This window comes from Equus asinus, chromosome 29 (genome assembly GCF_041296235.1).
Source record: "Equus asinus isolate D_3611 breed Donkey chromosome 29, EquAss-T2T_v2, whole genome shotgun sequence".
In the NCBI taxonomy this organism is placed as follows: Eukaryota; Metazoa; Chordata; class Mammalia; order Perissodactyla; family Equidae; genus Equus; species Equus asinus.
In genome coordinates this window covers 37,408,413-37,480,501 of record NC_091818.1, presented here as the reverse complement: position 1 = coordinate 37,480,501, position 72,089 = coordinate 37,408,413, and positions in this window count along the sequence as shown.

Below are 72,089 nucleotides of genomic sequence, written 5' to 3'. Positions count from 1 at the left end.
AAACTCAGAGGAAAATGCCCCAGGTGACCAAACTCGCATGAGGACTGATATAACTTACATCTAAACATCTGTGCTGGGCAGGGCAGGGCTGGGGGAAGAGGAACAATGGTGGGACAGGAGACCAAAGTACCATTAATCCCGTGGAAAGGCAGACCCTAGAGGAACAAGACCGTGCACATCACCAATGCTCAGAGTAGCACCATGGCTCTGTGAGAATATATTAAAAACAGTGTCCTGATCAGAACCTGAGACATATGGAGAAAAGTCTAGGGTGCATGTCAGGGATACAGTTTTGAAAGTAGAATCTTGGAAACTTGGGCACATTATTGAAGCCAAGGCAATGTGTAAGAACAGAAAAATATCTCTTTCTCATGTGTGTGTGTGTGTTTAAGGGGACTAGAACATATATTTCAGAAATGCATAATACAGCCCATGAGTGAACATTAGTATGATGGATAGGTTATCTTAGATCTAAAACAATGGTGGTCCCATTCTTTTTTTCACTGAAAGGAGAGAGATTTTTTCCCATTAAGAACAAAGCTTTACATTAAAGAGACATCTTTCTTTCCATAATAATCAACTTTCTTGTTTCACATGGTACATGTTCGTGTAGCAGTCAGCTTAACTATTGTATTTTTTATTTAGGAAGTGTATAATCTCTTCCTCTTGAACATAATCAAGGGAATGAGAACAGTCTTACTGAAAGGTCTGGATATACCTCATTAACTTCATTCCAACAGAGACTTCTGACAGGTCAGGGAAATCCCATTATTCAGAAACAAAAAGAAGCTTAACATAGGATGGCAGCAATACGTGCTTATTAAACAGCATTTCACAAAAATAATGATCTGATATTTCTCTAATATCATGAAATTCCCTATTTCCCATGAATTTCCTTATTTCTCTAAATTTCTCAGAAAATAGAGAAAGTAATGGATTTTTCTTTTCTTTTTTTTTTTTCTCGAGCAAGTGTATTTGTGGCTGATGATCCAGCTCAGGAACCTATGGTGTAAAGGCAATCAGTTACTTAGAAGATTTTGTAAATTAAGCCCCTTTGTCCCTTGGAGAATATATGATTTAGTCCGCTTACAGAGCAAACTAAAATACAAAGAAAATGAACGCTAGCTTTTTCGAGCACAGCTTCACTACACATCCTCTTTTCTGCTGTGAACCACCCAGGTCTGTGAGCACAGACTTGGAGATGGCAGGTCTTCACAGAGAGAGGCACCACGCAGCAGTATATCTTTGATTTTATACTCTTGGCCCAGGTTCCAAGGGAATGGTTTCAAATAATAGAAGCAGAATAGCTCTTCTCCAGGTACAGTGAATAAAAGGACCTCATATTCCGGGAGCACAGTTTTCAGAGAGATGGATGTTTATGTTTACAGTGTTATCACACCAGTTCCAATATGATAAAGTCAATATAATAACTCTTGAAATTAGAGTTGCATTTCCAGTTTTGACCCCAGTATTAAAGGTTGGTGATATTGGTCTCCAGCTAAGTAATCTCCTTTTGTTCACTTTCAATATTCCAGTATCATTACTTAAATGTTTTATCATACAAATAGAAGATAGCCAGATTTATTTTACTCACTCTGAGAGCATCTTTTTATTCATGTAAGAATTTAACCTTTCACAAATATTTTAAATAGTCATGTGTTTATACTTATTCCTTGTCAATTTATTTTGTTTTGGTATTTACCATGATCTATAAACCTTCATTTATGCAATGGGATATTAATAGCAAATAGTTCACCGTGATGTTAGGAGTCTTAGATGAACAGTTATATATAAAGGATATGTAACTGTCAGGTAGAAAATAAAAGACATTTTTTTCCCTTCATTTTCCTCTAGTGTTTAGATGTACTCTTATTTTTATTGTCATAATGGTCAAGATGAAAGCTTAATGACACATATTTTAACATTTTTTACAAGCATCATAATAAACTAATGAGTATAGATAAAGTTCTTTTTCAAACAAGCCAGGATATTTGAATACCATCCACTCTACTCTTTAGTAACTGCTTGTTGTTTAAACATATGAAATTTTAGTTGCAGACAATTAATTTTTGCATCAGAAAGCAATTCTTTCTGAAAAACTTTAGTAATCTTCACTTTCATATTGTAAATACATTATAAGATTTAACAATTAGTTTTACTATTTATTGACTCTCATGTTTCTTAAGCCCCAGTTCTCCCCCTCGTTTATGTTTTATTTTGCTGCAGTAAATCTGATCCTTTTTTTCTAAGACAGTTTTGTTGGTGACAACATGTTTGAGCCCTTATGAGTTCTATGACACCTTTGCCCTCATATTTCATTGACAATTTGGAGGGATAAAAATTATAACTCTAAATATTTTCTTTCTTCAGAATTGAGAAAAATGTCAAAAACTTTTTGTCACTTAGATTTTCAGTTGAAAAATTTGATGCTAGCCGTTCTGATTTTTTTCCCTCATTTTTATTTATTTATTTATTTATTTAGGCTGAGGAAGATTCACTCTGAGCTAACATCCGCTGCCAATCTTCCTCTTTTTGTACATGGGCCACTGCCACAGCATGGTAACTGACAGAAGAGCAGTGTAGGTCCACACCTGGGGACTAAACCCAGGGCCGCCGAAGCAGAGTGTGCCAAACTTTACCACTAGGCCATCAGGGCTGGCCCTCTTTTTAACTTCAGAAGCTATAGTGGTACATGTTTAAGAGAGGGTCTTTTAAGTGCTTTTTCTTTGTGGTTGCTCAAAGGGCCACTTCAATCTCAAGACTTGTTCTCTTGTTCATTTTGTAGAAATTCTTCAATGAATTATTGATTTAGTCATAATTATTACTTCTCGCCCCAGAATTCCATACCCCCATGTGATCTTTGGATTTATTTAGTAAAGTTTGAACATTTAGTAAAGCTTGGGGAAGAAGCCATTGTATTTTTTTCTGTTTATAAGCTGGGTTCTTGCCTCATATTGTCAAGGTGATATCCCAGCTGCAAAACAGTTTACATGTCAAAGGGGAGGGTGCCAAACCTTTTTCATGGGAACTTTTCATGACAGTTAACCTGTAAACATGGTAACATGACATACACCAAGTAACAATGTAAGCCATGATGCTGAACTTGAACTCTGACTTAGAAAACCACTTTGGATGCTGGTTAGATTAATGCTAGAGGGCTTTGATGCATTGTAACAGAATGCTGAAGTCTATGTTATAGGCAGAGAGAAGATGATACAGAAAGTTGAGAAATGATGAAGTATAGCATACCTTTAAAGTGCCTGTTATTTGGGGAAAATATAATAGTCATCAAAAAGCCATATTCAGGTACACGAAGCAGACAGATGACACATTTATCCAGAATGGTTGTTCAGTTTTCCTAAGTATCTGGGAATGAGGGTTCAGCGCTTCACTGGATGTAATTTTTGGTCAACTGCACTGGTTGGATATCTGAAAGACCTCTCTTCTCTTGAGATGGTGGGATGGGACTACAAGCTTTACTTTACCTAGGTTAGGCAAGGTTACTTTACCTTCTGTCTGTTTGGGGTCAGAAGGAATGATTTCATGGACATAGGGGATGGGCAGAACACTTAAAGTTGGTGCTTGAGAATTAAAACATACCATTACGATCATATTAATAGTATTTGTTGATGGAAGTATCAATGCCAAGATAAAAGTAAACTTTTTGTGGCAGATACTACTTCTTAATATAACATTTCTCGAAGTTTTGTAGGTAGATATCACTTCTTAAGGTGACATTCCTGGAATTTACGTTAAAAAGCAAAATAACAATAATAATACTGTGTTAACATACTTCCAGGAGAGTGTGGTTTGGAGGAAGGAGCACAAGACTTGTCATCAGAGGAGCCGTGTGCGTACTTCAACTTCAAACCTCATTCATTAATGTATCAACATAGGCAAGCCATTGCTTTGTTTCCTCATTGTATTTGAAGCAATTGCTCGATTGCAAGCCACAGAAAACCAATTTGTTGAATCCTAAAGAAAAAATTAATTTGTTGGCCCAGGTTCCATAACACAGGAAGGATAAGGACAGTGCTTGCCTCAGGGAGGGTTACAGGATCCTAAAATTGGGTTCCATTAGTGTCGGTACTCTCTGTTGCTTTTCTCTAATTTCCTCTCCAGGGCGGCTTTATTCTCTAACATGAGCCTCACTGTATAGAAGGACGCATGTCCATGGGCAGCTCTGGAGTGACATACTTACAGCTTATGACCAAAAAGGGCCTTCTGTTAACTACTCATGTTTGAAAATCTCTGAGCAGCACTAAGGAGCTGCTGACTAGGTCAGTTTGGGTCACACGTCCAGCTCATGGGCTACTGCTCCTGCCAGTCATAGGAGGCAAGTGGACCAGACCATCTGGGGATCATAAGCTGGCTCTTGTGATCAGAAAGGCAGTGTCCTTTCACTATAATACTCATCCAGAAAAAAAAATGAGATGGGCAGACACTGGGGAGACAAAATGATGCACAGATAGTATCTACTATATTTTATTATTTTCCACCATAGGAGGAATAATAAGATGAATCTCATAGCACTTTTGTGAAAGCCGAGTGAGGCAAACTACGTCAAGGGGTTTTAAAGTCTACAACACAGCACACTGCACGGGACTGTTGCTCTAACGTGGCTACATGTACTTAAAATGTTCCAATGTTCACCACTAGAGGCCAGTCATGTATAATTAGCTTCTTATCAAAACGCTGACTTTCTACAGTTACTAAAACTAAGCCTAAAACGAAGTCACTATTTTATTTTAAGTGGCCTTCTGTGAGCCAGAAGGTGAAATGTAAAAGAGTTTATAAAAACATCTGCCTGTACCTGGGAAATAACATGATGTTTCTCAGTTTTAACTATCTTCTCAAATTCATTCATTCACTCCTTCAAAAGGATGTTTGCTAGATGTCCAAATTTTTCTCACTTACTTTCTTTTTTTAAAAAACAGCATTATTGATTTACAATTTACATATCATGAATTCACCCATTTACAGTATACGATTTAATGGTTTTTAGTTTATTTACAGAGTTGTGTGGTCATCACTATAATTAAATTTTATAACATTTTCCTCACTCCCCAAAGAATCCTTGTACCAATTAGCAATCACTTCCTATTTTTCTCTGATCATTCCGCCTCCCCCTACAGGCCTGGACAACAACTAATTGACTTTCTTTCTCTATCGATTTTCCTGTTTTAGACAGTTGTCTAATTTTTTGTGTGTGTGAGGAAGATTGGTCCTGAGCTAACACCTGTTGCCAATCTTCCTCTTTTTGATTGAGGAAGATTGTCACTGAGCTAATATCCATGCCAATCTTCTTCTATTTTATGTGGGATGCCACCACAACATGGCTTGCTGAGCAGTGCTAGGTTCACACTCAGGATCTGAACCTGCAAATACCGGGCTGCAAAGCAAAGTGTGAGAATTTAACCACTGCGCCATTGGGCCAACCCAACAGTTGTCTGATTTTTAACCAGAGCATCTGGAGTTGGAGTTTTCTTTCAGAGAAATCAACATGTGGTCAGGATGTTCTCACAAAATGATGTGATTAATGGGTGAGTGTTCTCACTGGGTTACTCACTTATCCACTCACTTATTTTGTGCACCTGTAATATATACTATCATACTGATCCTTAGAGTTAGCGCCTTACTGGAAGTTCAATATGAGTTCCTGTGAGTTGTATGGAGAAGAGACCAAAGAGCTGGATTCTGAATTCTCATTAGTTATGTGTGCCAGCCAGATAGAATCCAACAAGATTTGTGTTAAATAGCAACATTAATAATGATCAATATTTTTTGAAAATATATTATGTACTTAGCAGTGTTCTCAGAACTTCACATGTATTCATATATTTTAGTACGTAACCAGATTCTGATAGAATAATATTATCAATCTGAGAAAGCCTTTTTGAATGAGATAAAGAACATGAATCAGTTTTTAAAGCTCTAATAAACCATGATACATTAAACTAAGACTCTAAATTCATTATAAGGTTCCTAGTTTATAACTTTAGAGATGACAAAACCAAGGTACAGGTTTACATAGCTAGGAAGTATAAGAGTCCCCAATCGAACTTAGGTAATTTGTCTCCAAGCCCTCAATACAGCACTATAAAGTCATGTAAGCTCATGGAGGCTTTGGTGCATCTTCTTTATTAACTGTTGTCATTGCAGTCCTGGTACACTAACTGAAATATGGTAGATACTCCATACCTATTTTTAGAATAAATGCATATTTGTGTTTTATAAACGTGCAATTTTGAAGAATGCTGCCATTTATCCAGTTTTTATCTCGTTTATTTCTCACATCATTCTTTTAAGAATATCTGACAGCTAGGTGAAGAAAAGTGTGGGCACCCCTAAATGAAAATTTTCAAAAAGTTATCCCATATTTAAATTCCTTGAGAAAATAAAACGATTTCTTTATGTGAAGAAAGTTATATTGCAAAATAAATGACTATTTACCAGTTGTCGTAAAGATGTACCTTAGAGCTCAAAGTCTAATGAAGGAAAGAGGTCAGAAAACAGAGAGTTAAAATGCAGTATGACAACTCCAAGTTGTCTGCAAAGTGGGAGGGAGAGTGTGAATTATGGAATATGGACTGGAAAGTTTTCCCAGAAAAAGTGACACTGAACTGAATTTTCAAGGGCAAACAGAAGTTAGCAAAGGATGGAAAGAGATTTCAGGGTCACTCAGAATTAGAACATCTGTAAAGACACAAAAATAGATAAAGCACAGTGCCTGTTGGAGAGTAGGTTACAGGGAGGTAGAGAGATGAAATGAGGTTGGAAAGGCAGAAGGATCCAGGTCATGAAGGCTTTTTATGCTATGATTTCAGCAACAAAGAGAATCCATTTAAAGACTTCAAAGAGGGAAGAGATGTAATCAAATGTATTTCTCAGAAAGGCAGCCTTAGTGGTAGTTTGCAGAATAAAATTGGAGGAACCGGATGGAGGTAGGATGGTCAATAAGAATATTGTTCTATTTCACAGGAGAAAATGTGAAGACTGGAGTCAAAACATAGACATATGGAGAAAAAACTGAATGACTTGGGAGAAATGATAGCAGTATGATTGGCTAAACTTGGTGCCTCATTCAATATGGGATATGAAAGAAAGTGGGGATTCCAAGCCAACACCAGAGAGTTTTGCTTGTTCAACTGAGCAGAAAGTGATGCCATTTACTGATATGGAGAACACAGAGAAGGAACAGGTTATAGAGGGACTGGGCAGAGATGAGACTGGATGTAGTAAAACTTAGGTTCTACTGGGATATCTAAATGGAGATATCTATTAGCAATTTGATATGTGTTGATGCAGGAGATAGATTTGAGGCAAAGATAAACTTTTCAGAGATGTTAACATGATAGTTGAAGTAATAAGAATAGATAATCTGAATGCCTTTCTCCACTCATCTTCTTGGCCAACTCCCAGTCATTCTTTAAGTCTTGATTCTGTTGCTTTCTTTTCTGTAAAGCCTTTCCTGCTTTTTTCAGGTAGGCACAGGTCCAAAAGTATACATGGCGTCCATGCATTTTGACATGCTCCAACGAAGCAGTCATCAACTGGAATTGAAATCGTTCGCTTACAGGTCTGTGTGTCTAGCTTCTTATATTTTTATTTCCAAGTCTTTTCAAGGCTACCGAAGTTTCTGGCACATAATGAATGTTCAGAAGTAGATCAAGAACTAATCCTTCTGAACCAAAACTCTAAATGATTTTCAAACTTTTATTAGCAATATAAAATGTAACACTGTGAAAGGTGAAGTCCATATAGACTATGGCACATGAACTGTATGATACCGTATATTTTGGTGTAAAAGTTCTTGTTTTAAAAGCAGTAGTGCAGAAAATGTTTAGATTTCTAAACTGTTTAAGAAAATCAGATGCTTTTAAATGTTTAACGAAAATATTTATGAATGTAATGAAATTGTAACAATTCTAATTTTCTTACTTGACCTTTTATATTCAGTGTATTGTGGACCATTGAAAAGGTCTCAAGCAATGCTTTGAACAACTCTAAATGCTATGAGTATAATAATTGAGATCATTATCTATTATTATATCTTTCCTTTGAGAAATCTTTGTAATAAACTGAGTTCTTAAAATATTGCCAGCTGGTCCAGAAATGTAGCACTTAGGATGCCCCATCATATATTAACTGTTTCTCCTTACTTTGGTTTCTCCAAGAATGTAGGATAAATTAGATTCAATTTTAACAAAGAATTGAGAAACTTGATCATTTTTATCCAATGTATTAAGAAAAACTAATGATTATGAACTGAACTGACAACTGTGATATTTAACATAACAAACATTAGAAGAATGACTTAAAAATTCTTAAAACACAAAGCAGTCTCTCTAGTTACATAAGGAGTATATTGTGAGTCTACAGGCCCACGTTTGCGTGATGCTTTTGTCATTTGCATTGAAATTCTTGGATGAAAATGTTCAACTTATAAAGTTATTTCATATCCAAGGAGCTGTAGGATGTGCTTATTTTAGCAACGGTCCTTTAACTTGCCCATAATATTATTTGTATTTTAGTCACTTGGTTTTTCTTCTTGTCCTCTTAGGATAAGTAGAGCATCAAATAAACTTAATTTTATCGCTTGCTATCTTTTTCTCTCTAGCTAACACTGCAGATGTGCATGGTGATGGGGGTTCTGTGTATTCTCTCAGTTTGCAACCAGGCTCATACTTTCCAGTCACTCCCATCTCATCTGTTTCAATACTTCCCCTATGTACTAGCATTAGCAGAGGCCGGGTGATGATGAATAATGTACAAAACTTTTCTGTATCCCTGGTGCTTCAGTCTGAGGTTATGCAGGAGACAGTTGGATTGCTCAAGTATGATAATTGAAGAGACTATATTGAAAGTCTATTTGAAAAGGCTTGGGCAGGATTTAAGGAAATCAATTTGGGATGGAGCATCCCTCTGTTGATGGTAATATCAGGGAGCCATTATGACCCCTAAACATGGAGGTACAATTGGAAGGAACAGGAGCTACCTCTTTATAGGAGCTATGGCCTTGAGGGGAGGAACATCAAACTGTGGCTCAGCAGAAAGGGAGCTGGGGAGGCAATTACTCCAAGTTTATTCTCCTCCTACCCTTGTGTCTGCTGCCAAGATCTACTTTGGCTAAATCCACCCTGAATACAGAGTATTAAGCGGCCTTGTTGATGCAGTCCACAGAGGTTAGCCTCTCATATGAAGTTCTAAGGTCCATTTCTCCTCAAGATTCAATGTGATTATAGCAGTCAGGGTTCCACCAGAGAAAAAGACCAAGTAGGATGGATGGATGGATGGATGGAGAGATAGAGAAATAGAGAGAGATTGAAAGGAATTGGCTTACATGATTGTGAAGGTTGGCTAGGCAAGTCCAAATTCCAAAGGGCAGGCCATCAGGAAGGATAAGCTGGAAACTCTTGGGCAGGAGATGTGCTCCTGTCCACAGGTGGAATTTCTTTTTCCTCATGAAAACCTCAGTTCTGCAGTTAAGGCCTTTCAATTTACTGGATCAGATTCACTGAGATTAGCAAGGATTATCTCCTTTATTTAAAGTAAACTGGTTGTAGATGTTAATCACATCTACAAAATGCCTTCACCACACCACCTAGACTTGTGTTGGAATGATTAACTGGGGACTGCAGACTAACCAAGTTGACACATGAAATGGACCATTATAATGGTCAAGTATAAAGGGCAAAAGGACAGAAGATTGCCCTCAAATTGGTTGCTCATGGAAACCAATGTCAAAGACAAAGAATAATTAAGGAAGGAGAAGATGTGGAAAAAGAGAAAGTTCTGTAAATACGTAAAGACTGCTCTTCTGGTATATAATGTGAGCATTTGGAGATGCATCGATAGGGAAATGGGACCAAACAATGATTCCTTCTGATTTTACTGCAAACACAACAGAAAGGCCATTGCTGAAACATCACCATTTGAAGAAAAAGAACTCACATAATTGAATGTGACTTACTAGGTGTGGATGCCATGCTAGTCATTGAGGAGGACAAAGATAATTAGACACAGTCTATATCCCCAAGAAGCTTGTGTTCTAAGAGGAATACAGCAACCTATTCAAAAATTACAGCAGTGTAGTGAGTGGCATTGCAGAGACTAGCCTGGGGCGCCAAGAAAACACTGAGGATGGATAACTAAATTTGACCAGAGGCTAGGCTTCTAGGGCAGATACAAAAGTATTTGGGGAAAACAGGAGAAAGTTTGACAAAGAAAAGCATGATTTGTGAAGGGAACAGCACGGTTCTGAAGAATTGCTGGCAGCTTAAAATGGCTGAAGCAAGGTCTACGTAATGGGACGCAGGAGTCAGGCTGCAAGCCACAGGCAGAAGCATATTACAAAACATTTTCTATTGCTAAACTTGGCATTCAGAGAGTCTCTTTCTGTATAATTTCCATCTTATTTCTACTTTATTTTTCATATAGAAAAGATTTCATATTTCCTTTCTTTTCTGTTTAGAATTCTGGGTTTCATTCCTTACTGCTACCACTCATGACAGAGTTGATCTGTGAAAACTTACATGGAAAATGAATTTGTCCCCAATTTAACAAGTGTATACAGGAACAACAAAGCAGGGGAAAAGCTGGCTTTCAACACACTATCACATGACTTTTCTATTCATATCCATTTGAATTTGTTTTCAATAAAATGTCTACTATTAAGAAGAAGGCAAATCCCTCTATATATCACAGGGGTCTCAGTTTAAGCTTAAGTCACATTTTTTCTTGGGCTTGGGGAAATTTACTAGACAGTGTTAGAATCAAGGAGGAGTCTAGTTACATGAATAATGGAGGGCAACGCTGGGAAGGAACCGACTGAGGAAAGAGAATTGAGGAGGTTCTAGTCTTTCCAGGAAATTAGGCCAGTGTTTAAGAAGTAGAGAAAATGAGACTACAGCGTACCGTCACTTAAATTATCTCTACTCAGCCAGTATGTGCTCATGTTGCATCTTAAGGGATAAGAGCTGCAAAAAATAACTGAGCGGAAGCTGGAAGAGCTGAACTCAGGAAAGGATGTTATCGTCATTATTTAAATATTGCTATTATGTTATTTCAATTTTTAATAAGTCATTACCATTGGATACTTTTAACCAGTTTGGTGCGCCCATCCGTCATCAGTTGTGGGGCTTGTTATCAAGGGCTCCCATCTGTAAACTCCTCAGTTTTGGCTGACTGGAGCCACTTCTGAGTTATATTTAAGTCTCCAGTGACTGGCTCCTGAGGGAGTTATGAAATCCTCCTTGCTTGCCTCAAGGTGGGATGGGCTCTGCAGCACTATTTCAGTTCCAGAGAATCGCAAGGGAGGATGCTGAGCCTAGACTTCCAGAACCCCATCCCTGCTCATCTTCTTCTTGTTCTCCACCCTGCTTCCTCCACCCTCCTATAGGTTTCTCCTGATTGCACTGCCTGCATAAATCACTTGCCAAAACAAAACACGGAGAACAAAACAAGCTTATTCCAGGCTTTACTTTCAGAGGATCCAATCTAAGACATATGACAAAATAATTTTTAGATAAATGGAAAAAGCAAATTCTTAAAAAATAAAAGAAATGTAGATGACTATTTACATTATTTCAAGAAAAATTAAAGTCAGAAACAAAACACATATTTATAGATTTGACCATTTAAAAATGTTAAAGACAAGTTTTAGAATTCAAACTGGAGAAAAATTGGAACATATTTAAGAATCAAGGAATTACTCTTTTTGTGTGTGTGTGTGTGAGGAAGATTGGACCTGGCCTAACATCTGTGCAATCTTCCTCTACTTTATGTAGGATACCCCCACAGCATGGCCTGACAAGTGGTGCCAAGTCTGCACCTGGGATCCAAAGCTGTGAACCCCAGGCCACTGAAGCAGAGCATGCAAACTTAACCACTATGCCACTGCATCGGCCCCAAGGAATTAATCTTTTAAATAAATGAGAGAAAATCGACAGCCCAGAAACAAAATGTTCAAAACAATGTAATTCACAAAGGAAAAAAAGGGAAATGGGCAGCAAAATAATACAAAAAAACAAATTAAAGCAATGTGGTACCATGTTTTGGTATATGAAATTGTAGGGTTTTTTTCTGAAAATGATAATGCTCAATGTTGGTAAGAATGTGGGATAAAAGGCATTTTTACACAGTGATGGTGGGAGTACAAAGTGGAATTTATTTTTTGGCAAGCATTTTTGCAGTACGTTACTTAAAGTTATATACATTCTTTCATGCAGAAACCCCACTTTTAGTTGTTTATTTTCAGGAATTAGAGATATGTTTCAAATATTTTTTAATAGAATATTTGTCGTACTGTTGTATATTGCTTGAATAAGTCAAAAAAAGTCTAAATGCTAAAGATAATGTATTGAATAAGTAGATGATAGTGAAAGCAATAGCTCTTACAGTTTTGTACATTATGTTATTTTAGTCTCATAACATGCTATTCAGTAGATACGATTATTATTCACATTTGTAAGGAGGATGATTGGGTCTCAGAAAGGTGAAGTGGCATCCAGGGTCCCAAGGTTGTTTAATCTCTAGAACCATCCCATATTCCCCACCAATATGCAATCCCATCTTTGCTTGGTCTGATATAAAACACAGCCAGTACAAAAATCCTATTATGCAAGAATATTTGTTGATAGTAAGCATGTTCAAAATATCTTGCTAAACAAAAAAGTAATATAGAAAATAGTACACATAGTATGGAAAGTCCACGTTGTATTAAAAAAATGAAAAGCACATTCAGTGTCCTATCTGAAATTGTTTAACAGAATCATAAACGTTTGCTATTGTACAAAGGTTTCATTAAATTGTAGTGGGATGGGCAGAATGGAGGTGACTCCTCTTCATCCCACCTAGTATTAATACTGATGTATAATCCTCTCCCCGTGATTGTAGGTGGGATTTGTGATTTGCTTCTAATCAATAGACTATTGCAAAAGTGATGGGATGTCACCTCCATGATTATGTTCTATAAGACTATTTGACCCTCTGGAGGCCTGAGGGTGGCCTCTAGGAGGTAATAGCAACCTCCAGTCCTACAACAAGGAATTGAATTCTGCTAACAACATTAGTAAGTTTGGGAGTGGATTCTTCCCCCATCAAGCCTCTTGATGACAATGTAGCCCAGTCAACACCTTAATCGAAGTCTCAAGCAGAGGACCCAGCTAAGCTGTGCCTGGACTTTTGACCTACAGAAACTGTGAGATGCTAAATGTGCATTGTTTAAAGCTGCTAAGTTTGTGGTTATCTGCTATATGACAACAGATAAATAATACACATAGGTACCTTGGAGCAGGTTTCAGCAAATGGTCCATATGAGGAGAGGTTCAACTCCAAATTGATATGTATGTTTATATCCATCTGCAGTTAGACACCCAATCTGGGGGTTTCAGAAACTGTCCTAAGTACTTTACATATACTGCTTGTTAAATCCTCACAACAACTCTATGAGGTGGTTACCATCATTATCCCCATTGAAAAAGTTGAAGAAACTGAAACAATGAGAATTTACTATGCCAATCGTAAAGAATTCAACATACTTTCAGGTTATAATGTCAGTGTGGAGTAGACGGTTTCTTGTTTATCATTGTTTACAGTGTTGGGAGGATGTAAAACCCAAAGGCAGGAGTCCTACCTGTTTTAGAGTTGAAGATCAAAAGTTTATACTGTTCACCAGGAATCCCAGGCAGTTAACTAGATTACATCCCTTTAGTCCACGGGGAAGATATACTTCTCTGTCTGTGTGCAGACCTCAAGGAAGGCTTATCCTGCCAAGGAAATTGTACTGGAGGACTGGGCTTCTCCCTTCCCAGGTGACTTGGAAAGGACAAATTCTCTCTGCCTACAACCAGGAAAGACTGAGAGTCTAGAGGAGCCCCTCCCCATGCCCTACTCCATAACCAGGAGAACCCAGCCTCATTCCTTACCTTGCCTCATTTCTTATCTCACTGTCTGAAAAAAATCATTGCTTAAGAAATCCTACTTCACAAGATAAATAGACCAAACTTGTAACAATAAAACACCAACAATATTGTTAATCACTAGATCGTGTCAGAAATCTCAATAGTTTTAAGGAGAGGGTCTAAAACAAATAACCAGAACTGATAGCTCCTATGAAGATCCAAGAGAGAATGTGCAAAGTATCCAATACAAGGAAAGCTGTTAAACTAATTTGCTAGATTTACAGGGTAAAGAAGAAAACTACATAATGAAGTGATTTCAATAGGTTCCAAAATAACTTAATAATTTACAGCTATTCCTGGTGAAAATTGTTCAGCTTGGGAGAAATGAATATACCCTAATGATATATGTTAGAAAACTGAAGCAAAAAGTGATACCGAATAATGAATATTAGAATGGTTTCCAATACAGTCAAAAATACAACAAGATACCTGCTATTCTTCCAGCTGTTCAACATTATATTAAATGTTTTACCTATTGCAACAAGGCAAGAAAAAAAATGAAGTGTAAATAGTAGGAAAGGAAGAGATAAATTGACTCTATTTTTAGACTTAAAAAAATGTGAGAATCAGAAAAATAACTAAAAATCTTAGACAAGTTTAAGAGGGTGACTAGATACCAAAATACCATACAGAAATCCTTGTTTTTCTTAGTGACCACAAATTTGCAAAAATAAAAGAAATAAGATTTCCTTCACAAAAGAGATAAAATACTTAGGAATAAATCTAGGAAGGAAAGAATACAATTTAAATTTAAAAAGCTATAACATTTTAATGATAGATCAAAAAGAGGACAATAAATTGAGGGACACTTTATGGTTTGCAAAGATTCAATATTGTAATGATTGAAATTCTTCCAAAATTAATCCATATATTCAACCCAACTATAATCAAAATCTGTATGGAATATTTTAAATAAAGTTTTACAGGCTGATTCTGTAGTTCAATCTAGAAGAAGAATATATAAAAATAAACCCAAGGTATATTAAATCTAAACTTAAAAATGAAAACTATAAAAAATAGAATACAGAATAATATCTTTGCTATATTGCATTGGGGAAAATCTTCCTAAATAAGACACAAAATCCAGAAGCCACAAAGTCTGAAGAAAGATAAGACTACATAAAATGCAAAACTTGACATGAAGACTTTGTTGAGTCAATGACATGTAGAAAGAAGTACTGGCTACGTAATATATAAAGAGCTGGCATCTCACTGAGCATCAGCACTTCAGGGGTACAGCCAGTCAAGATGGTGGCCAACAGTCCAGTTCTTTCTGGTTTTCTCAATGCTTGCTCTGACTCTGGTGATCTTTGCTGCCCTTCTAAAAGATTTGAAGACTTTGATTCTCTCTCTCTTTATTTCATTCTTTGATAAAATCTTAGTTATCTCCCCTCCTCCACCTGAAGCATTTCTACCTTTCTAGCTTCAACGTCATTAATTCTCTCCCTCATAAGGTCTACTCTATTTTTTTATGCCTTTTTATGTTATTTTTTATGTCATTAATTGTGTTCTTCATTTCCAGAATTTCTTTTTTTTTTTTTTAGAGCTTCAATCTCTTTGGTGAAGTGTTCCTTCTGCTCATTAATTTTATTCCTGAGATCACAGAACAGTCTTTTTGATTTTTTTTGGAAACCACTGAGTTTCTCTATGATAGCTATTTTAAATTCTTGATCAGTTAGATTGTAATCTTCTGTGACTTCAGGTTCAGTTTCTGGAGAATTGTCATTTTCCTTCTGTTTTGCAGTGTTACTGTAGTTCTTCATGGTGTTTCATGCACTGATCCTCTGCGGGCGTATTTGTGGTAGTAACCACCTTTCCTTATTTGGGTACAGTTTTGGTTACTTTGGTTCTCATAACCTGGGTCTCCTGTTCCTCCACTGGCTCTCCACATGCTCCAATGCTGCTGTCCTGTGCACCACCCGTGCTGCTGTTCCCAGGTTGGCTTGGGTGCTGATTGCACCACTGCCAGGGATGCTGGGTTCATGGGTGTCACTGTGCTGGAAGCAGCCTGGGGACCCAGGAACTTGTTTACAATCCTGCTGTTGGTGAAGCTGGTGTCAAGGTTTCAGCCACGGGCATCTGGGTCTCTGGTTCTGCTGTGCTTCCTGTGGCTTTTGTCTGAAGATTCCACCTGCCACCATTGGGGGAGTGGGTGTGGTATGTGCTAGTTTTTCTATTCCCACCTCATCTACTCCTAGTTGTGCCAGTCAGTCTCTCTATGTTGGCAAAGGCTGGGCTGCAGGTGCTCAGTGAGGTGCCTTTGCAGGGGTTGGGCAGCAGCGCTCAGTGGGTGGGTCTCACTCCTGTGGGCAGGCGTGTTGCCTAGGTGGGACACCTTCGTGCTAGCTGAGTTGCTGCTACTGGGCAGGAAGTGTTTGCACAGGCAGGGTCACCCTGGCTCAGTGGGCGCTCCCATGGCCAGCTACCCTGCTCTTCAAGCATTTGCATGTGTGCCAGGCTGCCCTTGCCTCCATTCACAGTCATGCTGACTGCCGTGTTAGAATCCATAACCTGGACGTCTGCCGCAGAAGAGGGAGCCACTCTCCTAGTTCCACTGCTTCCTGGGGTCCAGTCCACTCACCTTCGGAAGTATAGCTGCATGGATCTCTCAGGCAGCCTGTTGTGCTATGTAGGGAATCCTCTGGAGGTTAAGGGATGTTGGTTTAGTTTTAGATAGGACAAAGGGAATAACTCATTCCACCATGATGCTGACATCACTCCAAAATCAAGATTTTAATTGTCTCCATCAAATTCTTTCCTTCTTGAAATACCAAATGTAGTTTCTCTTTGCCTGGCTGACCCTGATTGGAATGAGATTTCTCTGAAGATAGACAGGGGCTAACATTCATCCTATTCCTTTTCACAGCAACTTTATAGGACATGAGAATCATGCTGATAAACGACAGTTAGGAGGTTTCATCCTCTGCTCTCCCTCTTTTTCTGCTAAGCAAGATGACTAATTCCACCCACACTTACACTACCATCTTTGTATCCAGCCTTTCCTTGTTTCTCATGACATCACCTTCTCATACTCGGAATAATATTCAAAGGCTGCTTATTTCCCTTCTAAGGCCCTTCCAAGGGGCAATTAATTATCTGGCTCCACTCAAAATGTGGATCTTGAAGACACTCCTGGCAGAATTTTCATAGTTTATTTTATGTGCTATGTATAATTGACTTTTCTAAGTGTTAAACAATAAGCACATAATTCAAATTACAGCTTTTTACAATATTTCTTCCCTTTGCTTACCCTAGGTTTGTAGTTTTATTCTTACTATTTACATTGTCAGGAAATGAGAGAAAAAAGAGAGATAGAATAAAGACAAGACTGAGAGAGAGAAATTATCTTCCTCAATTCTTAGATCCGTATTGTTGATTATACCTCATGACTTTTACAAAAAGAACCTTTTACCGAGACAGAATTCAATAAATACTTATTGACTTGATTTTACTTTCTCTCATTGATAAAGCTCACATGTGTTGTAAGTCCATTTCTCACTCTTTATCTTTTTCCTCCTCCTCCTCTTAGGAATGTCTCCTAAATTATTTGAGGATAACAAGCAGTAAATATGTAGTTGTTTAATAAAGAACAGTCAAACGGAATACTAAGTTCAGGAAGGCTGCCAGTTATTTAGAAACAAGTGAATTGACTTACTTTTAAACATCAGATAAGCAAAAGAAAATCCCTTGCAAATTATAAAGACGGAGCAAATTATCTTTACACCCTTCCCAAACATAATGCTGAAAAAGGAGTATTTCTTAAGGTATCATCTTTGGCAATTCATAAATCCAAAAATAATTCATGTCCACATTTTTAACAGTTCTGTGTTGAAATTAACTTATTCTTGATACCCTTCCATCAGCTAGAACACACATATAAATTATGATTCGAAAGCAAACATTTCTCCCAACATTAGCTTCTTTCCCCATGGGTAAAATCTTACAGAAGGCATAGATATCCCATAGCATCCAGCAGAGGGAAGCAGAGAACTTCTTCAAGGGGCTGCTGCCCAGCTGTCTTTGTTTCTGCTATTTTAACTTGGTGTATAGAACAATCATTGAGCTGTCAACCCAAATTAGCACAGAAATGCATGGAATCTGTTCAATCCAAGCCACCTCCTTTTTCCAAAAATTGTTCTTCAGTTTACTGTAGCACGTTGAGTTATGAAAAGGATATTTGCATGTTTGAAATTAATTTGATGTAAAATATGAAAAGGCAAAGAAAAGCATGTGGCCTTCAAAACTGCTGGCATTATTTATATGGGAGATTCTCCATATAGGAAGCTTCTAAGATATGATCAAATGGGATGAAGACCAGGTTTCCTCGTTAGTGATTTAGCACCATAACACAATGTATGTGTTTTGGACTAAGCCATTTCTAATAAATAGAGAGAGGCAATCATCATAGTTGACTTCTCTTTGCCATAGTTTTGCATTGACTGCATTATATGTTTTAGAGATGTGTTCTAGATAGAGAGAGACAAAGCATTAAAAAAATCAGTCTTAAAATTTCTCAAGTATTCCTAGAGCATTCTGCCTTGTGAATGTACAAGTTATTTGCATTGAATCTCCTATAAAACTCTTCAGATTATTCAAATTAACACATTTTGTACATTAAATAAAAATAATACCACATGATTCGTTTGTAACTCTATTTTTTAATTCCTCTTTAATCTATGAAATTAAATTTATTACGCCGCTGTTCTGGTTAGGTTACAAATTTTTTATTACATGCATTTATTATTATTTATCATTATATGCATTTTTATGTGTATTATTGAAAGGGGTAAAGAAAACATTGACGAACACATTTGAAAATCTACCTATAGACCTTAGCTAGATTTTGTGTTGTATGCTGCTGAAAATTTCCCAGTACCCTGATATACATAAAGGCAAGCAACAGAAAACAACTTTAGCTAATTTAGACATTACAGGATTTAATTAAAAGAATACTTGATTGCTTATAAAATCTCTGAGAGGGCTGGAAGCACAGACTTGGAGATCAAGGAGCCAAGAGCAATACCTGCAAGTACACTGTTAAACTGGGTCCGTGAATATGCCTGGAGAATGACACCATGGCCAAAACAATGCCAGGCATCCAATGCTGCAAGACAGCAGCTGTCACGGCTCTTTCTAGGAGCTAGAACTAGCTTCTTCTGCTGCCACCATCTTTGCCAAATTGGATCCTGTGCCTTCATGCTTTACTGCATCACTAGCTTCTCTTTCAAGGACTAGAGGTGACCTATTGATGACTGCAGCCTAGAACACACGCCCATACCTGAGCTCCAGGGGAAGCAGAGATAGCAAACATTGTGATTGTGGATGTTGCCATGGTGATAAATAGGCTTTGCTACCTCAAGTGGAGATTCCCCACAGATGAAAAGGGTTTTTGCATCAGGTGACAAAAGCAATGATATATGTCCACTGCACATACTCCTCAGCTGCTGAGATTTATTTAGCAAATATTTATAAATTGCATACGAGGTGCCTGTCACTAAGCAGCTGCAGAGGATACAATTGTGACCTCCACAGATAAAGATTCCTACCATTGTGGAGTTTATAAACAGGCAGGAGAGGGAACACTGAAACAATAGACTATATAAATTAAAGTATATATTTTGTCACATGAGGGAAAAATAAGTGATAATAATTAAAGTATGTTAAAAAAAGATAGAGGGGCCAGCCTGGTGGCGTAGTGGCTAAGTTCACACGCTGCACTTCGGTAGCCCAGGGTTTGCAGGTTCAGATCCTGGGTGCAGATCTAGCACTGCTTGTCAAGCCACACTGTGCTGGCATCCCACGTAAAATAGACGAAGATTCGCACAGATGTCATTTCAGCCACAATCTTCCTCAAGCAAAAAGAGGAAGATTGGGAATAGATGTTAGCTCAGGGCCAATCTTCATGACACACACAAACAAAGAGACAGAAACAGAGAAGGGAAGGTGAATGGAAAGAAGCTCTCACTCAAAAGAACCTCAAACTCAAAAGAGTCAACTCAAATCTCATTGGATAGCATATGCAACTCTGAGGATTTCTAGGTTATGTTCACTGCTCCTTTAATTTAATTCTTATCCTGATTCCCAATTCTGTAAAGTAACAAGTTGATTATAAAATTAACAAAAGTTGGCAAACAATCCTCCATGAGACTTTCATGATTTGCACATTTTGAGAAGAAGCACTGATGCTTTTGTTCCACATTGTTTTATGGATGTTTGTATATCAGACAGTCTTGGAAGATAATACCTCTTCCTACTGGTGCAAAGGTACATTTGTTTCCTGACCAGAATAATAAAAATAATGTCCCCCTCTGGGGCAAATGTTGGGCATATTTGTGAGCAGCCACTTTCAAATAAAATTTTGGGGTTTCCTAAGCTTGTGAGTCCTTAGTTTTGATTCAAATTCATTGCACGTGCAGCGTCAAGTAGGCCTCTCTGCATCACTCCCATGAGATCTGGGGGGTAGGAGGAAGTAATAAGAATGAGAAACTCATGCTGCTGGCTATACTATGCATGAGTGATAAAGTCTTTTGTCTCTGACCCACGAGTTTCATGTCTTCTGTCAGTATCTGTGAAACTGTGCCTGGCTAACTTGTTAGCTTGCAAGTAGGGGAAATTCCAGGCACCTTATAGTTCTTCATAACATCATCAATATACTATTTATTTACTTATTTAATTGCAGTAAGAACATTTATCATGAGATCTACTTGCTTAACAAAGTTTTAAGTACATAATACAGTATTGTTAATCATAGGCACAATGTTGGATAGCAGATCTCTAGAACTTAATCCTCTTGCATAACTGAAACTCTACCCATTGAATAGCAATATATTACATATATATTATTTTTATAACAAAATGAGACAGAGAAGAAAGCAAAGAAAATTAGTTAAGCAAGATTAACATACATGGCATAGCATGGGTAAATAACACAGGTCTTTTTCTGCAACTGGCCTTGAGGCCATTGCTGTCTTTTATGAATTCTCTCTTCCAAGATCCTTTGCCTTCAGCTGGTTCCCTATGAAGTTGTAGCTATTCATGCAATTAAATGACCCAAACCGCTTTCCTAGAAAGGTTGGAGCTCTTGACATTTCTCCTCCTCCTCCTTCTTCTTCTTCTCGTGTTTTTAATCAGGTTTACTGAGGCATAATTTATTCAGGGCAAAATTCACCTTTTTAAGTGTGTAATTTTGATTTGCTTTTGACTATTGTCACAAAGATACAGAATAATTCCATCATCACAGTGTTTCTTCATGCATCTTTGATCCCCCAAATTCTTATCTTCATGGGCTACTTCAACTCAGATGACTACAGATAATGACTTTTTTAACTCCAGCATTATTGTGTGGCATGGACTGCCAGAGGCCCATCCTTTATTACTATCTCAGCATCCACTCAACTCAGGCCAGATAATAAATATCAAATTCTACCAATGTTCCTGAAATTCATACTCTACGGCTCCTGTGTTTACCAATTTCATGTTGTTTTTAATTGTTCATTTAAACAGGAAAGGAACTTTAAAAAGGATATTAGGTATCTCATGGTTACTGGTACTAGGGATTAAAATTTCAACGTATTTTTTGAAGAGATGCAATTCAACACATAAGGTGTAGTTTCAGTTCTCAATGTCTAGGCTGAGTGTAGAGGTAGATTGTTTCTGTTTTTAGAAGTTAGAAGTGGAAACCTACGTTAAAAACTCAAATACCATTCTGGACACTGAGATAGTGATACTTTCTAGTCTCCAATACGCCAATTATCTCTAATAGTGAAAAATGTATAAATGCCTGTGACAGTCCCCATAGAGTGTGCTGACACAGAAAACTGGCCGGATTAACGCTTCTCTGCAGATTCCTGTTCTCAAAAACTTTCTGAAATAGCTGCTAATTTGGCATTACAAAACACCATATTAAAGGGAAACTGTAGTCATATCATTTTTAGATGCAGGTGCTTATTTCAGTGCAAAATAACTTACACGTGAAAAAGACTTAAAAATCTTGAAGAAAACTCTATATTTCGAATATTAAAACACTGTCCTACTACTGTTTGAGGACCGGCCCACTGGCATAGTGGTTAAATTTGCATGCTCCATTTCAGCAGCCCAGGGTTTGCAGGCTCATTTCCTGGGCACAGACCTAGAACAACTTGTCAAGCTGTGCTGTGGTGGCATCCCACATAAAATAGAGGAAGATTGGCACAGATATTAGCTCAGCGACAATCTTCATTAAGCAAAAAGAGGAAGATTGGCAACAGATGTTAGCTCAGGGCCAATCTTCCTCACACAAAAAAATTTTTAAAAAACCACATTGTCCTACTACCCTTTGAAAAGCAAATTATGGCAAACTGCCATTGTTGTGTTAAAAAAAAAAAAAAGTGATGCCCAAAGCTAAACCCTATGGTACAATGGGATAGTCAAGAATTTGTTCTCAGGGTTCCTGGCCTATCTCCTTTATTTTATTATTACTCAACCCTATAGCCAACAATGATTAACATTTATTCTCAAGAAATTATCAAATATATTCCTACATAGGTTGAAAATTATTTATAAGTATTTATTTATGCTTCCAAGGAATTTTGAGTTTTAATTATACAGAGTTGTAAGTTAAATAATAATGTGGGGAAAGTGTTATTTAGTAAAATTCCCCCTAAAGAGGGGAAAAAATCCTCCTAGAAATATACACCAATTTAATAACCCAGTAAGAATATATTAACTGGAACCACTTCTGAGACAGCAGTGTAAGGGCCTCCAAAAATCCAAACCTCTACAAAAGCAACAATAACATTGGATAAAATGGTCAAAATTTATCTTTTCAGCACTCTAGATGTTTACCAAAGTTTTGCAGCAATATTCAAGAAAAATGACTGAATCTCATAAAAACACATGCTTTGTGGCATTTTGCTTGCTCAATTCCCTTTATCCTCTCATCAGTCCTGCCATAGTTTTAAAAAACAACAGCCTCTAAACCATAGTAGCTGTGAAAATCAGCAGCCTAGCTGCCAATAAAGGATGAAAAGGTTTGATTTTCCCTAAAAATCCCAATCACCAGAGTGTTATACTATTGGACCTGACTGACAACTCCCTGGAAAAGCTCCATTCTCAAGGCTTGCCTTTATTTGACCTGACTCATAACTCTCTCTGTGAGAACAGATCTATCCCAGGGCACTTGTCAAAAACAATCAGTGGCAATATTTTAACATCACAGCTGCCTGAGGTGGTGATGCCAGTTGGAGCAAATGTGGGGCTGACCAAAACACACTTAAAAAGAAAAACTGGGAAACGAGATGTTCAGAGGAGGCTTTGCAAAGCACTAATATATTCCTGGGAATACAGAAGATCATGTGCATATGAATGCCTGTGGCCACACCTAGGAAAAACCTGAGAAAGCCCTGCTATCTCTCCTATGGCTTACCTTGAGATCCAGTGCAAAGAAGACATGAAGCCAAAGGGAGAGCTATAAACAGTCAAAGAATTGAAGGTATACACCCAGTGCATACACAAAGCCCCTTAGCAAAGGGTTACAGACTTTTTGGGTCAGATTATTTAATGAAATATCTGTCTAATCATTAGCTGACCACCAAATTAACAGAGCAGAGAATCCAGTGGCTGCATATGACAAGGAATACAGACTTTGTAGAATTAGTACATAAAGACACTAACCAAACAGCAAAAACAAAACCCCTGGTAGAGAGAGTAACTTATTTCTAAAGTTGCCATGTTGTATTACTAAATTTCCAGTTTTCAATAAAAAACAAAGCTACAAGATATATCAAAAACTGTATGATCATCTCAATCAATGAAGAAAAATATTTGAGAAAATTCAACAATATTGGGTTGGAGGATCTAACCGTTGCAATTAGTCAAGAAAAAGAAATAAAAGGAATCCAGATTGGAAATAAAGAAGTAACACTATATCTGTAGATAGTATGATCTTGTATAAAGAAAACCGTAAGGAATCTACTAAAAACATCTTTTTAACCAGCAAAGTATTTCAGCAAGGCTTCAGGATATAAGATCAATATATAAAAATCAAATGTATTTCTATACAATTACAATGAACAATCTGAAAATAAACAAGAAAACAATTCCATTTATAATAGCATGAAAATGAACAGCATACTTGTAAATAAAGTATAATAAAGGAAACTCAAGACTTGTACACTGAAAACTATGCAATACTGTTAAAAGAAAATAAATACATTCTATGTTTATGGATCAGAAAACTTATTGTTAACACAGCAACACTCTCAAAATTGATTTAAAGATTCAATGCAATCTTGCTCAAAATCCCAACTAGCTCTTATGCGGAAATTGGTTAGTTCTTCCTATCATTCATGTGGAAATGCAAGAGACTTTGGACAGCCAAAATAATCTTGAAAAAGAACAAAATTAGAGGTCTCCCACTTACGTATTTCAAAAGTTACTACAAAACTATAGTAATCGAGACAGTGTGGTTCTGACATACGGCTAGACCTATAAACCAAGGGAATGTAATTAAGAGTCCAGAAATAAACTCATTCATTTGTGGCCAATAGAATTTCTACAATGATGCCAAAACAATTCAACGAGGGAAACAATTGTCTTTTCAACAAATGATCCTGAGAGAACAAGATATTCACATGCATATGAATGAATTTGGACTAGTACTTCACATTGTATACAAAAATTAAATAGAAACATAACATAGAGATAAAACTCTTAGAAAAAACTTGGGAGTAAATCTTCATGACCTTGAATTAGTTTCTGCTTCAAAAAACACCATCAAAAAAGTGGAATGTCAACTCACAGAATGGGAGAAAATATTTGCAAATCACATTTATATCATAAGAAGTTTGTATCTGGAATAAATAAAAATTCTTATAACTCAACAATAAAAAGACAAGTAACCCAATTAAAAATAGGCAAAGATTTGTGTAGACATTTCTCCAAAAAAGATACACAAATGGCCAATAAGCACAGGAAAAGATGCTCAACTTCATTAGTCATTATGGAAATACAAATCAGATCCACCATGAGATACTACTTCATACCCATTAAGATGGCTACAATTGAAAAAAAAGGGTAACGTGTTGGCAAGGATGTGGAGAATATGAAACCCTTATATAGCCATTGAGTTTGTAAATGGTGCAATCACTTTGGAAAATATAGAAATGTTTTCCAAAATGTTCAACATAGAATTGCCATACGACCCAGTGATTCCACTTATAAGTACATACCCAAGAGAATTGAAAACATATGTCAGACAGAAACTTGAGCATGAATGTTCATAGCAGCATTATTCATAAAAGGCGAAAATTTGAAACAACCCAAATAACCATCCCCAGATGAATGGAGAAATAAAATGTAGTGTATCTATACAACGGAATATTATTTGACACTTGAAAAGAATGAAGTACCGATACATGCTACAGCATGGAGGAACTCTGAAATATTATGCTGAAAGAAGCTTATCACAAAAAGCCATTTATTTTATGTTTTGATTCATATAAAATGGTCAATTCCTGGGGACCATAAAGTGATTTCCAGTCCTAGGAGAAGTGAGAGGAGAATACTAATAGGTATGAGGTTTCTTTTTGGGGTGATGAAAATTTTCTAAAATTAGATAGTGCTGATGGTTACAAAACTGTGAATATACTAAAACCACTGAATTGTATACTTTATAGAATGAATGTTACAGTATGGGCATTAGATCTCAATAAAGCTTTTGTTTTAAAAAAATATGTAACTAAGATGGATACTTTGATAAGATTTTTGTATTAAGTACAGCTTGAAAGAAAACATCCACCTGAATAATACATAATATGATAGCGAATGTGGGCTCCCAGGATCTCTGAAAGATTCCTTCAGTTAAAGAATCATTACGGATGGCCAGCAGGCATATGAAAAGATGCTCAACATCATTAGCTATCAGGGAAACGCAAATCAAAACTACAATGAGGTATCACCTCACTCCGGTCAGAATGGCTATAATTAACATGACAGGAAACACGCTTTGGAGAGGATTTGGAGAGAAGGGAACCCTCGTACACTGCTGGTGGGAGTGCAAACTGGTACAGCCACTATGGAAAGCAGTATGGAGCATCCTTAGAAAATTAAGAATAGATCTACCATATGATCCAGCTATCCCACTCCTGGGTATTTATCCAAAGAACTTGAAAACTCAAAAGCATAAAGATACATGCACCCCTATGTTCATTGCAGCATTATTCACAACAGCCAAGACTTGGAAGCAACCTAGGTGCCCATCAAGGGATGAATGGATAAAGAAGATGTGGTATATATATATATATACAATGGAATACTACTCAGCCATAAGAAATGATGAAATCCGGCCATTTGTGACAACATGGATGGTTCTTGAGGGTATTATGCTGAGTGAAATAAGTCAGAGGGAGAAAGTCAAATACCGCATAATCTCACTCAAAAGTAGAAGATAAAAACAATGACAAACAAACACATAGTGGGTGGTGAACATGATGTAATCTACACAGACTTGGAAATATATTACGAGGTACATCTGAAAGCTATATATTTTTATAATCCAATGTTACTGCAATTAAAAAAGAAATAATAAAAAAATTAAAAACAAATCATTTAGTAATACTAAATGTCTTATTTTACTTTTGGAAGTACCAGAGAAGCCAGATAGGATGTGGGCCAAAATTGACAAACATTTTCCCAGAATGTCAGTGCTCCTCCTGAGTTTCAACAGAACCTGTGAAATTCAAGATATCTGGCAGCTACACTTTTCTAAAGGAGTTTGCTGAAATCACTGGCAGGTCTGTTCTTGGGGAACAGGTTGAACAACCTGGGATCATTTGACATTCCTTCATCAAATTGTTTGTAGTAGAATTTTGCTAAATATTGATGATTAGGAACCAAATGAAATATGAACTTTGCCTTCAAAACTCTTAAAGTCTGGCGAAAAAGAAGACAAACCTATAAATGAACAATTGCAAAACTGTGCTCTAAATTTTATACTGGAGACATATGCTTGGCTCAATGGAAACCCAAAGGGCAAAGCATCAGCTTTGTTTGGGAGGATTCGGGAAGCTTTACTGGAGCCCAAGATTGATCCAATAAAAGGAAAAGTCTAGGGTTGCAAATAGGCTATTTCAAGCAGAATATGAAAACCTCTCGGGAAATTTACTGCAATACCAATTTACTCCTTTTGGAGGCAGTAGAGCACAGTGGATCCGCCTGTAAACTGCATTGGTATCCTGGCTTCTCCATGGCATAGCTGTGTGTTCTTTAGCAGGATACATAAACTCTCCATGTCTCCATTTCCTCATCTGTAAAGTGGAGATAATGCTAGTACTTATCTCATAGAGTTGCCAGAAAAATTAAATGAATTAACGCATAGAAAGTACTTTGTAACAGCACCTGGCACACAGTGCTCAATAAATGCTAGTCAGAAGCTGATGCTGATTTACCGGTGTGTTTCTGGATTGAGAGATTACAAGGTGACTTCCCAAAGCTAAACACTAATTCAAGGGTACATCATCAGGCACACAGCAAACTTTTAAGTTGCCTATGCTACATGCTTCGCCAGTAAAGTTTCCACCTTAATGTTTTTCTGGGTTCCCTCCCCTCTCCTCACTTGTCTTATCTCACACTTCCAGAAACTTTAATATCAGAAAGGCTACAGGTAAAATCTGAAGGACACTTGCCTACTCTTTGGAGTCAGCTAGATTTACCTGCAATAAAAGGACAAAAATAATATGCTCGTGATCGAAAATTTGGGTTATAGAATGGAAATGATCTTAGGTAAGCAACTGAGAATACTATATTCCATCAAATGAGGGTTTGAAAAGTATTCTGAATGCCACTCTCATTTGTTTATGTCCAGTCAGAATATTAGCACAATTGAAGTAAATGGGTACTAGTAAAGCCACATATCTGGACGTTTTAAGAGGTTTGGAAAATATATCTAGGGATATTCTGGTGGTCCCAAGTTCTTTAATGACTATTGGACTCTATGCAGATAGAGAAGCTCATGTCAGTAGAAATGTTCATTTTTCTCTCTACTTCCAGCTGTGCTGGAATTTATGCTGATATTTTAGGTTTCAAGTTAAAGAGGAGAATTTCAGGCTGGCCTTAGTGAGTCTCAATTCTATTCCCAGGAGGCAATGATTAAAGGAGGAATAGAAGCAAAATGTACTACTAGGGTATTATAAATATGTAAGCATCCTTGCAAGTGAAGAAAAAAATAAATATCTCTATGGACATGAGCTTCTTAATCTGCATAGAGTCCAATAGTCATTAAAGAGCTTGAGACCATCACAATCTCCACATGTGAGTATATCTTCCAAACCTCTTAAGCACTTCAAAGATGTGTGGCTATAATAGTATCCATTTAATTCAATAGGCATTAAGCACCTATGTGGTATATGCTAAACATTTATGAGACAAAGATGAATATGAAACTAGCTTTGCCCTTTAAAAGTTACCAGTACTATCTAAAAACAGGTTATAACAAAGGGTTAATTACCATACATCTTTTTTGTCAGAAGAGAAGGTTGCTTCTCAGTTTTTAAAAAGTACTCTTTATCACTGAATTTTACATCCATTTTCAAAGTTAAATTAACGGATAACAACCAAAAAACAACATTTTAGCAATCTGTCAATTCATTCAAAACAGGTATCTGTCAGCATGTTAGTGACAGTGCCAGCTGGTGAGCTAAAATTATATCTATTCAATTGTTATTCTGCTGCAAAAAGAGAAACCATCTGAAATAATGTAATTACCTGGGTTGTGAATTTCCATAATTTCAAAAATGTTGGGTGGCAGCTACTAGGAAAAACACAGACTACATTTCTTTCTTTTAGTCTCACACTAATTTCTTGCTGGACTAAGAACATAAAGTCTTGCTTTTTATAAGGAATGTCAAATTCATCCCTAAAATAATTTTACACTGCCTTTTTAAGTTGTATGGGGAAGATGTTGTGTATTTTCAAGACGATCAAGAGCGTGCCACATCCAAGTTGCTTGTGCCAAGATACCATTTGCATATGTGTTACCTCTTATCTATTACCTCTCCAACAGAGATGATCCTAAAGCTTTATTTTATACAAAGGGTCTCTATTCTTGAGCAACAGGGTCATTTAACAGAAGATCTCAGCTGCTTCCCCTCTTTTGATGTTTGAAATTTATTTTCAGGAAAAGCCATGTCTCACTATATATAAATAATTTGGAAATGCAGCCCCAGCTGCTGCTTCTTGTCTCAACCTTTAGCTGAGAAATCCTTGTTTCCTTATGAAGCAAAATATTGAGTTTGAGGATTAAGAGGTAGTACAGGTATAATTGCCTGCTGTACAAACATATCTCGGCGGATTACATCTTGAGCAGATTTTCAATTGAAAAAAGTGACTTAGAAAAATACAAGACAGTACTCTAGTTGGTAAAGTTGTTCTTCACTGGGGTACGAGTTAGTAATTCTGAAAATATAACCTAGTTCTTAAAGGCAAACATCAATCGTTTCATATCCACAAAACATCAAAAGGTAAATGTAATTTCATTTCTTGTATCTCATTTGGAGGTTAGGTTGACCTGCCTCCCACTGTGGTCCAACTTTGATATGAATGGTTATCTTTTTATCCCAAAGAATAGTGTTATCTTTCTCTGGAAAAGTATACTACTATGTAGTACCCTTCCTTCCAAGGTAGGTATGTAAGTTTATTTTCCAGGAAAAGCTTTATGATTCCTTTAATAAGAAGAAGAAGAAAAAGAAGAAGAATAAAATGAATTCTACAATCTCCAACCAAAATGTATACATTAATTAAGTTAAAATTCACCCATAAGTATCTATGCACCAGTATTTGGGGGGGGGGTCTTGTCTTCCCTGAATTCTGTAGTAAAAGAACAATTGCAGAGATAAGAAATACATAAAATTGGTAACAGGACACAAACTAGTAGATGGGTTCAACATGGATAAATGGGAAAAGGAAAAAGGTATTTTAGTCACGGAAAGAGTGTAAACAAGAGTATAGACATGAGAACATTAAGGGATATAGCTACTGACTCAGAAATTCTATATCAATGATGAATAAATATGATTGACTATTAAAAATTATACAAGACAGAATTTCAAGGAGCTATTCTGCATATGTTTTATATACCAGAAATTTATGTCTAAACTATTTCTTAGATATTTCCAAAAGGGCGTTATTTTTCTGGAGTCATTTCTCTATCAGATGAATGGATCCTAGTTAGGAATCAACTTTAAAAAAAGTAAGTCAAACTAGATTTAAGATTTTTTAAAAAACTTTTGAATGTTCTTCAGTACCGCTACATAATTCTTAATTCTTGTTATTCTTGTTGCCACAAATCTAGGGTTTCAAAGATGCTTTTAATTTGGCTCCTTCTACATGCATCACTGAATAAACTCTCATTTTGAACAACTATGTTAGTAACAGGCAGATTGTTAATTTAAATTCCTTGTACTGTTGAAAGGCAGCAGAAGTTAATGGTTTATATTTGGTTGTAAAACCTTTTATGATGACTTAAGAGTCATGGTCATTGCGACATGATTCAAATTCTCGTTCCTGAAATCCCCTGTGTCATTGTGCTTATGCCCCTCCATTTCTCTAGACCTTCACAAACATTCTTGGAAATCTACCATGTCCTAGGCACTAGGAATGCTAAAAAAAATAGGAGAAGCCACACACGCGCACACACACACACACACGAATGAAATATATTTATTACAATATACACATATATATTTCTAAGTGATATATATAGGTGTACATATATATCATTATATGTACACATATTATATATATATGTCACTATATATGTACATATACTAACATATGTATCCAAATGATATCTATCTATATACATGCATATACATATCCATACGTGTGTGTGTAAATCTATCATTTAGAACAATGAACGGCCCATGGTAAGTTCTTAATTAATACTGGCTATTAATATAATTTCTCACATAAAAGCAAGAGCTGCCTAATAAGAACAAAGAGAGGAGAACTAAATATAAGGAATATAATGGGAAAATCTAGTAGATGCTTTAAATTCAGAAGTGAAAAACTTCTTGGAAAATATTATTTTATTATCTTGCTGACATAAAATAATGTCTAGATGTGAATGATTCTAAAATATAAATACTTTTCTTTAGGTAAGTACTATTTAGAAGAATTTCTTTTCGTATTCTGAATTCTTTTATTCACAAATTAAAATGATGTGGTAAATTTGATCACCATAAATTTGTCTGTGGGAATATCAATAAAGTCAATTCCTCTCCCATTTGTGTTATGAGAATAGTTTTCTCATGTCATGTGTTAGATCTAGAAATGTTGAGAAAAATAAAAATCACAAATAACTAAAGAACTTAAATAGAAAAAAAATGCCCATTTAAGATTTTCTTGCCTTCCCTTTTCCTCCCTTATACACTTATAGATGTCTTACTTCTCTACTATTTCTCTGCAGTATCAGTTAATAGTTCCTTTTGCCTCCATCTGCTTTGAAAACATCCACTTCCAATTTTGCTTTATTTAATGAGATTATCATTATGCACAGATTATCACAAGAAATGTAGCAAAAGAAACAAGCATCTAGAAGTTCAGATCAATTTACCCCATGCCTCTTTACTACTGGCTTTGGCATCACACATATTCTTTAAGGGATAGAAGAGAATCATATAAAATAGAAGTCTGTAATCTCTAGGTGTAACTTTCCAAAGTATATGATTTCCCCAATGATTCTAAGCCTGACAAAACAATATGTACCTTTATAATTTCATCATTTAGAGGAATATGCTAAAATCCAAAGGTATAGGGACTCAAAAAATGAGAAATAACTGAACCAGATTTTCAGTACAGAATTACCAACGACATGGAATGTTGTTTCCTTTATTTCTGAGTTTTGAGTAATCTCTTTACTGGGAAGAGGTGAAAAAAACACAAGACTCAAAGGAGAAGGAAGAATATACATTAGAAGTAGTTCTTATATACACAAAATAAGTTAGAATTGACCTTCATGTAGAGTCTTTGGAAGGATTTAAATACTTGGCCATGTCTCTACAGCAGGGCGAATGGTGGTGCCATTTGGAGTATGACTTGATGGGTCAATCTGTCCTATGGCTTTCTTCTCCTTTGCTATTTGGAACAAAACCTGTTCTATATCTGCATTCTTCTGATGAGCAACTCAGCCAACAAAATACACTGTCAATTTTCTCTTCTATGTACATTTTTGGAGCTTCTGAAGTCATTTGGAGGCTGGGAGTATTCAATTTCAGGAAGCTTACATAGGAAATCGACTTGGGTGATTTTTAAGTTTGTAATAATTTCTGAATTGAGACAAAAGAGTTGAATGAATCTGAGTTTTCCTTTTCATTAATAAGATGGTCTCCAGATTCCTCTTATCAAACTCAGTTTTGATGCTTTGGGCCTTAAGCTTTCTTGCTGTTTCTCAGGTCTTTCTATGACAATGGGCTTGGACGCTGTCCGTGCCCCTCTCAACATCATTACTGTTGTTTCAAATCTATCTAAGTCTAGCAACAAATGCATTTGTGAAGGGGGAAAAACTACCGACATTTCCGAGATAGCAGATATCATATTTAAGATATTCTGATAATCCAAAGTCTTCAAACATACTTTATTCTGAACTAACTAGTAATCACCAGCACTCATTATTTGGTGACACATAGAGAAATCAAGTTTGTATTTAAGCAATGTCCCATCAAATTTTGGGATTATTATAACGACTGTCTCATTATAAAGAATATACTAGGGGCCAGCCTCATGGCCGAGTGGTTAAGTTCGTGTGCTCTGTTGCGGAGTCCCAGGGTGGCGGCCCAGGGTTTCACTGGTTCGGATTCTGGGCGGGGACATGGCATCACTCAGGCCATGCTGAGGCGGTGTCCCACATGTGGGTTAGAAGGACCCACAACTAGAAAATATACAACTATGTCCTGAGGGGGTTTGGGGAGGAAAAAAGCAGAAAGAAAAAAAAAAGAAAAGAAAAGGAAGATTGGCAACAGTTGTTAGCTCAGGTGCCAATCTTTAAAAAAAAGAAAAAGAAAAAAGAATATACTGTAATTAAACAGTGCAAAGTAAGTATTTTTTAAATTAATAGAAAATGTGATAAAATAATATAGGTATTATACGTTAACCAGTTAATAATGTGAATTAAAAAATATAATATGCAAAGTATTCTGTATATACACAATCTGGACTAAATTTCTTAAAAATACTACTTGAAGCTTGCTATGATTCAAAATGCAAAATAATGTGAACCATTCACTGTCTATCTACTACTAATTTTGGCTTAGATTCTATTTGCAACTAGCATTGACAAGGGTGAATAGATATAGAATAAACAATTTTGTTGAAAGTATGACTTAAGGTATTCTAATTTGTTTCTATTCCACACCACCTTTTCTGTTTATTATAGATAGTACATTGTATTATGAACCCTGAAGGGCACAAAGAGGCAAGATATTTCTGTCCTCTAGAAGCACGCAATCTGGTTGAAAAGACAAATATGACCAAAATGAACTTGATCAACACAGAATGCAGTAAGTTCACAGTAAATTACAAATAAGGCATTTTAGGGTCTCAGAGATGACGCAGACTAATTCCACTTCAGGGACTGAAAAGGCTTCATGAAAGCAATGACGTTTGATGTAAGACTTAGGACTTGAACTGCAATGAAGGAGCGAGATTAGAGAATGAGATGACAGGAACCCACTGAGAACTCTTAGCACAGGGGTGCAGCAATCCAGCTGAGGAAAGACAAGTGCTGAGCTGATGCAGTGTGCATGGAGAGAAGAACCAGATGAAGGAATTATTTAGAGGTGGAGGAGATCAGACTCAACAAGTGGTTTACTGGAAGTGGGGAAGATCAAGTGATTTTGTCCAAAAATGAGTCTGATATTTTAGTCTAAAGCTCAAAAAAGATTTGAATGAGAGATATAGTTGTAACATTGAAGTACAAAGGAGACTGCCCTGAGACAGAAGAGTTAGTACAGGCCCCCAGGACAGAACACCTGAGAAACTAACATTTATGAGTCAGGTGACAACAGAGAGTCTTTAGAAGGAGATCAAGAAGAAACAGGCAATTAGGTGGAAGAAAAAATTCCACGAGGTTGTGCTTTGCAAGCCAAATTAAAATGATATGCCAAGGGAGGAAAATATTTCATCATGTTGAATATCACAGAGCACAAATTAGAAAAATAACTAGGGTCCATTATAGCTGGGAAAAAATAGGAAAATACTAGTAAATGCATGGAGAACCATTTCAGAGGGACTGGGTCGGGGGACGGGGATAATTTCTGATTATCTGGAGCAATATAAGCATAGTGGTAATGATTATTTCATGAGAACATAATTAGCTTCTGTACTCTTATGCTTGAAAACCCATACCTCAGTAAGCCAGGGAAACATTACAGGATCACAGAATCAAAGGTTTGGAGACTTATGGTCCCAGTAAAACAATTCATTTTGAAAGGGTGAAATTGAAGTTTGGATTTGAACTTTGACGTAGAAGAATAGAGAAAACTAATTTCAGAAATATCTCAAAACTACTTAAATATGAAAGCATAAAAATTATCACATATTGTTAAGTCAGATACTGTTTGTGGCACACCACAAAAAAATCCTAACATTTTCTTTAAAGAGCACAATTGAAACAAAAATAAGATTTACGGTACCACTGATTTACAACTCATTTGAAATTAAGACCAGAATCTATTTTCTTTGAAACTCACCATGGCCAGCTGACTGAGCGAGAGCTACTCCTCTCACATCTGTACGTTTCTGACTCAAACGCATACTATGTGTGGGTCTTAACTTTGTGTAAAGTTCACTCATTGAAGTGTAGGGTAAAGACCTCACTCAACAGGGCCAATATCTGGTGTACCCCATATATTTGTTACATTGTGGGGGGTATGTACTTTTGTGCATCAAGTTTTTACTCAGTAACTTTTAGAATTATTTCTTTCTTTTACCCCAAAGTTCTTTGCTATTGGTCTCATTGTTCAATTGAACCAGTATTTTGTGGCCATTTATTTATTAGCTCAAAAGGGAAAACAAGCCAATAACTTAAGCCAATAACAACTGCTTTGTTGGTGGTTTGCTCTCCCTTACATTTGAAGACAAATTCTTTGCAGAATCTCTCGTATGTTAACTAGCTGCTGATTAACAGACTTACATCGTGAAGTTTGATCCACTTTTAATGCATCAGCTACTCAATAATATCACAGCTAGTTAAACATGTGATTATTGCAACTAATTAACATTAGATAAAGAATTAAGATGTAGATAAACAGATTTGGCTGTTTTCATATCACCCTAAAAGATAAATGATTTTGAGAGCAAAAAGATCTTTATATTTACGACTCCTGATCTTTTTATCTTCTCCATTTTTTGCTATCCCCATGAACCGTTTTTTTCTCTGAACATTCAAATTCTGCTAATTTTTTGGTAATAATATTTGGGGAAATATCATTGGTCATCTACATAGACAGTTTTTAGGAAGAAACATTTTGAATAAAATATCATTTTTTTAGGGATTGAACAAGAGATGAAGGACACAGTAAACCTAGCAAAGGAAGAAATAGCACTGTAAGCCATTAACACTTTAAAGTAGATTAATATTGTGTTATTCGATGCAGAATATTCATATGTACAATTGGATATTGATGAGAGAAATCTATTGAAACGTGCCTATAGTATATAGTAGAAAGTCAGGCATGGAAGGTGATTTATTAATTCTTATTAATTGAATTAATCTATGGTATAATTTCAGAAACCTGGCTGGGAGATTGATTTGAGTAGTCTTGTTCTGACTTTGATCACTCTACACATTAGCCTACTCACCCGAGAACTGACTCATCCATTTTTCTTATGACTTCTGTCATTTTTGTATGTTTGTTTCCCTAACTACTAGCCTTTGACTCTGGACCTACTCTTGGAATTGGAGTAGACATGGGTATATAGGGAGGCTGAGACTCTCACAGTTGAAAACCAGAAAACTTTAACCACCCTATTCAAACAGCTGGACTGGACCCATTGTCTCCCTAATACCCCCAATCCTCCAGGCTCTACTTTTCCTTTTTCCATAGCATTTACCACCTTGTGACATGATAAAATACATTATCATGTCTATTATGTATGGGCTAACTTCCCCCACTACAATGTCAGCTCAACAAGGGTGGAGCTCTAGAAATTAACTCTCATCATCTACAAAATGGAGACAGTAATCTTAAGGAGTAAATGAGTTTATATTTATAAAGCACTTTGAGGAATGTCTGCCCATAATAAGTGCCATTAAAGAAATTTCTGTGATAAAATAAATAAATAGCTGTCCAGAAAGATAGACCCTTTAAAGATATGACTAATGTTGAGGGAATGAGAACCTGAGATGGCAAGTTCATGCTTATCATGTGAAGAGAGTTTGATTGCAGAATAAAGTTAGTCAAAGATAAGTTGAATGTGAACCAGAGCCATAATGATTTCATATGATCCTCTCAATCTGCCTGTATCCATAGTCAGATCTGTCCCTGGGCTTTCCAGATACAAAAATCAATAATTCTTTCCTTTTTCATTAAGTAAATTTCATCTGATATTTTGTCACCTGCAACCCATAAAATCCTGAATAATATATAGGCCTACTGCTGCTAACTGAATTTTAATTTTACAGTCTCTTTGTGGGCATGTATCTATTCTCATTTCTTTATTCATCAAATATTTATTGAGGACCTTCTATGTATTGGGCTATCTCGAGTAAGTTGACATGAGTCCTGCCCTTAAAGAGCTTATAGTCTAGTCAGGTAGAGAGACACGATAAAATGACGAATTCTGATAAATACTGCTAAAAACATAAATTGAGTGTCAGAAAATAACTTAGGATGCATTGTCTGAAGAAGTCCTTTCTGAGCAAATGTTATTCAAGCTGAATGTGAAATTAAAGGAAACCATTAGATAAAAAGTAGATAAAAGAACATTCTAAGCTGAGAAGAAAAACATGGATGAAGCCCTGAAATGCAAACTATTTTAGTGTGTTCAAGGGTTTGAAAGAAGGCTGTCTGAAAGAAGGCTGTTTAGCTAAAGCCTAGTGAGTGTGTTTGGGAGTAATGCAATGGGAGAGTTTGAAAAGGTAACAGAGATATCGCCAATACCAAGTTGACAGGAGGTCAGTGAAGATGGGGATAAGAGACAAGCAATGGTTTTGAGAATACACATGTGCAAGTTCACCTTGGAAATAGTTGGAGAAATGTGGAGATGGGATGTGGTGGGGGGAGGAGTGGGTTGATAGTGGAAAGCGAACTGAATGTTCTTAAGTTTCTCAATGAAGCAGGAAACATTCATCCACAGAGAATGGGGTTTGACATTTTAGATTGAGGACTTGAACCTGTGCTCAAATTTGTTGAGACCCCCTTGGGAGTGTCCTTGATAATCAATGAGAAAGTGTACAGTGCACTTTCTATGCTATCCTTTATTTTTTAAAATGTATATCATTGAAGGTATCTTTCAACAGTGAGCGTTAAATGTGTATTGACAGTATAAATAGGTAATGCTCCAAATACCACAGAACCTTTGTATCCCTATCTTAACTAGTATATTCACTGTCACTTTGGAAATGGTGCAGCTTTTTTGGCTCAGATTGCTAAAGCATGCAGAGTAAATGAACATAGCACTTAAATAGCATCCAATGTATACATAATATGATACATTTCCAAAGATATATACAACAGTTCTAACAATGTTTTTGATTTGAGAAATGCTTGTAAACTTGCTTACCTAATGATCATGGCTATTTTGTATGATTTTCCCACAGAGCATCATCTGTATCTCTACCAGCAAACCGTCCAACTACTTTAGTGATGATTAAGTATATAGGATCTGATAATATGCACATCTGGATATCTTATATGCATTTAATTATTTTATAAGAGGGAAATCTCTTAAAATTTATTTCCATACTTCTTTTGAAAATGCCCCAAACATTTCAGAAACTTTTCACCTATAAGTATTGATCATGGTTCCCTTCTTCCACACTGATCTGGAGGTGTCTGGTTTAGAACCATCAAATTAACAGTAGACAATCTTCATATATATTCACATAAATGAGTCCCTGACTCCGACTTGGATTGTAGGATGGACACTGACAAAGTGAACAGACAAACTAATCATTTACTGAGGCAATGTCCTCTTTGTCAGGTGACCCCTACTCAATTCTTCCTAAATGCCCATTAATCCCTTGCTCTCTTTGCTCTATTTTGCAGAGAATATTTGCCATCATGAAACTGCTTTAAAAGGTTAAATTGTTCCCACAGAATACTGGTCCCTTTAAGAGGATGTAAGAAGACTTAAAACAAAATATTTCTCCTGATAACACATCTTAGTACCAGAATTTGAAAGAAAAGTTTCAAGATGCAGCTGTTTCCTTCTTGTATCTACAATACTTAGACAAGGCATACTGACCTGGCTTACTGAAGTAATGAGCAAACTACTCCTAGGAAATCTGTATTTTCACTCCTCTGCCTTCTTCCCTCTCGCCTTTCCTCTCTTTCTTTCTCTTCTCTCTTTGCTCCTCTCTTCCCTCCCTTCCTTACCTTTTTCCTTCCTTCCTTCCTTTCTTCCTTCTTTCCTTCCTTACTTCCCTCTCCTGCCCTCCCTCCTTCCTTCCTTCTTTTTTCCTTTTATCCCTTTAAGGGGCAGAAAAGAGTCAGTGGCCCAAAACCAAACCATTGGGTAGAAGACAGCCAATGTTGATTACATAATTTATCTGATTTTGAAAGCATTTATCAATAGTTATTCAAATTTATATTTCCCAAATCACTTAGCACTGCTCTCCACATAGTAAATGTTCTAAAAAGGTTTCTCGGGGAACTTGAAGTTGTTTTTGTCATTTTACAGTGTCAGTAAGAAATGATGATTATTTTAGTTCATCAGGATTTACGATTCTTTTTTATAGGTATTTTTGTATGTTCATTTCATTCATTTTTTAACTCCACAATCTCTTGTTGAGTATGTACTTTGTGTCAGACTCAGTTTTCAGTGTTGAGGGTGCAAAAAAAAAAAACCAACAAAAGAACGGTTTCTATCCTGAAGGAGCTCTGATTCTAGTGCGGGAGATAGATGAGTGAGTATATAATAGGTTATGGTCTTCTGTCTGGGTCTTAATTTATAAAAGTGACTGAGTGGCAATAAGGAGAGGTCAGATGCCATTAAAAGAGAAGTTTACTGTTACTCAGAGTTTCCCCTAGAAACAGGAGACACAGCTCCCCATGCAGGGCCACAGGAAGAAGGCCAGGCTTTGGTCAAGAAGCAGAAGTCAGGGGCCGGCCCTGTGGTGCAGCGGTTAAGTTCGCACGTTCCAGTTCTTGGTGGCCCGGGGTTCACTGGTTCAGATCCTGGGTGCAGACATGACACCATTTGGCTCACCAGGCTGTGGTAGGCGTCCCACATATAAAGTAGAGGAAGATGGGCATGGATGTTAGCTCAGGGCCAGTCTTCCTCAGCAAAAAGAGGAGGACTGGCAGTTGTTAGCTCAGGACTAATCTTCCTCAAAACAAAAAAAAAGAAGCAGCAGCAGCAGAAGTCAGAGCGAGAGCCTAGGCCAGAAGCCTTTATTGGGGTTTCTGCAGGAAAGGCAAGGCAGGGTAGACCAAAGAGTTTAGGACTGGTTAGTTTAAACTGGGCTGTAGGCATGGTCTCTAGTTGTTGGTTACCAGACAGAGGCGGTCTGGCTCTGGATTGGTTAGCTGTGTATCAAAGACATGCTGTCCTTTTCTGTCTGTAAGAACTGGCTCATCCACAGCCAGAAAGGTTTTTTAAGATGTCAAAACATCATACATAAAGAAAATTTTTAAAAACAATTACTACACATGGCAGAGATATGAAGTAGGCACTGAGCACAGACATTGGATTAGGAAGAAAGGAAATTCGTCTCAGATCAGAAAAAGTTTTCCATGTAAGTGATTAAGAACATAGCAGCCAAATGAGATATCGTGTGCAAAAGTTCAGAGGCATGAAACCATATGGAATATTTGGAGGAAAACCAAGAAATTCTGTTCATTTGTATCCTATGGTTTCTATGGACAAGAGACAAAAATTGATTATTGATGCTGGTACCGTCCAACAGTAAAGTAGAAGAATAGATCACGGTATGTTCATACAATGGGATACCATACAGTCACGGTTCTCAGACTCTAGGAGGCATGGTAATCCCCTAGACGGCTTGATAAAACACAGACTCCTGGGCTCCACCCCAAGAGGTTCTGATCCAGTAGGTTTGGGGTGGCACCTGAGAATTTGCACTTCTAACAGGAGCTCAGGTAATGCTGCTGGTCCAGGGACCACACTGTGTATAGCACAGCCATACCGTGATGTGAATGAATGCACTACAATATGAATGAGTCTCAGACGTGTAATGTTGAGTGGAAAAAGCCAGGCACTAAAGAGAAAACTTGGTGTTATTCCATTTATATAATGTTCAAAATTAGGCAAAATTAATCTGTTTCACTAGAAGTCAAGACAATGGTTACCTTGGGATCGGCGGGTAGTGTGACTTTAAGGGGTATGAGGGAAGCTATTAGAAGGCTAGTAATGTTTTATCTTTATCCAGTTGATGGCTACATGATTGCAGGCAGTTTTTAGATATTCACAAAGATGTATTCATATTATTTTTGTACTTTCTTCTTTGTATCTTACACTTAAAAACAACAACAAAATCTAAAAAGCAATTATGAAGGCACAAGTACAACCCAGGAAACCAGTTATTGAGCATTTCCCCTTGCTCTAGATACCATTACAGACCTTGTCAGTGATACAAAAATAAATATGACATCATTACCACCTTCAAATAAATCACAGTTTAATAGGGGCATAAGACACTTCAGTAGGAAAGATTATGATTTATGACAAAGATTTTATATAAAGTGCTGCAGGGTTTCAAAGGAGAGAAATATAACTTCTGGTTTAGAAAGTCAGCAAAGGCTTTAATGAGGAAATTGTGGTTGAAATAGGTCTTAGAATTATGTGTGTTTTCACAATGCATTTGGCTTCATATATAAAACCATCTTTTTTTTTCAGTCCAGGGTATTGTAACCGAACTCTCATGTTTCTTTCAATTGGCAATTATACAGCCCTTTTATTATACGTCAGGTTCAGTTGACTCTGTTGGTTGTCACTCTTAACAAGACTTTATCTTATGTCATCAATAGTTTAAGAGATCATTTCAAATTTGAAATTTGGTGAAAATCTCCCCATCTTACTTGATGTAATGACTGGAAAATACAAAAGATGGACAAGTAAAATAAAAGTCCATTTTACTAAAACAGGCAACAAGATGAGGTATATTCTTTCAGTCTGGATCCAAGGGCACACAAATTTATTCTCTATTCTGTTTCACAAAGTATGATCAGTTATATTGTTAAATATGGCTCATCTGACGTTCTGCATTGATAGTAAAATGACAGAAGAAAAATGCCACAATAAAAAGTGGACAATAGCAGAGCTGGCCCAAATGTGAATATAAACACAATCAAATTAGGAAATTTCCATGAATAACTTTAAGTACAAAAATGATATTGCCTTGCCATTTTAAATTAAAGTTCAAGGAAATTTACAACTGTACATAATACAGCCCCATCCAGTCACATATTCTTTTCAAAAGCAGGAAGGATCTTACTCAGGTATCTGAATGTATTTGTGGTTGTATCATTCTGCATTCCCATAAAAAAAGCATGAGAGTTCCACTGTTTCTGCATCTTTTTCAGCACTTGGTATTAGCAATATTTTTTATTTTAGTCATTCTAATAGTAATGTCTCATTTTGGTTTAGTTTGCATTTTCCTTATGACTAGTGATGTTGACCATTTTCTCATGTGCTTATTCGTCATCCTCATATCTTCTTTGGTGAAGCATTTATTCAAATCTCTTGTCAATTTTAATTGAGTTGTCTGGTTTTTGTTGTTGATGTTTAACAGTTCTTTGTATATTCTGGTTTAAGGAATTTGTCAGAGATATGTTTCATAAGTATGATCTTCCAGTCTCAAGCTTTTGTTTCCATTCTCTTAAAAATGTCTATCACAGAGCAAAAGTATTTAATTTAGATGAAGCCCAGGGCATCACTTAATTTTACTTTATGAAGTGTGCTTTTAGCGTCTTTGCCTAACCCAAGCTCACAAAGATTTTATACTAAGACTCTTTCCAGAAGTTTTATGCTTTTAGGATTTATATTTAGCACGGTGACACTTTTGAATACATTTTTGTATAAGGTGAAAAGTATGCATAGGGATTCATTTTTTTTTTTTTTACATTTGTATATCTAATTGCTCCAGCACATTGGTTGAAAGACCATCTTTTCTTCACTGAATTTCTTTTGCACCTCAGACAAAAGCCAATTGGTCGCACAAATGTGTCTAATTCTAGAATTTCTACTCTATGCCATTGATTTATATGTCTATCGCTTAAGCAATACCCACATGTATAATCAACTTTAGGTGTTATTAATTATATTGCCACAATTATTAGCATAAAACCACTGGCTGTATCTCAATATCAAACATGATTACTGATTATTTCAGTCTTGAAATCAAGTAGTGGCAGTCCTCCACTTTTGTTCTTTTTCAAAATTGTTTTAGCTGTTCTATTTCTTTTGTTTTATCTTATAATTTATAGTCTATTTCTACCAAATAGTCTGTTTCTACAAAATCCATTGTCTATTTCTGCCAAAAAGCCTGTTGTGGTTTGAATGACATTGTTGAATCTGTATATAAGTTTGAGGAAAATTAATATCTGAACAATATTGAGTCTTTAAATACATGAAAACTTTCTCTGTGTGTGTTTATGCACAAAATACAAATATATTTGTAGTTTATGTCATGTTTGATTTATTCATCAGTGTTTTATAGCTGTATTCAGCAAGCCAATCAGTGAATCTTGCACATGCTTGTTTAGATTTATTGCTAAATATTCCTAACAATACACTTCTCAGAACATATCCACGTTGTGAAATTATGCATAGCAGTCTATAGAAATAGAATTATTTTTTTCTATTGTTCTTGTGTCCCATGATCTTGGTAACCTCCCTTATTAATAATGGTGGCTTTTTTTGTGGATTCTTCAACATATTCTATATAGACAATGATGATATCTGAGAATACAAACAGTTTTTCTCTTTTTCAGTCTATATACCTTTTATTTTTTTTTTTTCCTGCCATATTTCAGTGGCTGGAACCTCCAGCATGAAGTTGAATAGGAGTAGTAAGACTGAACATCTTGGTTTTTTCCCGATCTTAGGGTAAAAGCATTCCATTTTCACCACTAAGTATAGTGTGAATTCAAAGATTTTTGTAGATATCCTTTATAAGGTTAAGAAAGTTCCCTTCATGCCCCAGTTTGCTGAGAGTTTTTAATCATGAATGTATATTGCATTTGGTCAAATTATTGTTCTGTATCTGTTGAGATGACAATATTGGTTTTCTTTATTAGTCTGTTGGTATAACGATTCATATTGATTGTATTTCAAATGTTGAGCCTGTCTTGCATTCCTGGGATAAATCTCACCCAGTAATGATGAATATTGCTTGATATGATTTGCTAATATTTTCTTGAAGATTTTACATCTAGGATCATGAGGGATACTGGTCCCTTGTTCTCTTTTCTTATAATGTCTTTGCCTTGTTTTAGTGTCTGTGCAATGATGGCTCATAAAATGAAATGAGATGTTTTCCCTCATATGTTATTTTCTGGAAGAGTTTGTTTACAATTGGTATTTTTCTTCCCTAAATGTTTAGTATTATTAATCAATCAAGTCATTTAGGCCTAGAACTTTCTTTGTTTAAGGAATTTTTGTTATAGTTTGTTTCCAGAAATTTGATTGTGATCTATGTCAGCACGGGTTTCTTTGGATTTACCTTGTTTGGGTTTCCTTCAGCTTCTTGAAAGCTTTGTTAGGTTTATATCTAAGGACAATTTGAGAACATTTAGCTATTATTTCTATGTATATATTTTCAGTTCCATACTCTTTTTTTTCTCTCCTTTTTTGTAAAGGTAAATTTATTTTTTTCAGAGTTGAGTGTTTACTATTCATTACAAAACAATGATACCATAGCAATCTGTATAGTTTGATCCAATTTGCACACTTATGGATTACACAGTCTACATACCTGTTCTTATTGTATCCTATGCTTTTTTTCAGACAGTTTTATTGAGATATAATTCACATACCATAAAATTCACCATTTAAAGAGTTTAATTCAATGGCTTTAGTCTATTCACAGATATGTGCAGCCATCACCATGGTCAATTTTAAAATATTTTCATCACCTGGAAAAGAAACCTTGCAGGGCCCGACCCTGTGGTCAAGTGGTTGAAAAGTTCCACACGCTCTGCTTTGGTGGCCCAGGTTCACAGGTTTGGACTCCGGGCACAGACCTACTCCACTCCCAGCCATGCTGTGGTGCTGTCCCACATGCAAAACAATAGGGGAAGATTTGCACAGATGTTAGTTTAGGGCTAATCTCCTTCAAGCAAGAAAAAAAAAAGGAAAACAAAACAAAAAAAACCCTCTATCATTTAGCAAACACTCCCCTACCACCTTATTCCTCTGCTCCCCAGCCCTAAGCATCCACTTATCTACTCTCTGTCTGCATAGAGTCTCTGTTCTGGGCAGTTTGTATGAATAGACTCATATAATATGTGGTCTTTTAGGCTTGGCCTCTTTTATTTGGCACAATGTTTTCAAGATTTATCCATGTTGTAACACATATGAGTCCTTCTTCCTTTTTTACAGCTAAATCATACTCCACTGTATGGATTTAATACATTTTACTTATCCATTAATCATTTTCATCATTGATGGACATTTGGGTTGTTTCCAGCTTTTGGCTATCATGAAGAATGCTGTTGCAAATGTTAATATACAAGTTTTTGTGTAGATATGTGTATTTATTTCTCTTGGGTATATCCTAGGAGTGGAATTGCTGTATCATATGGTAACTCTATGTTTAATGGTTTGAGGAACTGCCAGACTATTTTCCAAAGTGGCTGCATCATTTTACATTCCCCTCAGTACTGCATGAGTGTTCCATTTTCTCCATATCCTCACTAACTCTTATTATCTGTCTTTTTTATTCCAGCCATACTAATGGCTGTAAAGTGGTATCTCACTGTGGTTTTAATTTGTACTTTCCTGATGACTAATGATGTCAAGCATCTTTTCCTGTGCTTATTAGCCATTTATATATCTTTCTTGGAGGACTATATATTCAGATCCTGTGCATATTTTTAAATTAGATAATTTACCTTTTTTTGGAGTTGTAAGAGTTCTTTACATATTCTGGATACAAGTTCTTTATCAGATATATAGTTTGCAAATATTTCCTCCCATTCTATGAGTTGCTTTTCATTTTCCTGATGCTGTCTTCTGAAGCACAAAAGTTTCCAATTTTGATGAAGTTCAATTAACCTACATTTATTGCTTGTACTTTTGGTGTCATATTTTAGAATCTGTGCCAAATCCAAAGCCATAATGATTTACTTCTATTTGTTCTTTTAAGATTCCGATGATAAAAATCTTAGACCTTTTCTTATTACCCCATAGGGCCCTAAGGCTCAGTTCATTTTTTAAATCTAATTTCTCCCTCACTTACATTGTATAATTTCGTTTCTTCTATCTTTGAGTTTAATGATTTTTTCCCTCTGTAATCTCCATTCTGCTATTGTCTCCAACCAGTGCTCTTAAAAACATTTATATTATTTTATTTTTAATTTCTCAAGTGATTGTTTGGTTCTTTCTTCTATCTTATATTTCTTAGAGAGATTTTCTTTTTATTTATTTGCTTCAGGAATGTTTATATTGACCATTACACTATTCTTATGATGACTGCTCTAAAATCTTTGCTGGATAATTCCACCACCTCTGTGATCTTGGTGTTGGTGTCTGTTGATTGTCTTTTTACATTTGAGTAGAAAATTGCCTCGTTCTTGAACTTTATGCCGGACATTTGAAGTATTATGTTATGAGATTGTTTCTTATTCAATCTTGTGTTTTAGTAGTTATCCTGCAGAAAGGAGATGGAAAATAAAGTTCTTTGCACAGACTTTGCCAAAGAAATGTGTCACCTGGTCACTGCTGGCAGAGATGTGACACAGAGCTCGATACACAAACTCAGCTGGGAAGAAGGGCCACCTTGTTGCTGCAGAGTGATGATGGAAATCAGAATTCTGTCCAAAAATTCCACCAGGGCAAGGTGCTGCTCTGCTACTGCAGAGCAAAAATGAAAGACTGGAGTCTACCTACAGGTTTGGCCAGGAAGGGTGCCATGAGAATGTTTTTCTACAGATAAAGAAAGGGGAGAAGTAGCATTTCAGGTGGAGGGAATAGCATTAGTAAATACTTGAGAGTTTCAGTACATATGATGTGTTCATGAAATCTCAGGTTATCTAATGTGGTTCAAAGACAGGGTTTAGGGAGAGGACGTGAGCAGGATGAGGCTAGAATGACAGGGTAAGATTATGAAGAGCCTTATATAGCATGTATGTCAGTTAGGGACCTGCTAACAAGGCACATTCAAGTTTGGTGTAATTGAATTTTAAAATGGACCCCAAAGGATCATGTCTTCCTTTGTCCCCTCTTTGCTTCTTTTCCCATCAGGAGATGTCATCTGTTTCTCTGTCCCTTTAAATCTGCGATGGACTGAAACTCACTTTGTCAAACAGCATGTGGTAGAAGTGGTGCACCCAGACTTCCTAACCAAGGTCTTAAGTGGCTTTTAGCTTCTGCTTTTGCCCAGAGGGAAACATCAACCACCATATAAAGAATGTAATATATCTTACTGGAGTGAGAGATCCTGCAGGATGTAACACTGTGTGGAGAAAGAGGCCACACAGAGAAAAACTGAGGTCTCAGACACATGAGAGAGCTCAGATGACACCATGAGAAGAGAATGGCTCAACCATCCCAGGCAAATTCTAGCTGTTAGAGCCATCCCTGCCAAGGTTCCAGACATATGAGTGAGGCCAGCTTGGATCCTTGAACTACAACCCAGCCAACACTGTGGAGGAGGGATGAGCCATCTTTGTGAATTCCTGCCCAAATTCCTGAATGACAGAATCATGAAAAATAAAGAGGTGGTGTTTTCAGCCGCTATATTTGGGGTGGTTTTTTTATGTGGAAAATAATAACTGAAAAACTTGGTTGTTGAGGGGAGTTCACTAAATGAATTATTTGTAAAGGGGTGGGCAGTGTTTAGGGAAACTACAGATCAAGATATGCTCTGGGGTTAAGAAGAGCAAGGAGTCCCTGTCTCTAGGCTTGAAGGCACAAGGGCAAGGAGAGTTATCACAACTCAAAGGGACCAGTTGCGTGGAGAGAGCTTCTCAATCGGAATGTGGTCTTTGGGAGAGGAATAAAGGAAACCAGGGGAATAAATTCCCAGTCTCATCCTCCTCCTGCCTTCTATCTCCTGCCAATACTCTCCACCAGCAGAACCTAAGAGGAAGCCAGTGTGCCAATGGCAATTTGGTCCTATTACTACCTGAAACAAAAATGTCAGCTAGCAACAGTGGTCTTTATGTAAAATAGCAGGAGAAAAAAGGCAGAAGGGAAAAAATAGCTAAGACTTAGCCTCTGCATTTCCTCTTTCGGTAGCTGTTTCTGAGGCAACCAAGTATGGACATGACTATCACAAGCTAGATCCTCTGCCTTAAAGTCTTAGATCATACCGACAGCTAAAGATCTCTAAGCATTCAAAGTGCTAATAGAGGGTAAAACTGTTCCAGAATATCTCATCACAGCAGAATTTCTACATAAAAATAAAAATAAAAAATGAGGTCAGAGGGAAAAGCTGACCTGTGATGTGACTGCCACTGAAGCCCAGCTGATCCTTTCTGGAACTCTGGAAAGTGAGTTGATGAGTGGCTCATTTGTTAGCCAAGCAAGGAAAGCTGTTTGCCTATGGAGAGTTAATTAATCATGTTTGATTATGACAGCTGAAGAAATGTATCCACATTTTCAAATAAACAAACAAAAAAATAAGATTGCTAACCTTTTTGTAAGAACAGTTGCTGAATAAAACATTGAGTGTAATATCAATTGTTGATTAAAAAACAAGGCAAACAATTTTGAGTGGTTTTCTTTGGCTCTTGATGAATCAACAGATGTTACTGACACTGCTCAGTTGTTGTTTATTAAAGGAGTCAATGCTGAGTTTGAAATAAGTGAAGAATTAGCCTCTATGAATAGGCTGCATGGAACAACTACAGGCAAAATATTTTCGAAGTTGGAAAAAAACACTCATTCAGTGCAACCTGAAGTGAAATCTGCTAACGTGTCACAACTGATGGTGGTAAAAATATGTGTGAAGCAGAAAAAGGCTTAGTTGGACAAATTTACGAAGCTTGTGAAGATGTAAGGTGTTTCAAGCTTCAAGCTTGTGGTTATTCATTGTAGTATTCATTAACAGATACTTTGCAGAAAATATTTGAATGTATCAGGTATTGTTGAATAGTAGGGTCAATTGAAATTCAGTTACTCTCATGGACTTAACCATTGTTAGTTAGTGAATTTTTGTGAGAAATAGTTGAGTATCCTAACGTGCCCTACCACCTACACCAGCCATTCAATGGCATCATAGTGGTAAAGTTTTACTGTGAATTTTTTAGCTCAGGGTCAAGATGGAAATTTATCTGAACAAGAACTGCCCTCAACCACTATTATTGAACACTAAATGGCTTTGGAAATTAGTTTTTGCTGCATACTTGACCATGTTTCTTAAGCAATTTAACCTAAAATTGCAAGACAAAACAGGCTCGTATGTGAAACTTATACCTCAGTGAAGTCATTTCGACAACAAACGTTGTTTGAATCGCAAGCATCGTCAAGCTGTTTGAAACATCTCTAGTGCTGTCAAAAATTAAAACAAGAAGTGAGATCTCCATATTCACACAGATTTGCATAGAACATGTTTTCTGAGCTCAAACTACAGTCCCAGCAGCACTTTTTTACCTCAATGCAAGTCAAAGGAAATTTCCATACTTCACATATACTTAAGTGTGCAATTGAGGACTTTTCACCTAACCTTCAACTGATTGAAATGCAATGGAACGACATGCTAAAACACCAATATCAAGTAGAAATCTAACAGAATTCTATAAATGCCTTCAAATTGATGAATATGCTCAATTAAAATCATATTCTTATTGAACGATAGCAGTATTTGGCAGTAAATATCCACATGAAAAAACATTGTCAAAGATAAAATATGTAAAATCTCATTACAGATCAGCATTAACAGATGAACATTTCCAATAGATTTTGATTATAGAGAACACTAACTCTGATGAACTCTAATTAAACAAGATGTTACCTCCTCCATACGAATTCTATTCTTCACATTAATAGACTTTTATTACCTAAAAATGGTACTCAAATATTATTATTATATTTAGAATATTGTCAATAAAAATTGTGTGGACATTTTTTCCTCTCTTTTCTTGTAAGCATCTCCATAGGATCCTTGGCTTTGCCTGTTGGCTTCTGAAGTTTCATCCTCACCACAATGGCCACTTCATATATGGACTCATTGAGCAAGCACTAGAATGGCCAGGACAAGACTGACCCGTAAAATGGATCATTCTGTTGACCTTATTATTGAAAGCTCTCTCAGAGCAGATGTCCTCTGATCCTGTTTCTAGAGATCCATCTACAAATTTCTCTCATAGACCACTTGCTAGCATGTTTCCATTTTTTTATTCTATTTTTCTGGCTAAACTTCTAATATGCTGCTGCTGCATTAGCCACTGCTCATGTCTCAGTGTAGGACGTACTTTGAACAGTCTCTCATTTTGCACAAAATGGAACACCATATCGTGGCCAAATATATGCATACTGGGAGGATTTTCCTTCACCATTACTTTCTGGGCCACTCCTAAGTAATACCATCTTTAGGTTGGTGCCTGCATACTGTGTAGATCCAAATACAAAGCAGAACTACAGATCTCTGAACAAGACATAGACGATGACTCATGAGGCAAGAGGGATGTTGAAAGAAAGTCACAAAGGTGGTAGGAGCAGGGACCATGACAATCTGAGCCATCTGTTTGTGAAGTTTATTGTGCCTTCTGGATCTGTTTAGACTCACTCTCATAAGTAAATACATTTCCATGTTACAATGACATCCTCCTATAAATCTTGAATTTTCTTGTTCAGTGGACGACATATCATACAGGTGATGATGGGTGGTTCAAGTTGTGTAATAATTGGTGTTGCATGGGTAGCAGCTATGAGCCCTTCCAAGAGATCCAGTTAGCATAATGTCATCAATGTAATGGACCAGGATGATGCCCTGTTAAACAATAAGACTATCAGATCTTCTCCACATTAAATTGTGACACAAGATAAGAGATTTGACAAAGATTTGAGGCAAGAAAATAAAAGAAATATTATCTCTGCTACTAGTAAGTTAACTGCTTCTGATAACCTTTGCTAATAGCGAGGAGGAGGAGGAGAGGATTCTGCAGTGAAATACCTGCATACTAGCTGCCTCTGCCTATGTTGAATTATTTCAATCAAAACTCTACAAATAGCATCACAGTCGTAATGGGAAACATCACCTGATGAAGATTGTTTATGACAGTTCCCCAAAGTCCACATATGATTTTTTTCACTGAACAGACATGACAAATAGGAGTGTATTATAAATCTTAGTCACCACCTCTCCCAACTATTTGATGGTGACATCTATTTTGGCAATTCCCCCAACACTAGGGTATTATTATGGTTTTATATCTTGAGGGAAATTTTAGAAGGTTCCACATGGCCCTTCCTACCATAAAAGCCCTCATTCTATGGGTTAGGGATTTATGTGGGGACTCTTACAGCTACTGATTATATCTATTTCTCCTAATACATTTTGGGGCTAGAGAAATAACCATAGAATGGATGTGTTCCAAATGTTACACATAGACTCAAGACAAGATTCCATTTGTCTTCCTAACTCCATAAACCTAACAACGGCATATTAGGTCTAGAGTGATGAGTGTCAGTTCAGAAATGGTATCTAATGGCTATGATAACCAGGTGATTTATCACATAAACAAGGACACTTTTTAGAGTGAAGAAGGCATTAAATGGACAAGATGCTGTGACAATTAGATACATCAGTTCTGTCCCAGGACAACTGCCTTGTATGGCTACTGATAACCTACAGATTATCTGGATATTTCCTTTTCCTCAGTGCACAGTCATCCTGGTAAATGAGTACAGTTCCCTGTGGCACCCTTACAGGATTGACGGCTTTTTGACAAAGGGTCTGGCTCCTTATGAATTGAGGGGCTGTTCTGTTATTTGGCTTAGGACTGGAAACTGAATAAGTGACCAAGAATCCGCACACAGGAGGCTAAGGTGGTTCCAGGTGGTTCTGCCCACTAAGCAAAGTAAACAAACAATAACAACCATGAATGTTAACAATGAACAAATATATACATATATGAATATATATATATTTATATTTGTATATTTATACACATATGTGTTTGTGTATACTTACCCAAACTGCACTTCAGTGGATTACTCATATATTTCACCTCTGGGGGCTCTGTAATTAATTAACAATCATCACAGACTTTTGCCAGCCCAAACAGTCCGACAAATGCTCTATCAGTTTGGTTTATTGCAGAAATTGTTTCCGTTGTTTAAGCACTACTAATGGTTTCTACCACAGCAAGTCCTCATTATTTCCGCCAAGATCAGGGACTCGATCCCACTGTCACCTCATTACTGGAGAGGACATGCCCAGAGGCTGACAAAGGGGCTGGTGCCCCATCACCAAGGCGTTTCTTAACGCCTGTTAAAGGAGGGTTCTTCAAGCATTCATTTCAAAGGGGCATGTTTAGGAGATGCCAAGCAAGTTGCAAACAACGTATCCTTTCCCTTATTCCTAAACCCCTGAGACTTCAAACTCCTTCCACTGAAGCACACCAGGGAAGCTTCAGAATTTCAACTTGTTCACTCCACACCGCCTTTAGGTCCAGACTTCAGTAACCAATCCAGTGGACGATTGCGGTTATTCCTAAGCACTCAATAAATCTCCAATCCTAAGGTTGTCTAAATACGTGAATAAATTTGTCCTAATCCAAGTCTGATGTTCCACCCTTCTTGCTCTAACACTTTCTGAGCACACTCCTATATATTTTCCCCAAATTCTTGCCAAAACAAAATTTTGAGGTCCAATACTCTTTTAACTTTCTCTCTTCAGTCAGACAGGCCTTTATGTTTGTAAGTGTAAGTGTGTGTGTGTTGAGGTGGGGTGGGGTTGGCTCTGTGGAGATCTAAATCTCTTTATGGCCTAATGAGGTACAATGGGTGTCGTTCCTTAGGAAAATCATCAACAGTCTTAGTTTCAGTTGTTGAAAGTTTTTAAAAGAAGTTTTGTTCTCTCAGAGGAGAGAGGAGAGGCAGACAATGACCTCTGTTGGCAAGGGATATTTGGAAGTTCACAGTTTTCAGTCTCTTCTACATTCCTTCTTATGCCAGATTTCTTAAGGTTGTATGCCTTCTCTTGATCCTGTAAAGCCAGGCCTGGTTCTCACAGCCTCCCTTTTGCTCCCCTAGGTGGTTCTGTGTGCTCAAGTTTGTGGTTTCTCTGGTCTCTGGATGGGGTGACAGAGAAATGGGCTTCCTTGTCAGCCTCCTGCACAGCCGGGGGAGCTGGGTACTAATTCACTTTCCCTTATGGGAGAAATCATGGGCCGAGAAGGGCTCTCTTGGCACCGAGCTGAGCTGCCCCGGGGAGCAGTGTTGTAGGTACATGCCAGCTGTTCCTCCTACCCTCTTCAATGTGTCCAGTCTCAGATTTTTTTGCTCCATGGTGTGTTGGAACTTCTCTGCTGGACTCCTAGACTTCCAAAACGGTTCTTTCATCCATGAGTGACTGTCGAAATCGATATTCTTTGGTGGCAAGAAGGTAAAAACTCCTGTTTTGCCATTTTGATGCTGTCACTCTCCAAGTCACCTTGCGTGTTTCTTAATTGAACATCCACGATCTTCCATACCCCTTTCCTTTGTCCATACTCTCTAAGGCCTTCTGAAGCTGCCAGCTGATTCCATAATTTTTAAAATCACTATTGTCACCACAGTGACTAGTAGCAGACTCACTCCATCCTCTAGACTTCTTGTCCTTCCTTATGCTCATGCCTTTGTCACAGTGGTAATGATGTGAGTAATTGTGTTGTCACCACATGCTCAGGTTTTGATTTGACCACAGCAAAAAGTTACTTGTGCCTTCCTCAAATACGTGAGCAACCCAATTCTGGAACCCCAATCTTAGAAATGTGTGAGGCTCTATTTCCTTAGGATAGTCTGCGAACAGCTATTGTATAAATCATAGTCCCATCAGGAAAGAGAGGACACACTCTTAATCGGATGAGTTCGATAGAAGAGCTATTTTCAAATGAGTGAGCAGGATTCAGAGAAACCTACAAGGGATAGAGTAGTTTGAGGCACAGCCACAGGAGGCTAGTGACATGTGAGGTCTCCTGGCAGAAGTCATGGCTTGGTTATCAGAAGTACAACGGTCTCATACACCACAGCCTTCAGGAGGTTGGGGCAACTATGTCAAACTCACTCTCCTCTTACCCTCTTCTTCCTGCAAGGGTCCTCCCTCTCCCCAATTGACTTGAGTCGAACCAGAAGTCAGAAGGAATGGAAACACATTGATGCAATCCGAGTGAGTCACCATCCATGCATCAATGTAGCAAGAGTGGAAACTGGATCTGTAGACGCGAACAGACAGTATCCAGTACAGCTTGCTATGAGAGTTCAATGTTTTCCGTATCATTTTTGACACAAATCATATTCACTACACAGTAATAACCTTATAATATTTTTAAAATTTTACAGGAAGAGCTAAAATGAAAGCCATCTCTCTCTCCTCATCAAATCTACTCCGAAAAAGTATCACTTTTTGGAGTTTTTATAGCAATGTTTCTGTCTTTATCTTTCAATAATTTATTTGGACAGGATAATTTATTGACCAAGATAATCTGAATCATTCTCTTGATATAATCCCATAAAAATGCATATAAAATGACATTACTTAAATATAGTTGAGATTAATGGGATGGAATAAAAGAAAATATGTGTATGTAGGAGGTGCTAAATGTCAGAAATAAAGAGAAAATTTAAGTCCTGAGCATTAAGTGTCAGTGCTGAAGCTGTGGTGGTTTTATAAGACTAAGATATGCATCCTAGTCGTTAGGGGAATGAGGTTTTAATGCTGAATAGGGACTGAAACAGTGGCCTTCCACCATTATGAGGCAATAAGACAGAATTGGGACCACCTCACAGATCCTAGGCCTTGAAAGAACTGGCCGTTCCACAAAAGAGGAAGAGAACAGCTCTGCCCACTGATCCAATGACATGTTAAGGGAGATTTTCTCCGCCAAGGGCTCTAAATGGAAGAAATAATCTCCTATTCGAAAGATAAAATGAATGCTAAACCAACTGAGTGGTGTGAGAATTCCAGCTTGAGAAATTAGTGAGGAAACTGGTTCCAGACAACGTAACCCCCTACAAAAAGCTAGCAAGAGTCAAATTGTTCCTTTCGGGCTTTCTACAACATGACATGCACAAGGCTCCTATGTAGGAAAAAAAATCTACTGGAGATGAATCAGGGATAAAAATTCCCAAGTGCGTAAGTAAATGATGTATCATAAGGTAGAATCAATAAGGTAGAGACACAAAACAGGAGAATAAGGACTCCGAGAAAATAGGAAAGAACACAATGAAAGGATCTGTCTCCACTTGAGTGAGTAATTTTCCCGGAGGTTTCTGTGGAAGTCAGCCAGACTAGCTTTCCTCGCACCTCAGCTGAAAGTTTTTTCTTCTGTTTACTTAATGAAAGTATGATGATCGCACCGTGCTGCCTCTGGGAATCTATTCTGCCTCTGAAGGCCTTCTTCTGAAGTCATGAGCTCTGTTAGTTTCTTCCCAGGCCACAGCCATTAAGGGGCACAACACAATTAACCTACTCTTTGAAGATGCTCAAATTTGCTGATTTTTTTTTTAGATCTGCCACCCGTGGCCACGGGACTCCACTCCCATGCCAGCACTGCTGGCCTTCTGCTTTCGCTTTCTTCCCAAATCCAATGCAAATTTGGTGACAATTTTGGAGCACTTCCATGGCTGGAAGGTTTCTTCCCATCACTCCAATGGTTACTTCCCATGACTATTTCTTGCCTGATTCCACCATGCTTTTGGCAACAGTGGCACATAATTTAGAATCTGTGGGTTATATTTCTTTCCTAGTTTCACTGAAAATGTTTTTTTTTCCTTCTTACTTTTTCTGATAAACTTGGCCTGCCTTAGGGTCCAATTTATGGCTAAATACCTCTATTTACTACCTCTCCCTTAAAGAAACAAGCTTTAGATCTTGCTTTTGTAAATCAATCTTCATCCAGCTGCAGCTGTGATGATTATGTCACGCACTTCGTAGAAAACAGAAAAGAATGAAAAGAGAAAGGAAACATCTAAAATCGGTATGCAAATTACATTCAGTAAAAACGTTTTAATGTGAAGTTACTTGTTTGGTCAAAGAGGAATCAATCTTTGTCTCTTTTTTCTCTCAGATTTCGTCTCTTGTGAAACTGTTAAAAGCTAACTTCCTGCATTCGTCTGACGTGCTGTGAAGAAGGAGGAACCAGTGCGAGAATAAAACATAACGACCAGACTGCAAGGATGCTGAAACTACATTCTGTGCTTTAGATAAGTGACTTTGGAAGAAACCCATCCCTGAGGACCACATGGAAACTTCTAGTTTCTTAGGCTAGAGATAACTTTTGTTGACTGCATCAGAAAATGGAAAAGACAATTGAGTGTGCACATTTATAAAGTCATACATCCACAGGAAAACAGTGAAACTCAATGAAACATCTATATGTTTCATTATCAGCTTAAGGAAAGGTGTCTTTCACAACACTGTGTATTGTTACAATTTTTTTTTAATGGCAAAAAGATTCCTGAAAAGCCTTAATGCAGGTTGCCAAATAAAGAAGCAATTGTATTCCTGATTAGCTCTTATTTAGAATGTAGTCTGTAGAGTTACCTAAGTTTTTGGAGGTAGAGAATATTACTTTCATGACAAGGTAAAGAACAAGAAAGGATTTGAGCCTTGTGGAAAAAGGATTTGGTTTTTAAAAATTAAAATAATCAACAAATCTGGCAGTTTGGAATGCAATACATTTTTCATGAAAATGTAACACAATTTAAAATGAGACATTTAGAAAGATATTAAAATAAAACAAACTACTTAGTATTCAGAAAAAAATGAAAAAATAAAGTCTATATAAATATTTAAAATTTAACAGAGAGCAAATCGTATGGTTGATGAATAAAGTAAAACAATGCAGAGTAACACAAGGAAGATAAGGTAGGAAAATACGTTGATGAGAACATGTTTTGTTATATTAAGTAACCGTACTCTGCCTTTTTTTGTCTTTAGCGTATATCTTAGGAGAATGTCAAGCTGAATGTTTTGTGTTATGCAGAGAGAATCTTTGTGCATAAATGTAATCATGTTAATGGGTAACTTTCTGCTCATTCTGGATACATTTTATAGGAAATCACAGTGAGTTCTCAGTTCTTGTTTAGGCTACAAAACATTTCTTGTGATGCCTTATGAAACCTCTAGAGTACAATATATTATGTCTATGATAATATTTTCTGTAAAAATCAGTGTTGTGGGTGGTTGATTTTTATCACATTTTGTACTATACTTCAAAAATAAGTTCTGTAATCTGAGTCTGCCCCTATTAATATCAAAGAAAGATGAAAAGAGTCTAGTGTTTCAATTGTGCATCTCAGGTATTTCTTCCAATAATAGATCTCAGGGACAAAAAACAGCACTAACTAAGCAATTCTCTTTCAAAGAAACAAAAATATACACCATATTCCAGAGAAAGAAATGTTGTGGAATTATCTTAGGAAACTAAGCCAGGATGGAGAAATAATACACGTCAAGTTTGAAATACCATTAACCTCTTTAAGTGAAACAACTGTGCTCGCTCCTGATAAAGACATATGTCTGTCGACTCAAGGAAGGAAATTGTTGTATTATAAAAGGAAGTTGTTTGCGCTTTTTTAAGTCAAATTTAGGAACTGTATCACCAACATATTTGGTTTCACCAGTGGGTCAGATGTACAGGTAATAACTTGGACTTGTGACTGGCATCTGAAGTGTGTGTGGAGAGTGAGTCCTGTGGGACTGAACCTTTAACCTGTGGAATCTGATGCTATCTCTGGGTAAATAGTGTCAGAATCGAGTTGAATTGTAGGACACCCAGCCTGAGTCTGAGAACTGCCTTAGAGGTGTGGGGAAAATCCCCATACCCCCACATGTTGAAATTGGGTTTCAGAACACTCAGTGACACTCGTGGTCCATGTATCCAGATACAAGAGATATATTGCCTTAGTTTTCTGCATTAGATTTGTATGAAATTTTACATGAAGATTATTTTTGTAGCTAGAATTATTGAGGAGAGTCATCAATCAATAGATTATGGAAACTAGCTGGTCCCCTTGACATTTCGTCATGTTTTACTTTTCAATGTATTTTATCATACTGCCATCATTTGATAATCATAAAACCCTGACAGAGAGGTATTGACATTGACCTTTCACAGATTAGAAAAGTGAGCCTGATGGAGGATTAGTGACCCTCTCAAAAAACACAAATGGAGTTAGTTAATTGGGAATCAGCCATCATTCCAACTCAGGGGTCCTGATCTGGGTTTTTTCTACTACATTGTGATTATATCTTTAGGAATTATTTGATTAATATGACCAATGAAAACATGAGTCCCAGTAATTTGTGGGCACCTTGAATTTGCTCTATTTTTCTGTTCTGCCCATAACACAATACACTTTACCTGCTCAGCAGTGGCAGGGAAAAAAGTCTTTTCAAGACAAGTCTCACAAATTGTCCTGCCATTCCTTCTTCCTTTATTATAACTGTAGAATTAAAAATTCCTAACAGGGTTAGCCTTAACAAGAAAGAAAGTGGAATAATTTTTATGCTAGGTGCTTACTATTACATTCCACGACAATGGGATCTTGAGACTCCTATACTCATTTTATAGAGAAGAAAATAGAAATGAAAAGGGGTTAATTAATATGCAAAGATCACATAATTAGTCACTGTGCCAGGCAAACTGGCTCCAAAGTTTGGTGTTTTGTACTTAAGTAGGCTTGTTTTGGTACTTAAGTAGGCTTCTCTCTCCCATTTTCTCTCTCCCATTTGTCCCACTTTGCTCCAAGTAACTCCTGAGTGACATTTCTCTTGCTCATGGCAGTCCAGATAATGCCCTCGAGGTTTCTAGAGCCCCGTTGCAGAAGGCAATTACATGCATTCTAAAGAGTTTTGCTTCTGGAGGAAAAGTCTCCTGTCTCTTCTTCTACACTTGTTAGTCCATCTATTTCCTTAAAATACACTATCTATAGTTGTTATTAAGACAAAGATCCTTAAGTTAAATCACACCAAGTATGAACAATAGGTTATTACCTTTATGATCCGGAATTAGCTTTTTAAGAGCTCTGATTGAAGAAATTTAGGGCAAATGTTTTGAGCAGAAGGGCCCTCCATTTATATGATCACGTTTCCTTTTACGCATTAAAGTTGGTCTTTCTCTGAAATTTTACTTGATGGGTATTTGACTTGCTTGCTTTGATTGGCTCCAAAGGGCTGTCAGGGAAGGGTCCTGGTCTGCAGGCTGTACCTAAGAATGTCTAGTGTGGTAGAAGCTGCAGGACTAGTTCTCTGAAATCACCCCAATCAGGGTTGGAGCTGGGCAAGTTGAAACCAGATTATGTATAAAAGGCAGAAGCAATTGAAATTGGGGAATGTTGGTGAACAGAACTAGAAGAGAATGAGTGTGGTTTTGAAACTCCGCTATGAGCTTCCTAGGGAGATTCTAAGACAGAAGACAAGAGTGTTTATGACTTACTTTTATTACCTTGGGTTTGTGGAGAAGAGGTGATAAGGCAGAAGGTTAAAGGATAGTATACAACTTGTATAGGGCTTACTAAATGCTACAATTAAACAAATACATCCTAAGTGCCATTTTAAAATATGATTAAAACTAGAGACTTTAGTGATTTTAGAGAAAATCTTTCCCTAAGATCAATATGCTGATTGTATATTGTTAAACAAAAATTGAGTTAGCCTGGCATAATTACACACAGAGTAGCAAAGAAAGATGACATGAATTGAACAAAGAGAGAAAATAAAAGAAATGTGCTCTAATATTTAGATTTGCCTTTTTCAAGGATTATTTCTCTATGAAATTTTTATGTGTCTGTTGATGGCAAATGTTTCATTAGAAGCATTCAGATTTCTTTCAGAATGTTTTTTTCTCTTTAAAGAAAAATACATCCATTAGCCATTGAGACCATCTCCAACCCTCCATTAACGTAGGAAAGTAATATTAGATCGATGCTAAGGTTTTCCTCTGACAGGAATACAATATGATAATTTCACATTTTCAGGAGAGAGATGCAAAGCACATTAAAAGTCCAAAGAAAACAGTCATTAGCATCCAAGTGCATTCACTGATCATCCTTAGGATGTATAAGACATCAAGATAAGTTTCTAAATGAAAGACATGGACCAAAAGCAATTATAAGTTTCCTTATGTCTATAAAGCAATTATGATTTTTGTTTGAATGACATACTCTAATACACGATTCTTTGTGTGTGTCCAGGAGGTCCCAAAAGCTATATATTAATTTTGGTCTTGGCTCAGGGCAACTGCAAATGTGAGTAGTGAACATATACCAACAGCTTAATAAAAAAATCGATGTGTGCTTTTCATAGAAAATATCAGACCTATTAACCAAGTCATTCTGATGAATATATATTCTTTTGCAGTTTCTTTATTACTTTAGTGGTGAGGAGCTTAAGGAACTGTAACTGCAAGGTCCTCCCTGAGGGACATTCATGAAACTGAGAGGCAATTGAGATTTCACAAAAATAAAATAACTGTATGGTCCAAGAAAGTACTGTTTTCCTTAGAAAATGGGAAACTTAGATGAAGAAGGAGAGGAAAGCAGGGAGATATAGAGCAATAAAGAAAGGAGGAAAGAAGGGAGATTATAAGCATGAGAAACAGACAAAGAAAAAGACAAAGGAAAAAGTACAGAAAGACTCAGAAATATGATGCATCTAATACTAGCTTGGTCCATCATTTTCCTCTGTCTACCCTTTCTTTCTTGTCATTTGATCAGATTATCATTCCTTCTTACCTATGGGAGTCATTACCTGAAGTCTGGCTCTAGGGGTGAACAGCAAACAGACCCAAATGGTGCCCTTCCACTGGAACCTTGGTCACTCCACCTAACCTTCTTCCTGCAAAGTCAGAATGGAAAGAAGCTAGCATGCATATTCATACGCAGAACTTAAGGATGGAGTGAGTTCTATAAAGAAAGCTTTTCTCTGCACAGAGATCAAATAAGCAAGAAGGAAAAATAAATATTCTCTGCATTTTATAAGTGAAAAACCTTACCAAAGTAGTTTCAATGGATTTGGTGTGTTTATAAACCTCATTTAATGAATTGAAGGGTTATTAAAATTTTATAGTATGTTGACAAAATAAACAAATAGCATTAAGAAGGAATTAAAGAAAACGGAAATATGTTTTGTCAAAAAATGTATAAGCAAAGAACAAATTGGAAGTCGCATCCATATGGCTTCCAGGACTAGATGAGACAGATGAGAAGAGAATCTTAAAAATTTTTAAAGAGGAATTGGGAAAAATCAAGGAATTCAAAACTTTGAGTGAGATGGAAGGACAAGATTCTGGCAATCAGAACTATTTGTATCTGTTGATCATTAGCAATTGCCTTTAGTAAGACTGGAACAAACCTGCAAATGGAATATGATATAGACCCATGAAAGGGTCCAAGATGTTAATTCTATTGATATTTTATTAGTCTAGTTAATAAGAATTTGGAGAATAAAGTTTCTGATTTGCTCAGATGTAACAATTTCTTGATGCTCTGTCAATTTTAGATACTTTTATGCTAAACAAGTTTTATGATAACATTGCACAACTTTATTTTCAGAGAAAATGCAGATCGCACTTCATCTACATGTGCATGGCTGTATTTTATTGCCCCGTATGTTCAGTATACATACTTTCCTTATGGGCTATCAACCTCATATTTGATCTAGGGAGATTTTATCTTCAGCATATATAGTTAGCCTCAGCTTTCTAATTTCTTAAATTTTTTTCTCGAAAGGAAACAGAAGCAAGCATTGCATTCTCAGTATGCCTTATACTTGGGTAAAAATGTTTCGAGTGTGGAGACTGAATATGCAAACAGACAATAGCTAGATCATATGTTACAACAGAACTCATGCCCAGGTAAGAAACCCAGGAGGCCAAATCACAACATTTGCTCCAATCATCGCTGAAGGGTCAAGGCTCAGTCAATGACCACCAATTTCTGTATTTTTTGCTCTCTTTCCAACTTAGGACCAACTAGATAAAGCCAGTGATGCTCCCCAAACCAACCACATCAGCTGCCTTGCTTCTCGTTAGCCTGCCCCAACTTCTCCATATCAACAACCTTCAGTCAGAGCATTCCTAAAGCTTATCCCTTTTTGCCAGGATAAAACTTTTCTATTCCCCTGCCTGCGTTGGAGTCTGCCAAACACCAGCAGTAGTGGCTGACTCCCTTCCTAAAGCAAGCTCTGAATAAATAGACTCTGTTCTCAGTTGGGTGGCATTCATCTATTTCTATAAACCCATCCTGAAGGCTAGTTAACGAAAGAAAGAAAGAAACTGTGTTCAATAGAGGGTGGAACTCCATTCTTCCCACTCCACTGGTTTCTGTAGGTAGGACATTCCCTGTGGCTTTGCCTTTTCTTTCTCCAACCTGTGGGCAAAGAGCAAGTTATCTGATTGGTGAGTAATAGGGATTAGTGTCAGCTTCCTGTTTAAGTGGACTTAAGCTATCAAAAGTCCTAAGCATGGGGTTTGAGAAGTTTCTTCTCCTTTCTATATGTTGAATTAGGGAGGTAGTTACCTGGGTAAGTATGCCTGGAAACTTGAAATTTCCTTGGTGCAAGTTCCTAGGGAGTTGTTAACTAGAGGGTAAGACCATGTCATTGAACCTAGGCTCTATCAACAATTAAGGTGTCTTTTGGGCTTCAATATGCTTAATGATTTTTTTGGATGCAGAGAAAATTTCGAGACTCTTTTAAGCTCCAACAATAAGTTTTCCTTTTTTTTTGGTCTTTTTTTTTTGACATCAGAAAAAAGAGGACTTTATCCTTCCTTGCTTTACAGAACAAAAAATCCCTGAAAATTATAAGTCCCTGTTATGGATGTATATTCCTATGTTAGGATCACAAGAAAATTAAGTTTTGTAGAAGAAGTTCCATTATTTATTTTGTTTCTTTTCCAAATGCTTAGTTGTTTTTTTTTTTTTAATGAAGTCTCACCCATTTTTTTTGGTAATTTTACAAATTTATAATTTTTGCACTTTCAGTGTGTGGGTGTGTATGATGAGCCTAATGTGCTTCTGTTAATTTTCACACTGTTTTCTGCTGTGTTCCTGCTGGGCCGCTAAAATCAGCTTGGAAAAAATGTCATTACTGTTACCTGGGTATTAGAGAAATTATCATTTTTCATTCTCATCTAGGAAAAACAGTCATTTTAACAAAACAAATAAAATGAATAAAATGTCTTTCATTATATTATTTTACTTTAGACTGCTAGATTAGCTTGTATGTGCTCACAGGAAGACCAAGTCTGTGAGTCAAGTTTTGCTGCAGGGGACAGATGTGAGGGTGTGTCGATAAAAATGCCAAGACCACAACAAACAGATCTTCATAAGAGAACAGATTTATTTACGTTGTCTAAGATTTGAAAATATCTTTTATTCTTTCTCATATTTAACTCCTTTAATATTTATACAAGATTGATGTAGCTAGTTCCCCAAAGTACACCTTGCGATGCATGGGAAGATGAAGTAAACAACACAGGTAAGATGTTCCCTTTCCACATCAGGCTAATTTAGGAGTTCAGTCCTAAGTAAAAGAAATCCTACAAATGACTCCAAAGTTCTAAGTGAGTTTTCTGTAGGAATATGGCTGCATGTTCTGAATGTTCCCACATTTTTTTTCTCCAGGAAGGCAAACAGAAAATAAGAAGATTAGGGGAAAAACTCAAAATATATTTTTAGTGAAACTAGGAGTCAGAGAAAACCTATAAATTCCAAATAATGTATGAGTACTGCCAAAATCTTCTGAGACCAGAAACTTCAAGTGAGAAACAATGATGCTCCTGCCAAGAAGAAATGGGAGAAGAACTAGAAGTGGTGGATCCGTTTGTTTGCTTGAATGTGACAAATGCTTAAATAGTGCTTATTATGTTCCACATATTGTCTGAAGTGATTTAAGAATATTAACTCATTTAAGCCTCATAACAACCCTATGAGCTACTATTATTATCCACATATTACAGGGAAACAAAAAATGAGGTGTAGAGAGTCAATGGCAATCATGAACATTGATAATGAATATCCCCTCTAAATGGGAGGCATAAGAGGCAAAATCAATAGGCAAGGTAGAGAGAAATGGCATAGAAGTACCCAGGGAGACCCACAGTTGGTGCTATGGACTGAATGTTTGTGTCTCCCCCAAATTCATATGTTGAACCCTAACCCCCAATGTGATGGCATTTGGAGGTGGAGCCTTTGGGAGGTGATTAGGTCATGAGGGTGGAGCCCTCATCAGTTGAATTAGTGCCCTTATAAGAAGAGACTTCAGAGAGGTCCCACATGCCTTCCTCCAAATCAGGACACAGCAAGGAGATGACCATCCATGAAGCAAGAAGAAGGCCCTCACCAGACACGGAATCTGCTGGGGCGGGTGCCTTGATTTTGGACTTTCCAGCCTCTAGCACAGTGAGAAATAAATTTGCATTGTTTAAGCCACCCAGTCTATGATATTTTTGTTACAGCAGCCTGCATGAACTAAAAGAGTTTCTATCTTTCAGAATGTGTGGCACAAAATATACTTTGTAAAGATGAGGAAGTCGGCTAGGAAAGCAGTGACTATGTTCCTTGGTGGCAATGCCTATCGAAGCAACATGGTTACACCAGCTGTTAAAGTTCTCCTGAGACAGGTATGTCATGAGAGTCAGAAGAGATGAAGCTGCACAAAGTAGGGTAGGTGCATATTATGAGGGAAGAGCCCACTGCTGTAGCAAGAAAGTGAGGTACCCTTGAGCTATGATACTGGAAACCGTCCTCATCCCTCCCTCCTCCAAAGAGATCATCTGTTAAAAGATTTCTGAAAATCCCATTCAGAATTGAGAAGCAAAACAAGAATAAGCACAGAACAATAAAAATGTGTGAGAAGAGAAGTGAAATGGAATGCAAAAGTCTCCAAGTATAAAAAAATTCACGGAAGAATTAGACACAAACCCCCAAATTCCAACATGAAATAAAGAAATACTTTAATGGAGCAAATATATACATAAGCGAACAAAAGGAAAAGATGACCAGACAGTGAGAGACAATAGAAAGAAAGAAAACTGGAATTGAGAAAAGGAAGGCATTAAAAAGAAAAGACAAACACAGTTCATAAATAAAGATAAAATAAGAAGGCACACAGGATAGAATGGACACCATGGATTTGTATAATAAGTAGAGAAATTTTAAAAAATAAAGTATAATTTTTTTAAAAAATAGAAAAAAGAAATCTTTCTAACCAGCATCCAAAGGAGAAACTCCATCATTTGTGCCCCCAAAATGGAATAGAACAAATATTTAAACTACAACTCAAAAATCTTTCCTTATAATAATAGAAGGCTAAGTCCACACATTGAAAGGGTACACTGTGTGCCAGGGAATCTTGACTCCAAACAATCTATACAAAAATATATTCTAATATATTTTGGGACTTTAAAGTTAAATATGTTCTGAGAAGCCAAGCAAATATATCAAACCTCTTACAGGGAAAACAAAATCAGATTCTTGCAAAATTTCCTCAAACAAAATTCAATGCCAGACAATATTGGAGCAATACTTTCCAGAAACTCAATAAAAGAAAAGATAAGCCAAAGATTTTATATCCAGAGGCTGGTCCAGTTGTATAGTGGCTAGGTTCACGTGCTCCACACTTTGGTGGCCCAGTGTTTGTCAGTTCGGATCGTGGGTGGGGACCTACACACTGTTCATCAAGCCATGCTGTGGTGGCATCATACACAAAAGAACTGGAAGGACTTGCAACTAGGATATACAATGATGTACTGGGACTTTGGGGAGGAAAAAAAAAAAAAGGAAGATTGGCAACAGCTGTTAGCTCAAGGCCAAGCTTTCTGACCAAAAAGCATCAAATGCAAGAAAGATTTTATATCCAGACAAAATTTTATTTAAACTTAAATGATACTCTCAGATTTGGATTTTAATGACTCTAAATATTTTTTCCAGTGATGTCACTGTAAGCAAAATACTAGAGGATAAACTCCAACCAATCAAGAACTGATTGATAAAATAATAGCAAAGGCCCAGTGGTGGAGGCCAAATATATTTAACTGTAAATCCAGTACAAAAATGAAAGCAAGAGCAGAATTGTTGAGTGAAATATAAATGTTGTAAACTGTAAAAATGTAGAAATGATACAACTAACAACAAACAAGGGAGAGGCGATACAAAGGAAAATAAATCCAGTATTGCCTCATCACTAGTAGCTGCAATTAAACTATTTAATTTATTTAATGATATATTCTGCTTTGCTACCAATTACTGAAAGAGGAGTATTGAACTCTCTGCATATCAGGGTAGATTTGCCTATTTCTATTAGCTCTATTTACCTATTTTTCTTAGTTCTGTCAGTTTTTCCACCATGTATCTTAAAGATTTGTTATTAGGTGCATGCAAATTCTGCATTGTTGTGACTTCTTGATACGCTCTTTTAGCATTCTTAAATATCCTTATTTATCCATAGTGATACTTTGAAGCTCTCAGTCTACTTTTTCAGATAATAATACAGCCACTCCAGATTTCTTATCATTTACATGGTATATCTTTCTCATTCTTTTACTTTTAACATATTTGCAGTTTTGTATGTAAAGTATATCTCTTATAAGTAGTACAGTCTTGCTTGTTTGATCAGTATGGTGAACACTTCCTTCTTTTTCTTTTAACTGATTTTATCTTCATTTTATTTATTTGCTGAGGAAGATTTGCCCTTATCTAACATCTGTTGCCAACCTTCCTCTTTTTGTATGTGAGCCACCAACACAACGTGGCCACTGACAGATAAGTGGTGTAGGTCTGCACCCAGGAACCGAACCTGGACCGCTGAAGTGGAGTATGCTGAACTTAACCACTAGACCACTGGGGCGGGCCCTAAATAACCACTTTTAATTGAAGAGTTTAGTTTACTTATAGTTAATGTAACTATTGATATAGCTGTATGTTAGCTGAACATCTTGCTATTGTTTTTTGCACATTTCCAATTCTTTTATTTCCTTTGTCTTTTCTGTAATTCTTTGGATAATTAAGTATTCACTGATATTTTATCGCCTCATTTGGTTTTCTTACTTTTATTTTTCAGGGGTTTTCTTTGAGGGTTTGTTATATGAATCCTTAACTTATCATCGTCCCTCTTCAAAGAATGATATATGTAATTTGAGAATGTGAATCAGTATACCTCTATTGACTCTCCTTGTCTTTTGTGCTATTGTTGCACATTTTACTTTGGTAAATGTTATAAACTTCATGGTTTAATATTATTGACTTTAAACAATCATCATTTATCACAAAGATATTAGTAAATAAGAAAAATGTCTTTTATATTTACCATTTCCAGTATTCTTTAGACTTCCATGTAGATCTAAACATCATTATGATATCATCTTCTCTCAGCCTGACAAACTTCTAACAGAAACTTTGGTATTTGGTATTTCTGTTGGAAGAGATTTATTGGGCATTAATTCTCCCAGCTTTTGTTTAGCTTAAAACGTCTTTATTTTGGCTTTGTTTTTGAAATTGAATTTCAGGCTGAGAGATTTATTTTTTCTTGCAGCATTTTAAACATGCTGATCCATTGCCTTCTGCCTTGCATTTGTGATGAGAAGACAAAGGTAAGTTGTATCATTGTTCCTCTGTATGTAATATACCTTTCCTCCCTCTGACTACTTTCAATATATTTACATTAAACTTGATTCCAGCAATTTGACTATGAGGTTCTTATGTGTTGTTTTCTTTGTTTTAACCTCTTCAGAGTTTATTGAGATCCAGTTATATGTGAGTGATACTTTTTAAAAATCCAATTTGGAAAATTTTTGCATGTTACTGCATCAATATAATTTTCTGTAGAAATCTCTCATCCTCTCCCCTGGGACTTCCACTACTGGAATCTTAGACTGCATAATGTTGTACCATAGTTCATCGATATGCTGCTCATTTATTAGATGTATTTTCCTTTGTGCTTTGATTTTATAGTTTTTTCTGTTACTGTGATTTCAGATCACAAAGTTTTCAGTGTCTGATCTGATGTTAAGCCCATGCAGTAAACTTTGTCTTTTAATTCTTGTGTCTTTTAATTCTATAACTTCTATTTTAGATCTTTTTATGTTTTCCATTTCTCTACTGAGACCTAAGATTCCAACTGTTCACTCATTTTGCTTATGTTTTCATTTTCATCATCAAACATATTTATAATGACTGTTTAAAGTCCTTACACATTAATTTCAACATCTATATCATTGCTAGCTCTGTTTCTGTTGACAGTTTTTTCCTTGAATACGGGTCATTTATTTTTATTTATTTCTATATGCAGCAATTTTTTAATTTTATGCTGAATACTCTCGATGACAATTTGATGAGAGTCTAAATTTTGTTGTCTTCCTTTAAGTAATACTGAGTTTGGTTCTGTGAAATTATTTGTTTACTGGTTGAACAGTTGGATCCCTTTCAGGATTGTTTAAAATTTTTGTCATATCATGTCTAGCTTAATTCTTACTTTTGGCTAGAATGAAACCCTTCTCCTAAATTGATGGCATTTCTGGGTTATCAACTGAGTACCTAGCCAAAGTCTTGCTATTCAGCCAAAGCCTCCAGGGACTTCCATGCAGATTTTTCTACTCCTACTTCTCAAGTACTGTGCCCCTTGAAATTCAGCTACCTCGATAATCCCATATTATGTCTACTATGTGCTTTGTCAGCTCAGGGAAGTTGCTATGCTCTTCTTAGTCTCCACCTCCTTGATCTGTGATCTGAAAAGCATGTTCAAGCAGAAAGCCAGAACCATCATGGGGCTCACCTTATGTGTTTTCCTTCTGTCAGGAATTATAGTCATATTGCTGTTGCATATATTTTGTTTAGATTTGTAGTGTTTCGTAGGTGGGAATATTAGTCTAGTACAACAATTTCCTCCATCATGGCCAGAAGCAGAATGTCTCAATTTACTATTTTTTATTATCATCCAATCTTTATTTCTGAACTCTATGAAAATATATTGTTTTGTTTTTAACTATTTCAAGTGATTTTGTATCAGTAAATAATTATTTGTTGAGTATTCTCTAGGTCCTTAGCACTAGTCTTAGGATTATAACTCATATAAAATTACTATTAAACATTGTCTCTATCCTTAAGGATCTCACAATTTTATTGGAAGTGTGGGGGACTGGAATTGCCCAAGATATGTCTCTTTGGCATGAGGATTATTTTGAGCTGGTTACTTTTAAAAACTGCAGACAGAAAAGAAACTCTGAAAAGTAGAATTTACTTACTCTTTGTTCAGAGACATTTACATTGTAAAGGAAATCTCCCTCTGTAAAGGTGTCTCCCTCTTTGTACCAGGAAGGAAGGGATGACCTTATCTCTAGAAACTCTTATCAATGTGGAAGGCAAGAACTCAAGTCTGCATAATAATCTGACTCTTGTTTACTGCACGCGTGTGGTAATCTCCCATGATCAACTCCCCCCACCCCCAACATCCTCCTTTGCCTTTAGCTGAAGATGATATTTAAGGTGGTGGCCTCAGTCATTTTGGTGAGTTGCTCAGGTTGCCTGAGCCTCTCCCATGTATACATGTTGTAAAGCTTTGTTTAATTTTCTCCTGTTATTCTGTCTCATGTGAATTTAATTCGTTCTCCAGCCAGAAGAACCCAGAGCGGGTAGAGGAAATGTCTTCCTCCCCTACAGAAGTAAAATGATACACTGAAGGCAGTACATTGCAAGCACTACTGCATAAATGATCAGGAGGTTGCTGTACCTGGAGTGGATAGCATCTATTTATGAATCCCAAGAGATGGAAAACATGCCTCCCTCTCAGTGAAGGTTAGGAGAAGGGAAACAGTAGCTGTCGTTATTGTTGTTGTTCCTTTTTTGAAATTCATGTGACCATTACCAGTGATAGACACAGAAGAGTGCAAGTCTCTGTATTTTCTCATTCTGTGCTAAAGAACATCGTCTATACCAACACCACCAAAGAAAAAGAAAATGTAACGAAAAGAAACAAAACTAAATATAATGGTTGATTTCATCCACTCTTGCCAAATGCAGCCTATGATTCCATGTAGCTGCAGCTTCCCACAGGGGTGTTTCTAAGTCAGTCCTGACCAGTGAATGATATAAGTCAGCTGCTTTACCTTCTCTAGGTAATTGATCTTGAAATCAGTTTTGTGAGCATGCATTAATGCCTGCAATGCACTGAATGTCTCATCTAATTTACAGCCTTTCAAACTCCTTTTGTTTTCAGCCCAACCCATTCCACTGGATCTCCACTTCCTCACACTTGCTCTGAACTCAAGACTCTCAACAGACCTCAGTCTTCCTCTGAATTCGAGCTTGCTTCCTGACACTCTTCCCAATCCTATTTAGCCTTTCTCCAAGAGAAGGGGATTATGAAAGACGTTATTTGACTACATCTAAAATTTTATGACATTCTGGTGATTCATATCATGGTAATGATAGGGTAGAAACATTTGGAATCAGGGCAATCTTAGAAAAGCTCATATGTATATTGCTATTTCCATTTTCCCCAACGATGTCTGAAAAACTGGACTATTCACCCAGAACAGGGATGAAAATTGGTAAGTTTTTATATCCTTATTTATTTGTTTGTGTATCCTAACAAGAAGCACGGATCTCTAGATCAGAGGACAGATCCTTTATACCCTCACAGAACATTTTAGCAGCACTGATTCCCCACGCTCCAATTCTCTGCAGGGTGACACAATGAGGGTCAGATGTCTCTGTGCCACGTGGAAGCAACCCTGAGATTATGAGACCCAGAACTTATCTAGAGCACCTGGCATATCTGCCTCATCTCAGAGAGAGAGACACACACAGATAGAGACAGAGAGAGAGATGGATATTTGCTTTGGATCCTAAACAAATCCTCTCTGGGAGAGAAGAGGAGAAGGTCTCTAAGTTTTTATTCCCCTTAGAATGTAATAAGAGACTCTGGAGGAGATAAGGCTTTAAGTCCTTCTGGAGCAAGTCACTATCTCTAACTTCCAAGGCGTGTTTACCATTCACTTCTCTTTTAACAAAAGACGCCAATAATCTGTGCTCAGTAAGTCCTGATGGAACATATTCATGGGCCATTGTTTCCTCTCAATAATGCTGAGGCCAAATTGGTTTGAATAGAATCTGTTTCCAAACTCTTGCCATTACATCTCTTCCACGACCCTGGACTTCCTTACTCATATACCAGCTCATGTCTCACCAATCGTTACCACTGTCCTTGCATGACGTACATTCCAGTGGCTTCTCAGTGCTCTTCATTTCTCCCACGTCTTAACTGCCTAGTCTTGGCACCCTCTCCTCCACCCAGTTTCCAGCACTGGTACGGTAAGCAGAGATTGCTCAAATTCCAGAGTGTCTAATTTTCACACCAGGATAAAAGATTAAAAATCTTCATACAAGGTCTCAAAATCCCCTATTTAAAATGGGACATGAAATAAAAGTGGAGGGAACTGGAAGAAAATCAAGAGAGCTCTCATAATGCTAAAACATAAACTACATATGGAGGGATGAGCTCAAAAGCAAACCAACATATTCATTCAGTTAATTATGGGCAAAGTATGTTTTGTGACGTCCTGGGAAACTAGCATTTATATTAGTTTTATGTGTACAAATGTTGAGTTTTGGCTTCCAAATAACATTAAATAAACTGTGGAACACAACCTTTGTGGATATTGCAGACTTCTAATTGACAAAAGCTTTTAGAAATTGCAGTTATTAAGTTTCTAATATAGAGAAGTAGAAAGAGAAAAATGCCACATTGTATTACTGTCTAGATAAGTCTGGTTGTCATTAAATAAATGTCATTAAATATACTTGCATGCATAAATGTGATTTACTTATGAGGTTAGAAAATGCAAAGTGAACAGAATGCTTGACAAAACAAAAACAGAAACAAAACACTGAAAGCTTCCTTATCTCACTTTAAACTCACCTCTCCCTTCTGTCTCATTCTTTCTCTTTTTGTACACACACACACACACACACGCATGTGCACACACATATGTAGGTGTGATTTTATTTGCATACTATTTTGTACCATTTTAAATTTTATATGTCCTTCTGCGTGTATTTTTTGGAGATAATTTCATGCCAGATATACCTTGTTCTATCTTTGTTTTTAGGAGGGTACAGTGACAATGTTAATGCAGTACAATTTGACTGTAACTTATGTCATGATTTACATATTTGGGAACCTATTGGTGGGCATGTTAGCTGTTTTGGAGTTGTTTTACTATTTTTAACAGCATTATTACAAGCAATATCTTCATACAGTGATAGAGGCATTGGTTTAAATTCCTAGCAATAGAATTTTTGGGTAGAGTGGTAATTGCATTTTACAATTTTGACATATTTTGTCAAATTTTCCTCCAGAATGTATGGCAACAGTGACACATATTTTCCACTCACAAGCACATCATGGGGGAGTTAGACAATATGATTTGATGAGGGATAAATGCCTGCAGGCATGGTGGTCGCAGAGGCCTTTAAGGAAGATATGAACTTGACCCAAGAATTGAATTTTGATACACATAAACACATATACTCTTACTCACATACAAATATTAAACTCTAAATTAGTGAAAAAGCAATCGCTAACACTTAAGAAGGGATTGA